At 48.0% G+C, this 71628-nt stretch overlaps 3 protein-coding genes across 4 annotated transcripts in view; 2 read left to right on the forward strand and 1 right to left on the reverse strand.

The window, feature by feature from the left end:
* LOC122364929 (uncharacterized protein K02A2.6-like) overlaps positions 1-2212 on the forward strand; it is a 3261-nt gene extending 1049 nt beyond the window's left edge. The window contains exons 1-2 of the mRNA XM_043335741.1: positions 1-1649; positions 1933-2212. The exon at positions 1-1649 is cut by the window's left edge and continues 1049 nt beyond it. Of these exons, the coding sequence (XP_043191676.1) occupies positions 1-1649; positions 1933-2060 (1777 nt within the window). The 3' untranslated portion in view covers positions 2061-2212. The remainder of the gene's footprint in view (positions 1650-1932) is intronic.
* Positions 2213-31247: 29035 nt separating this feature from the next.
* On the reverse strand, positions 31248-35174 carry LOC122364916 (PI-PLC X domain-containing protein 1-like). 2 transcript variants are annotated; one of them, XM_043335724.1, is made up of 4 exons: positions 34965-35174; positions 33407-33536; positions 32723-32856; positions 31248-32457 (listed from the first exon to the last, which is right to left on the reverse strand). In XM_043335724.1, the coding sequence occupies exons 2-4, from the start codon at positions 33525-33527 to the stop codon at positions 31390-31392; spliced, it is 1323 nt and encodes a 440-aa protein (XP_043191659.1). In that variant the 5' UTR covers positions 33528-33536; positions 34965-35174; the 3' UTR covers positions 31248-31389. The 2 variants fall into 2 exon arrangements, with proteins under 2 accessions (XP_043191659.1, XP_043191658.1); XM_043335723.1 differs by lacking the exon at positions 34965-35174 and adding an exon at positions 33812-34167.
* Positions 35175-39538: 4364 nt separating this feature from the next.
* On the forward strand, positions 39539-56837 carry LOC122364917 (periostin-like). The gene is made up of 16 exons (XM_043335725.1): positions 39539-39769; positions 45902-46000; positions 46232-46348; positions 46719-46812; positions 47244-47417; positions 47750-47881; positions 48314-48482; positions 48700-48808; positions 49129-49229; positions 51238-51375; positions 51781-51896; positions 52201-52391; positions 52721-52886; positions 54856-54978; positions 55315-55498; positions 55881-56837. The coding sequence occupies exons 1-16, from the start codon at positions 39666-39668 to the stop codon at positions 55985-55987; spliced, it is 2124 nt and encodes a 707-aa protein (XP_043191660.1). The 5' UTR covers positions 39539-39665; the 3' UTR covers positions 55988-56837.
* Positions 56838-71628: the final 14791 nt, after the last annotated feature.

The raw sequence follows: 71628 nt of genomic DNA on the forward strand, positions 1-71628 counted from the left end.
GGACCTGTCTCGCCTGAACAAGTTCGTCCGCACCGAGCAGTACCAGGCACCCACCCCGCTGGAGGAAGTTGCCTCTATAGCGAGCTCGGAGGCGAAGTGGTTCACCGTCTTCGACGCGGCAAAGGGCTACCACCAGTGCCCTCTTCATCAGGACAGCGTGCTGAAGACGACGTTCATCACGCCGTTCGGCCGGTACGCGTTTTTACGCGCGCCGTACGGGGTCAGCTCGATATCTGACCACTACAACAGGCGCATGGACGAGGCGTTCTCCGGCCTCACCGGCTACAAGAAGATCGTGGATGACGTCGTGGTCTACAGTCGGACCAGGGAGGACCACATCCGTGACGTCCGTCGCTTCATGGAGCGCTGCGAGGAGAGAGGTATCTCCCTGAACCGGCGGAAGCTGCAGCTGGCCCAACAGAAGGTGAAATTCGCCGGCTTCATCATATCGGCGGACGGCTACGAGCCCGACCCTCAGCTGACGTCGGCCATCTCGTCGTTCCCGACACCGAAGAACATCTCTGAGCTCCGAAGTTTCTTCGGCCTCGCCAACCAGGTCGCCCCATTCGTCGACGAGCTCTCGGAGCTCCTCCTGCCTCTCAGGCCGCTGCTCAGCACCCGAAACGAGTTCATCTGGGACGAGCAGCAAGAACAGGCGTTCATATCAGCCAAGAAGGCGCTGACATCAGTTCCGAACCTGGCCTACTTCGACCCCAGACGACCAACCTCGCTCTCGACCGACGCCAGCCGCCTCAAGGGATTCGGCTTCCTCCTACGGCAGCAGCAGGAGGACGGCAGCTGGCGGGTTATCCAGGCGGGATCGCGATTCCTGTCTTCAGCGGAGTCCCGATACGCCACCATCGAGTTGGAAGCCACTGCCGTGGTATGGGCCATGAAGAAATGTCACATCTTTCTCTCCGGACTGACGAGCTTCACGATATTCGTCGACCACAAGCCGCTCGTCCCCATCATCAACGGCAAGACTCTCGACGAGATCGAGAACCCGAGACTACAGAGGCTTAAGTTGAAGATGGCATACTACGGACCATTCGTAGCCAGCTGGGTGCCAGGATCCCAGCACAAGGCGGCAGACGCTCTCTCCAGGAGCCCCACCCAACCAGCAGCTGCTGATGACGAATGTGGGGAAGACAACGACGCACCTGCCCTCCAGAGCGTCTTGGTAGCTGAGCTTCGAGCGTGCGACACCGACATCATGCTAGACCGGGTGGAGTGTGCGACGTCAGAGGACCCCGAGCTCCAGATGCTCAGAGACATCATCTCCACCGGCTTTCCGGCATCCAGAGCGGAGCTTGCGGAACCCCTCCGGAAGTACTGGCCGGTACACGACCGACTGTCGGTGGAGGGCGGCATCATCTTATGCGGCATGCGCATCCTGGTGCCGCTATCCCTCCGTAGATCGACCTTAGCGTCTCTCCATGCGAGTCACCTCGGGAAGGAGAAGACCAAGGAGCGAGCTCGGCGGGTGGTCTACTGGCCGGGAATGGACGCCGCCATCGAAGACGTCACCAGAGGATGCAGTAGGTGTCAGCAAGAGCTGCCATCCCAGCCGAGGGAGACCATGCTGCATCATGAGCCTGCCGCCAGGCCGTTCCAGGTCCTGGACATGGACTTCGCAGACCACGCAGGAGGCAAGTACCTCGTCGTCGTTGACGGCTACTCTGGGTGGAAGTTCATCGAATGTACGGGCACCCGGTCTGACACCAAAAACGTAATCAAAGTAATGCTTAAGATTTTCAGTGAGGTCGGTGTGCCAGAACTTGTCAGAACCGACGGGGCCCTCTGCTTCACGTCTCTTCAGTTCAGCACGTTCTTGAGCAACTGGGGCGTTCTGCATCGCACATCATCCCCACACTACCCCCGATCTAACGGCCTGGCCGAGTCTGCTGTTAAATCTGCAAAAAAACTGCTCAGGCGATGCTGGGACGACGGCAGAGGACGGCTCAACGAAGAGGAGTGGACGCGGGGCCTGCTTCAGCAGCGGAACACGCCGGGCGTCAGCGGGAAGTCGCCCGCCGAGATCGTCTACGGCCGGCCACTGAGGGACGACCTGCCCACGCACCCGTCGCACTTCAAACCATCGGCGCGCTCGCAGCGGGCGAGTGGAGGCGGAGCCCAGCAGCGGAGGGGGACGCCACCGCACCAGACTGTGGACTGCGACGATCGCCGCGAGTCACGCCGCTGCGCTGCCAAACGGTGGTACGACCAGCATGCCCACGACCTGCCCGAGTTCCCCGTCGGGACTCGCGTCCGTGTGCAGGACGTCAGGACCAAACGATGGGACAGGTGCGGCGTGGTGACGTCGGTCGGCCCCCACCGACGCTACAGTGTACGCTTCGACGATGGAGGGGAGGTGGATCGGAACAGATGCCACCTGCGCAGGCGGCACGCTCTGTGCCCGGTGCCCGGAGTGGAGCCTCCCGGGAGAGCCGGCCCGCGTGTCGTCACACAACCGGACACTGGTCGGATGAGTCGTGACCATGCATCTGCGAGCGAATCGCGCGCCTCCACACGGCCGGATCGCGCGCCGCGCACTGAGCCGCCGACTGTCCGCCGATCCACCCGTGTGCGGAAGCCGGTGCGTCGGCTCATAGAGGAGATGTGATGGTGTACTACGTTTCTTGTTATTTTCGCTATTGTGTTATGTTTCCGTTCTTTTCGTTATACCTCGAGCGCGCTGGGGGCTTAAGGGGGGAGATGTGGTGGTGTGCATCCCCAGTCTGTACCTGGGGTTTGCATCTCTACGACCGTGTGTGCCCTCGGGGCACGGTCCGGCGGCGGCTCCCGGCCGGACCGTGCGGGGCCGCGTCAGTCTCTACTGGGTCCGCGCCACGCTCGCCCGCTGTGAACAATACACCTGCACCGGTTCAGAGGCGTCTTCACAGTGCATTGGTTCTAGAATCGCATCTGGGAACACATTTTACGGGCTATTCAATAATACTGATTATTCGAAGAATGAGCATGATATCTCGTCGCAGATTTCATGTGTCCTACTTGTCTTTATTTAGAGGCCCATTGGGCACTGCTGGCTATACATTCTTCAATTCTTCTATCAATTTCTTATGGACGTGCACGATAAAATGTCGATTCTAGACAAGCATTAGATACAGCGTTCAATTCTACACAGAATGACACCAGATTCGAGGAATTATCCGCCATCACTTCATCGCACTTTTTGGGGAACAGAAGGAGTGCATCGAGCCGACGTCGCATTTTAATACAATGGGTGCGTCCAGGGCGGCGTGCGATGTGTGCATATTTATTGCTTTTGCCAACAAGCAAGGCAATAGTAAAATCAATCTAGAATATGTTTGGTACTAAATTTAACGGGCTATTCAATGCTACTACTCAATCGAAGAATGAAAATAACATCTCGTCGCAGATTTCAATTTGCTTAGGTATTCGTTAATATTTACCAGGTTACCTATTCGGCATTGCTGGCCTGGCAGCAATAATCTTCGAGTTCGCACCAAGTTTTCATATTGATGCGCACAATGAAATGTAGATTCTAGATGGCTGTTCAATAAAGTGCTCAATTCTACACAGCATGACACTACCGAAAAGGATAAATCGGCTATCACTTCTCCGCACTATTTGTGCAACAAAAGGATATTGCATATTTTGCGATGGGAGCGGGGCGCCGCCGGGAAATATGCATGCCAATTAATTGTTTGGTGCCAATAAATAAGGGGATAGTACATTGGTTCTAGAATCGCATCTGGGAACACATACGGGCTATTCAATAATACTGATTATTTGAAGAATGCGCATGATATCTCATCGCAGATTTCATGTGTCCTACTTGTCTTTATTTAGAGGCCCATTGGGCACTGCTGGCTATACATTCTTCAATTCTTCTATCAATTTCTTATGGACGTGCACGATAAAATGTCGATTCTAGACAAGCATTAGATATAGCGTTCAATTCTACACAGAATGACACCAGATTCGAGGGATTATCCGCTATCACTTCATCGCACTTTTTGTGGAACAGAAGGAGTGTCGAGCCGACGTCGCATTTTAATACAAATGGGTGCGTCCAGGGCGGCGTGCGATGTGTGCATATTTATTGCTTTTGCCAACAAGCAAGGCAATAGTAAATTCAATCTAGAATATGTTTGGTACTTAATTTAAAGGGACACTCACCTTAACATTAGTTTTGAGTTGAGATAGCCAAATTGGTGGCCATGGCCTGCAAATACCGGTTTGGGCACTCACATCATCATCATCATCATGTATTCTTATGTTCGTCCACATTCGATGGCTTTTCGGAACAAGTGTCAGGTTTACATAAAATCAGGTACTATTGGTCTCAAGATAAGGGTCCAGGCTGCCTGTAGGTTTGATGCGGTGAATACCCTCACCCTCGCCACAGCTGGAGTGGGGGTAGGGGAGGGGGTGCGTGCGGCCCGAGTCTGACAGCGGGGTCGCTCGCCACAGTGTGGTGTCCTGCGGTGCAGTCGGAATCAGGCGGCATTATGCCGGCGGCGGTAACCGGTCGAAGGGCGAAGGGCCTGGCTCAGTCGCGTCTCGAGACGATTTACCGAGCAGGGTGTCAGCGATAGATGGGAGGGGGTGTGGTCAGGGCGCTGTTTGATCACCAATCAGCATGCTGTCAGTTTGCTGGCGTTTCTCATCTTCCCATTGGTCATTGATGAGCCACACGTGGTGTGTGCGATTGACCAATGAGAGACTAAGAGACGCCTGTAACTGGCTTCCATATATTGGAAAACCGACAGCAAGCGGAAAAAAACGACAGTGCATGGGGCGCACTAGCTTTAAAGCTCACTCCGCAAAAGCATAGCTTTCCATGGTTGAGGTTGACGGGTGTTACCTACCCCAGACTTCTTGCGCTTGCTCTCAACAAGGCAACCATAGAAAGCTAAAAATAGCACAACTGACTTGATTCAAGCCGATTCTCTGGTGACACCAACGACCAATTACATTTTCAATTCTCGTCGAGTCACTGACCTTTGACGTCATAAAAGACTTCACTCGGTCCTAAAATATTGCGGCTTGGCAACTCCGTCATTGCTAGGTCCACTTCTGCAGATAAATAAAATTCACATGATTTCATATTCTTCCGAGACCTTGCAACTTTTCTGTTTCGTAATTTTCTATAAAGTTCACGTAAATCTAGGTCAATGACGTGACCTCACCATCGTAATTCAACAAGGAACAAGGGACATTAAAATTTATTTTGATGACAAAAAATGATTTAAGACTATCGTTTGCACATGGAGTCTTGCTCGTATCGCTTCACTCCGTTCAAGATAGATGCTCAACTTTTGCGTTTTGAACCATGTGCAACGTCATAAACGACATTACATAGATATTGGAGCTTTTTTGTCATTAACCCTCGCATGTGTGCGGCGTTTGCCAGCTTCTAATGTGTGGGGGGGGGGGGTCGGTTGGACCCCCCCCTTGCCGTTTGGCCCCTGATCGAGCTAGAGCTTCGCGGAAAAAACGAGCGTGTTGCCCGTGACGAGGGGAAGCCGATGATACCCAATTTTAAGGTCCTAGGTCATTGGTTGACCTTCCAGGTCAGGGCAATGACCCAAAGTCGGGAAAATCGGGACCTGTTAGAAAGTCGTAAAGTGTGGCTGCTAAGGGGTTTTTCGGGGTGCTGATCACGAATATCGTGTTAGTTTTGATCACAGATGATGTCTTGAAGCATTTAGACCAGGTCGGGTCAGGTCAGGTCAGGTCAACCAGTAGGCGTCGTGACGGGTATTCGTAGTACGTGTTAACCGCCTCTGACAGCTTCGTAACATGTTACGAAGTCACCAAAACTACTTCGTAAATGTTCAAATGGTTGCTAAATTCGAATTCAGCTCCAAAAACTAGCCTAGAAACATGTATAACTCGAAAAAGTGAACCGAGGTCATCCGAGGTCACCAAAGGTCAATGACCTGACCTGACCTTCAGGTGACCTTGACACACACGGGAGTAACATCAAATCACATGTTTGAACGTTTGAAACCACGAAAAGCTTGCAAACACGCGGCTAGTGCGAGCCGACATACGCGAAATCGCGATTCCGGTCAAACATGGTCTCGGAAAAGAGGTCACAGGTCAAAGGTCATTTGGGTCAGGGTCATGAAATTTTCAGGGTAGGTGTAAAATTGATCAATGCGAGGGTACTCAAAGTTTCGTCGCGATCGGCCGCTTTTTACGCGAGTTATTCGCGAAAACCATGGGGGGGTCCATCCGACCCCCCCCCCCCTACACATGCGAGGGTTAACTACCGTTCCAACTGAAATACAGGGAACGGTATTTACATACTGAAATACATATATTAAACCTCAAGTAGTTAATTAGAACAAATCTTTTAAACGTCGAGCCGTTAGGCGAGACGTTTAAAAGATTTTTTTTCCACCTACGAGCGGTTTAATAATTTTATCCCGTACCGCCGATATCTTTCGGATGCTTAATGACTAAAGAATTCATTTTTTTATAAAAATACGACATTTCAGACTAGACGAAATGGCTACTAGACGTTTAACAGTTTGTTAATCGTCTAGACGTTTAACAAATCAGTTCCACATCTGACAATTTTCTCTCTTTACACTAAAGCAATTGTAAACGCTGTCTACGGTGCGGGATAACCGCATTTAAACATCCACGCGCTATCCTCTAAATTACAGGGTGATCAATAAAAGATGACATAAAGTCAGTCCTGCCAGAGGCATAAGACATAATGCAAAAGCAGCTCACCGTTGGAATGATAAATCTTAGACATTTTACATCGCACAAACAGAAATCAGTTGTGTCGCTCGAAGAAAACTTGCTTCTCCGTGCGGCAGACCTCGGCCAAGACCTTCGCTCCGTGCACATCCTTGTATGGAATCAACTTTTGTGGATTCTTCGGCGAAAGAGCCTGTATTCTTCTTGCGGGTGCTTGCTGTATCGCGAGCCACTTTTCGTCACTAAATATCACCCTTTCGAACCATTCTTCCGCTTCACTGAGCCGTGAGCCCAAGCATGAGCCAAAAGGTGCACGCTTCCAGCCTCGACACCATGCTGTCAGGGTAGATGACGGTCATTAGGATCGGGCGATAATGTTTCCAGTTTAGCTTCTTCTTGTGGAGGATTGTCCATCTTAGAGATGACAATCGAATACCAACTTTTTGGCATACCGATACCAAACCGATACCAACTTGGTATTTGGCGTTTCGAACACATTTGGTATTTTGTTGATAGGTAACCGAAGGTTTGTTGTCAATAGTTAAAACACTATTCTTTAGAATTGTGTTTTTCTATTGAAAAACAAATCTGAGTTCCCTGACAATTTGGCAAAAGCTGCCTGAGATCAGTACAACTTGATGCTCTTGAAAACGGCTGGTCCAAAAGTTCTGATTTTTTCAGGATTTCTAGTGGGCCAGGTGATCTACGTTCTGGTATGGGTCTCCCCTCCGCGGACCATCTGGTGCACGTGCCACGTGACTTTAAAAATTCCCGTGTTAAGCCAATGGGGAAAATGAAAAAATGCGTTCCACGGCAGATTGCTCGAAAACGATCCAAACGACCCCCCATTTTCTTACATGCAGATCAACCACCATTCGGTGCACTACCCATGGGTATGTCGCAAAGTGGCCGGAAAAGTCCAGAACCACGTGCCACGTGCCGTTGAAAATGACCCTGCACACCGGAAATTGGGACTTTTGGTCATTTCGGCGCACCCATGATGCATACTATGGCATGGGTGACCAAACAATGGGTGTCATCCGGTCGGCAACTGTTTAAGGTGTCGTCCAGTGGGCCAAAGTGGTAGTTTCAAACTTTTGGGATCCACCACTCTGGGGATTCTTTTTGACAATATACTTACGTTTCTTGGCGCAATGTTCATTCCACCCAGCCGGCCGTCAATGCGTTAGATGACCCAAATGACGATTGACCTGAAGGAAGTTGGGGGCGAGGAACACGCACGTGCCATCCGTTTTTTACTCGGGCGCTTTCATCTAGGAGATTTTTGCAGATACGTCAATGCGTTAGATGACCCAAATGACGATTGACCTGAAGGAAGTTGGGGGCGAGGAACACGCACGTGCCATCCGTTTTTTAATCGGGCGCTTTCATCTAGGAGATTTTTGCAGATATCTTTTTGATTTGTGAAAATGACCAGCCTAGCGGTATGCCAGCCGCTGATAAATTATTATCTTGCTGCGGCCGGGCGCTTATTTGCGGTGTTTGCGTTTGGCGGCTGGCGGGCGACTTTTAGTCGTTTTCGGTTAGCAGTTAGCGTCGGTGCGGTGCGGGCGGTTTTATTTTTTTTTTCGGCGTTTCGGCGTTTTTTTTCTGTGTGGTTTGCGGCGGTCGGGTGATTTTTTGCCGTTTGCGTTGGCTTTTCGGGCGTGCGTTTTACACGTTTTGCGGTGTTTACGTTTTGCGGCGGGCGGGCGTTTTGTGTTTTTTGCGGTGTTTGTCTTTGGCGGCGGGCGGGCGGGCGGGCGGGCGATGCGGGCGGTTTTCTTCTTTTTTTTGCGTCGTTTCCGGTGTTAAATTTGTTTGCGGTTGGCGGGCGGTTTTATTGTTTTGCGGCGTTTTTGCGTTTTTTATTTGCGGTTTGCGGCGGGCGGGCGTTTGTTTATTTTTTGCGACGTTTGCGTTGGCGTTTCGGGCGTGCGTTTTGCGCGTTTTGCGGTGTTTGCGTTTTCCGGCGGGCGGGCGTTTTTCACAATTCAATGTCCAAACCTTCGGGCCACAGCGCTCCTCGAAAAGCGCTGCCCTCGAGTATTGTGAGTCCTCGCTAATGTAAAAGAGACTGTGACTTTGGTAAAAAGTTGGCATTTCCCTGATATTCCGAAGTCGGTTCGGTTTTGATATTTTCCCACGGTTCCTGTTGGTATTTGGTTTGGTATCGGTATCAGGGCTGGTAAAAAAGCAAATTGCGTCCCCGACCAAAAAATGAGAGCGAAAAATGACCCCGACCATTTTACGATTCATGTATGCAGGCTGCATGCAACTACGATGCGCGTTTCCTTAGGTTTCATTTCTATATTATTTTTTACGAGCAGTCATATGTACTAAATTGCTTATCAGACTCGCGCTTCGAAATTTCCAGTTTGTTAATTAAATGTCACGGCATCACTCGGTCAGCGGGTAGCGTAACAGACGAAGAACCCGGAAGGGGTAGGGGGCGCTACGATCGTCGAACAGATGCAATAGGTGTCGCTATTGTATCGGTAGCTCACAACGACGACGGCTAAACCATCGACCCCGCATGAATTAACCATGTCCAACCGGTCCCACCCCGGTTCCGAATCTAGTCGTTTGTCTAGTCGTATAGCTGGCTACAACTGGTCGTCAATCAACCCCGCTTGAAATAGCACAGCCGACAGCGGGGTCGGTGTCTAAGCGTCTGTTAGTATGTGTTTGATCATCTAGTTTGATCTAGTTTTCGTTAGCAACTGTCGACGGTAGTTTTGCTGTTAACGGAAGTGAGTTGTGGCTACTAATTGTTCATAACAATTATTATGTATTAGGTATACGGGCTTTTTATGTCCTTGTTAAAGGGGATATACGTTGTGGATTCAATGATATCTTTTACTTGCGTTTAGTTTCTGCTTTATTTGAAAGTTATTTATTACTGTAAAAGTTTACTAAATTTATTACTGTAAAAGTTTACTAAATGTGGTAATTTTGACCCCGGGTACTTGAACTTTTACTGGTACTGTGTCCCCGACGACGTCAATAGGACATAACACTTTACCAGCCCTGATCGGTATCACGACTTTCTGTAATTGACATCACTAGTCCATATACTTAAAAATGCATTCCCAGGGTTTCTTAATCCATCGCGAACGTGAATACTGGACAGATTATTAAAGAATTGCTAGACTCTCATCACCTTCGAGCAACTGAACAAGATCCCAGCACCCCTGGTCACTCTGCAGTCTGGATTTTTCATGCTTGGACTTCACCGTTTAACCTCAAGCAACTCAATTTGCGGAGCGAACTCAAGAGTCCAAGACCCTTGATGAACTGAACGCTGCCGTGTGTCGTCGAAGGCCTCGTCTGCACGATGGCCGGCGATCATTTGGGCCTCCAGCGGGGCTTACTATTCGCTAATGAACACCCTGCACCTGTGCACGTGACCTGACCTCAGAGGTCACATGTTGCTCTGACACTTTTGACTTGATTGTGAATCGCTGGGTGTTGTTTTTTGTTTGCAAGGCTTTTAGCTTAATTATGGGTGAAACGGCGGCGGGGGTCCAGCACCCCCCCCCCCCCACTCCAGACCCCTCCCGGTATTCAGAAAGCCAATAGGTCCAACGAGGAATAACGGATACAACGACAAAGAGACACGTGCACTCTTGAAATATGTTTGTTCCGTGTGGATTTGATTTTTGAGAACGTTTCCTTGTCTTGTCTATAAGCTGAAATCGCCAATCAGCCTTATGCATTACCTAGCTGCATCGCTTCGAGTCCCATCGGTGGGAATTGCTTCTATACTCTACACTATTAGTGCTTTCTTGGAATGATATCACGTTCGATAGAAGTATGAAGCGAACACATAGCGAACGGGGCGAGAGTAACACTTAACATATTGTTTACTGGTTAACCCTACCGAAGCTTTAACAATGCAGTTATTGAAATGAACTGTTCAACAGTTGTTCAGCGCAATAAATGAAATTATATGAAACAACTTAGGAAATTAAAAGTTATGAAGGTTGAAATATGCAACCGTTAAGAAAATGATATAGTGATTAGTGACGTTGTCGGCGGTATGCCGATCATGACAACATTGATTGCTACGTCCTAAACAAACTGCCACGTCTTGCAGTCGAACGTGAAACTGCAATGAATGATGTGTGAGCTACATGGTCCGGCATAAGTTTTATCCTCTAAAAAAAAAATGTTCTCTCTAAGTTGCTACATAGGGGACAGCGATTCTCTTTAGCGCTCAGTTTATTTCCCACGAACAGGGATTTACATACGAACGCAAATTTGCATGCTGGTAACTAGGTTGTGCAGTAAATACGGCTGGATTTATTATCATGCCCGTTTGAGCTGTAACGACAAGGCGCCGAGGCTGGCCGCCGGCTTCTGTTTGTCCAGGTCCTGCTGGACGATAGCCTGCAGTTCGTCGATCAGGATGAGGTCCGAATGGCAGCCGGCTAGCATCTCTTTCCTTCAGAAGTCTGACACGTTCAATTCGCACCACCGCTAGGCCTTGGCAGAGCGATGAGCTGGCGCGCCGTCCTGATTGAAAATGCATGTCAACATGTCATTGACCATGCGTTGGCCTAGTATTGGGCCGAAGGTAGGTAATGAGCCTCGGAGAGCTCTTCCAATAGCGTCTCACGGTCCTGTTTGGAGATGTGATAGCGCTTCAGCGCGAGCCGCTTGGCCAATTTTGTCGATAACTACTGGCCCCTCTTCCCGGCCGCCTTTTTCAATGCGATTTATGTAACGTTTGAAATGGTAGGCGAACGCTGGCAAACTGGAACGATCAGCAACACTGCCAGCAACCGTATGCTTATCCCACCAACACCGGGCTGTGCAGACAGTTCGTCCATAATTAAGACTTGCAAACAAAAACAACAGGCAGATGTCCCAACCAATCAGCTATGACACGCTGTGTCATTTCGGCCTGGAGCATGCCGACTGTCTGGTTCAGCTCCCTTGATAAATGCTCCCTTGGATGCTCCCTTTATGTAGCGACGCAGCCGTTCAGGTGGACAATATCTGTGAAACTGGCCGTAGCTCGGTGATCCGTGACCCGAGGTCCGTTCGTCACCTCATGTTCTGCGGCCAAGGACCGTGCAATGCAGGAGTGCAGCCTGAATCGTCATCCCTCAGGTGTAGACACGATTAGGAACCGGAAAGTGTTGTCATAGGTAGTGGACAGTGTGTCTAAAAAGAATGTACCGTCGCCACTACGTGGCGCTGGTGTCGCGAGCCGGTAGTTGGCTGAATCCGCACCAGACCACACATTCCCAGGCGCTAGGTGACAGCTGCGCAGCGGCCGGTAGTAGCGTAAGCCCGAACCTTCGTGACACGACCCCGGGGGGGGGGGGGGGGGGAGGGAGGGGAGCGGGCGGGGCAGCGCGTGTAGGGAGGGGTGCTCCAGCAAGCTGGCAGTTGTCGCGGCCAAAGGTCAAGGGGTCACACACCAAGCGAACGGACGCTGATGTGGGTTCGTGGGGATCATGAACTTGTGTGTGGTAGGTGCGTCTTGCGATGCACGGGTGATACGCCAGGTCTAAGCCAAAGGATTCAGGGGAGAGCTGAAGAAAACACCTGGTCAACTACGGCGAATAATAGTGCTGAAAAATGGAAAGTATGGGTCAATGCAAGCCTTCATGACTATAAACAACTTTCTGAGGACGCAAAGGCCAGCATTGAATAACGATATCCGGATCGAAATTAGCAATGATTTATAATTAAATGCCGAACTAATAGCGCTGCAAAACGCTCCTAGTAAATTGTCAAGTCGGATTATACCCACTTGAATTAAACTATCCTAAATAAAATTGTTAATTAACTTTCTAACACTGACGTTCTTTATCATACGATAAGTATGGGGTTAACCAAGATTCAGCATCTTCCGCATTCAAACAATCACCTGTAAGGCTAGAACATTAATGGTCAGGTAAAAACATGGTCGGGATTTGATTAACCGGATTATACGAGTAAGTCGATTTTTTTAGTCGGGATTTGATAAGTCGGATTTTTTTACGCCAACCGCATTTTTAAGTCAAGTCAGGTCACTGATCTATGACGTCATAAATGAGCAGTCCTAAAATGAACTGTGTGAAACTGTCCTAAACTGTCCTCAACATTTTAGGACTGTGTGCACACTCCTAAAATGTTCCAACTTCGCAACACCCTCAGTGCAGAGCTTTCATAGGGAGATGAAACTTACAGGATCTTATAGTATGATCGAGAGTCTCACAACTTGTATAAATGTATATCTCGGATTTTCTGAAGGGTCGCCTGAGATCAGGTCAGTCTCTCACCGTTAAAAGTCAGGGGAATATGGAAATTGCTAGTTTGGTCCGGAAATGATATAAACTATCTCAAATTCTCAAGCACACGGAATCGTGATTTCATGCGCTCATTGCAAGGTCTGATGCTTTAATTTTGCTTTGTTGATCTTGCGTGACGTCATTTATCACGTAACCAAGGGAATCAGTTTTTCGTCAATAACTCCCGATCAACTAAAGCTACCGAGTCGATAAAGCCACTAATGGACATGAAAAGACCTGCCGAATCGATTGATATGCAATATGACCTCCTTTGACCAGCTTCGTGACCTGACCTTGACCCGAGGTTAACACCTTAACTCTCGCCCGTATTGGTGTTTTTCCAGCCGCAAACGTATAAGGAAGGGGGGGGGGGGTCCGTTGGACCCTCCCTTGCCGTTTTGCCCCTGGTCGAGCTAGAGCTTCGCGGAAAAAAAAACGAGCGTGTTGGCCGTGACGAGAGGAAGTCGATGATACCCAATTTTAAGGTCCTAGGTCATCGGTTGACTTTCCAGGTCAGGTCAATGACCTTAAAGTCGGGAAAATCGGGCCTGTTAGAAAGTCGTAAAGCGTGGCTGCTTGGGGTTTTCGGGGTGCTGATCACGAATATCATGTTAGTTTTGATCACAGATGATGTCTTCATGCATTTAGGCCAGGTCGGGTCAGGTCAGGTCAGGTCAACCAGTAAGGGTATTCGTAGTAGGTGGCAACCGCCTCTGACAGCTTCGCAACATGTTACGAGGGCACCAAAACTACTTCGTAAATGTTCATATGGCTGCTAAATTCGAATTCAGCTACTAAAACTGGCCTAGAAACATGTAAAACTCGAAAAAGTGAACCGAGGTCATCAAAGGTCAATGACCTGACCTGACTTTCCGGTGACCTTGACACCCACCCTAATGCATGGAAGCAACATCATATCCCATGTTTGAACGCTTAAAACCACGAAAAGACTGTAAACGCGCCGCTAATGCGAGCCGATATATACGCCGAACCGCGATTCCGGCCAAACATGGTCTCGAAAAGTAGGTCGCAGGTCAAAGGTCATTAAGGTCAGGGTCATGACAAGTTCAGGGTGGGTGTAAAATTGATTAACGCGAGGGTAACGAAAGTTTCGTCGCGATCGGCCGCTTTTTACGCGAGTTATTCGCGAAAAACCGAGGGAGGGGGGTCCGTTCGACCCCCCCTCTATACGGGCGAGGGTTAAGTTGATCTCACCCGAAGAAAAAGTATACCATTCGACACGCCTGAGCTAGACAAACACGATGCTGCTAAAATCGCGGATCTGCGATCATTTTTAGCGAAGTTATTTACCAAAAACCGAACCTGTGCCTTGGGCCACTTAACCTGACCTCCGAACTCCGAAGTCATCGGCTGACCCTGGTCCTTAAATCGGAGACCAATCGCTGCATTTCGTAACGACGCACACGATCGTTTCTTCTTTCGTGAGGCTCTAGCTCAATTAGGGGCGAATCGGCGAAGGGGGGTTGGAAGTGTTTCCTCACTTCCAACCCCCAACGTCCCCTCGGTATTCAGAAAACCTGAAGGTCCGGTGAGGGTTAAAACGTTTCTCCTGAACGAGGAAGAAATGTAAAAGTCAAAGCTCTATAGACGTCCTGTAAAAGTGGCCATAATAATAAATTCGTTAGAAATAAGATGCTTTAACGACTTCCTCATATAAAATCGGGTGCTGGGAACAATCTTATAAACGCTTTAGAATGGACAGGGCGTCACTGGCTAAAGTTTGGGTGCAGAAAACGGCTATTACCTAAATGCAAAATGGTTTTCATGCATTTCAGTCAATTGTATATTGTCGGTCCAGTGGCCGAGCTAAAAAAAAAATCGGTAATGTTTTGCATCTTTTACGCCCTAAGAAACTACACCATCTATCGAAGTGGGCGGGCTTATTTGAATGGGAGGGCGCATTATGCACGAATCGAGTGCTTTCGTTTATTTTGGACTGTATTTTACCACATCCACTGCTGGTATCACTATTAATATTATCTAATGCCGTGAATACGACAGCATTCCATTTATAAGATTGGGCCAATGGAGTCGCGCCCCGCGAGCTCGGTTTTCCGCTGGGCCGCTACAGTCCAGGAAGTCGGGCTTCGCCTGAGGGCAGGACAAAGGTCAGCGAGGGAGCGCGGGGTCAGCCAGGTATCGCCAAGTGCCGAGCGGATGCCGCTCCCTCCCCTCTCTTCCCCTCTTCTCCCCTCCCCACCCCGGTATAGATGGGGAGGGACCGAACTGCCAATGACATGCGAGCGGTCAAGGCCGCTCGCGCGGCAGCGACCCTGGCGGCCGGGTGCCGCAACTGGGATTCAGCCAAGCTACCGATTCGCCTCCTGTGGGAGAGCCAAACCAGGGGACATACTTTTTAGATATACTGGACATAATTTTTGCCGAACCCTGTAGTGTCGTCCTCATGTAGTGTCTTTCATTGTCAGCGAGGCGCTACATGGAGTTAACCCTCGCATGTGTGTGGGGGGGGGGGGTCGGATGGACCCCCTATGGTTTTTCGCGAATAATTCGCGTAAAAAGCGGCCGATCGCGACGAAACTTTCAGTACCCTCGCATTGATCAATTCTACACCTACCCTGAAAATTTCATGACCCTGACCCCAATGACCTTTGACCTGTGACCTCTTTCCCGAGACCATGTTTGGCCGGAATCGCGATTCCGCGTATGTCGGCTCGCATTAGCCGCGCGTTTGCAAGCTTTTCGTAGTTTCAAACGCTCAAACATGTGATTTGATGTTGCTCCCATACATTAGGGTGGGTGTCAAGGTCACCTGAAGGTCAGGTCAGGCAGGGGCGGATCCAGGAATTTTCTGGAGGGGGGGCGGCAAGTTGAAATAGGGGCGACCTGGCAATCCGGGGGCGCCAAACCGTCGTCAAAATCGAGAGTTTAAAACCCGGCCGTGCGTTGTCACGTCCCCCTAGGTTTTTCGCAAATATCTTTAAGACGGCTGCGCGCAGCGCCGCCGTTTTAAAGATATTTGTGCCCAACCTCTGCTTGGATCGCCCAATCCGTCATGGGGAGGCTCACTTTGCTGAAGCCGCCTCATTTCTTCTAAGAACGACCAATTTGCTGTAGGCGGCCCACTTATCTGGGACGCCCTTTTTTTCTAGAAGTGCCCCTCTTCTTCTTGATGCGTCCCGCTTCTACTGGGAGTGCAGTTGCACCTTTTCTGTTAGGGCACGCCTTTGCTGCTGGGGAGTCCCTTTTTCTACTGTGAATGGGGCGGCCCTTTCCTGTTCGGCGACCCCAAATTCTGCTGGGGCGCCCCATTTCTGCCCAACTTTTGCTGGGGTGCCCCTCTCCTGCAGGGGCACTTATCTTTTGCAAGAGACGCCTCTTCTGGGGGCGCCCTTCCACTGCGGGGGACGTCTCTCTCTTGCCAGAGGCATCCCTTTTCTTCTTATGGGGCTCCTCTTTTTGCTTGGGCGCCCCTCTTCTGCTCGGAGCGGGGCACCACTCTCCTTTTACTGGGGCACAGCCCCTCTGCTGGGGTTGCCCTTCCGCTGCCTCAGGGGCGCCCCTCTTGTGCAGAATATACTCCTTTTCTTCTTGTAATGAGGCGCCCCTCTTCTACCGGGGGCGCCCATCTGCTGCTGTCTGCTGGGGCGCCCAACTGCTGCTGGGGCGTCTGTCTTCTGCCGGATATTGTCAATGGGGCACCCCTATCCTGCTTGGCGAGCCCAACCTCTGCTGAAGGCTCCCCATCTCTGATCAACTTTTGCTGTGGCGCCTCTCTTCTGCTGGGGCGCCCCTCTTCTGCTGAGGGCGCCCCTCTCCTACAGGGGGCTCCTCTCTTCTGCTGGGGCGCCCCCCTTCGCTGGGGCGCCCGTCTCCTGCTGGAGGCTCCTTTCTCCTGCTGGGCCCCCTCCGCTGCCGGGGGCGCCCCTTTTCTGCCAGTGGCACCCATTTTTTTTTATTATGGGGCTTCTCTTTTTTTTGGGGCGCCTATCTGCGGTTAGGGCGCCCCTCTTCTTCTTGGAATGGGGGCGCCTCTCTACTTTTGCTGGGGCGTCGCTCCTCTTCAGGGGGACACCTCTCCTGCCAGGAGTGCCCCTCTTGAACAGAAGGCATCTTTTTATTCTTGTAATAAGACGCCCCTCTTCTGCTGGGGGCGCCCATCTGCTTCTGGGGCGACTCTGATCTGCTGGGAATGGGCAATTGGCGTCGCTCTCCTGCTTGGTGAGCCCAACTTCTGCTGGAGGTGCCCTATTTCTGCTCAACCTTTGCTGTGTCGCCTCTGTTTTGCTCGGGGCGCCCTCTCTGCCGCGGGCTATGGGCGCCTTTTTCGGATGTCGGGGGGGGGGGGCGGCCGCCCCCGTCGCCCCCCCCCTGGATCCGCGCCTGAGGTCAGGTCATTGACCTTTGGTGACCTGGGTTCACTTTTTCGAGTTTTACAAGTTTCTAGGCTAGTTTTTGGAGCTGAATTCGATTTTAGCAACCATTTGAACATTAACGAAGTAGTTTTGGTGACTTCGTAACATGTTACGAAGCTGTCAGAGGCGGTTGACACGTACTACGAATACCCGTCACGACGCCTACTGGCTGACCTGACCTGACCTAACCCGACCTGGTCTAAATGCTTAAAGACATCATCTGTGATCAAAACTAACACGATATTCATGATTAGAACCCCGAAAAATCCCTTAGCAGCCACACTTTACGACTTTCTAACAGGTCCCGATTTTCCCGACTTTGGGTCATTGACCTGACCTGGAAGGTCAACCAATGACCTAGCCCTAGGACCTTAAAATTGGGTGTCATCGGCTTCCTCTCGTCACGGGCAACACGCTCGTTTTTTCCACGAAGCTCTAGCTCGATCAGGGGCCAAACGGCAAGGGGTGTCCAACCGACCCCCCCCCCCCCCTACACATTAGAAGCTGGCAAACGCCGCACACATGCGAGGGTAAAAATGGCGAGCGGCCCTCCCGCCGGAATGGTGAGCGTCCTTCTCTGTCAAACGCGGCGCTAGTTTCCGCCTAAGCTCCGCTGGCCCGCCCAACTGCTATGTCATGCGGCACAGTCTACAAGTACAGGTGACCGTTCGCGAGATCGGAGCTCCGTAGCACCGAGCAAGTGTGGCGGAGGTGGGGGTATTCACCGCATCAAACCTACAGGTCGCCTGGACCCTTATCTTGAGACCAATAGTACCTATTAAAAGTAAAATATGCAGCATAAAAGTAATATTGCACCCTACACTAAAAATATTAAAATACACATGAAACACGCCTAAAAGTTATCAACACCATTTAAAAAAAAAAGTATCAGTGTCCTATTTAGGTGGAGGTCGTCAGCCACTTTCTCGTCCTTCTCCGACAGACTCTGGCAGAGCGGGACTCTCTCACTTCCGCAGGAGCGCGGTTCCAGAGTGAGACAGCACGACAAAAGAACGACTTCCGTGCGTGTTCACTGCACACTCGAGGGATCTGCAGCGAGCCGGCTAGAGAGCCCCTCGTGTCCCTGGTGGAGACGTCACTGCGGTGTGCGATTTGGGCCGTGAGGCCGGTTGGAGCTTGGTCGCTATTGAGCAAGTAGTGCATTTGCGATGCGTCGCGCTCGGCCACAAGGTTGTCGAGTGACGGCCACTCCAGTTTCGCTAACAACGGCGTGACATGGTCGCGTCTCCTCGCCCCCTTCACCACCTGCGCACAGTGGTTTACCACTTTCTGTAGCCGATGGCGCTGGGTGGCGTTGCAACCAGCCCATACAGTAGAGCAGTAGGCGAGATGTGGAAAGATGAGCACTTCTACAATCATTTTCTTTACAGACTCCGGCAATTTGCCAGCCATTTTTGATAGGCCTCCGAGTGTGGCATAGCAGCGTCTGACTGTGCCAGACACATGCTTCTCAAAAGTCAGCCCTGCGTCTACATCCATCCGAAACATGCTTTAATTCGAAGATATGGAATTTCAAACTTGCAGTTTTCGGATTCTAAGGGGCTAATGCATTGGAATGCCCCCTTAGAATTTGTGACGTCAGCGGAGATCTAACGATTTTTAAATCTTAGACTAAAACCATCGTTAACACGTGGTGGTATACGCTGCTTTGCGCGCAACGTCTGCCGCACTTTAAGGCTGCCAAATTATTGCTTCCAAATAAAGTCGCTAGTAACAGGGGAGATCCCAAAAAGTAAACAAAAGTAAAAGCCTAATATCTTAAAAACCAGTGAATATTTTTCGGTGAAATTTGGTAGATATTCGTTTTCGCTCTTTCTGAACCAAGGGACATCACTTTCATGCCAATTCATTAACTTTTTTGAAGGTGGGAGGGTCCCTTTAACGGGCTATTCAATGCTACTACTCAATCGAAGAATGAAAATAACATCTCGTCGCAGATTTCAATTTGCTTATTCGTTAATATTTCCCAGGTTACCTATTCGGCATTGCTGGCCTGGCAACAATAATCTTCGAGTTCGCACCAAGTTTTCATATTGATGCGCACAATGAAATGTAGATTCTAGATGGCTGTTCAATAAAGTGCTCAATTCTACATACAACATGGCACTACCGAAAAGGATAAATCGGCTATCACTTCTCCGCACTATTTGTGCAACAAAAGGATATTGCATATTTTGCGATGGGAGCGGGGCGCCGCCGGGAAATATGCATGCCAATTAATTGTTTGGTGCCAATAAATAATGGGATAGTGCATTGGTTCTAGAATCGCATCTGGGAACACATTTTACGGGCTATTCAATAATACTGATTATTTGAAGAATGAGCATGTTATCTCATCGCAGATTTCATGTGTCCTACTTGTCTTTATTTAGAGGCCCATTGGGCACTGCTGGCTATACATTCTTCAATTCTTCTATCAATTTCTTATTGGCGTTCACGATAAAATGTCGATTCTAGACAAGCATTAGATACAGCGTTCAATTCTACACAGAATGACATCAGATTCGAGGGATTATCCGCCATCACTTCATCGCACTTTTTGTGGAACAGAAGGAGTGTCGAGCCGACGTCGCATTTTAATATAGGGTGCGTCCAGGGCGGCGCGCGATGTGTGCATATTTATTGCTTTTGCCAACAAGCAAGGCAATAGTAAATTCAATCTAGAATCATGTTTGGTACTAAATTTAACGGGCTATTCAATTCTTCTAATCAATCGAAGAATGAAAATAACATCTCGTCGCAGATTTCAATTTTCTTATTCGTTAATATTTCCCAGGTTACCTATTCGGCATTGCTGGCCTGGCAACAACAATCTTCGAGTTCGCACCAAGTTTTCATATTGATGCGCACAATGAAATGTAGATTCTAGATGGCTGTTCAATAAAATGCTCAATTCTACACACAACATGGCACTACCGAAAAGGATAAATCGGCTATCACTTCTCCGCACTATTTGTGCAACAAAGGATATTGCACATTTTGCGATGGGAGCGGGGCGCCGCCGGGAAATATGCATGCCAATTAATTGTTTGGTGCCAATAAATAAGGGGATAGTACATTGGTTCTAGAATCGCATCTGGGAACACATTTTACGGGCTATTCAATAATACTGATTATTCGAAGAATGAGCATGATATCTCGTCGCAGATTTCATGTGTCCTACTTGTCTTTATTTAGAGGCCCATTGGGCACTGCTGGCTATACATTCTTCAATTCTTCTATCAATTTCTTATGGACGTGCACGATAAAATGTCGATTCTAGACAAGCATTAGATACAGCGTTCAATTCTACACAGAATGACACCAGATTCGAGGGATTATCCGCCATCACTTCATCGCGCTTTTTGGGGAACAGAAGGAGTGTCGAGCCGACGTCGCATTTTAATACAATGGGTGCGTCCAGGGCGGCGTGTGATGTGTGCATATTTATTGCTTTTGCCAACAAGCAAGGCAATAGTAAATTCAATCTAGAATCATGTTTGGTACTAAATTTAACGGGCTATTCAATGCTACTAATCAATCGAAGAATGAAAATAACATCTCGTCGCAGATTTCAATTTGCTTAATCGTTAATATTTCCCAGGTTACCTTTTCGGCATTGCTGGCCTGGCAACAATAATCTTCGAGTTCGCACCAAGTTTTCATATTGATGCGCACAATGAAATGTAGATTCTAGATGGCTGTTCAATAAAATGCTCAATTCTACACAGCATGGCACTACCGAAAAGGATAAATCGGCTATCACTTCTCCGCACTATTTGTGCAACAAAAGGATATTGCACATTTTGCGATGGGAGCGGGGCGCCGCCGGGAAATATGCATGCCAATTAATTGTTTGGTGCCAATAAATAATGGGATAGTGCATTGGTTCTAGAATCGCATCTGGGAACACATTTTACGGGCTATTCAATAATACTGATTATTCGAAGAATGAGCATGATATCTCGTCGCAGATTTCATGTGTCCTACTTGTCTTTATTTAGAGGCCTATTGGGCACTGCTGGCTATACATTCTTCAATTCTTCTATCAATTTCTTATGGACGTGCACGATAAAATGTCGATTCTAGACAAGCATTAGATACAGCGTTCAATTCTACACAGAATGACACCAGATTCGAGGAATTATCCGCCATCACTTCATCGCACTTTTTGGGGAACAGAAGGAGTGCATCGAGCCGACGTCGCATTTTAATACAATGGGTGCGTCCAGGGCGGCGTGCGATGTGTGCATATTTATTGCTTTTGCCAACAAGCAAGGCAATAGTAAATTCAATCTAGAATCATGTTTGGTACTAAATTTAACCGGCTTTTCAATACTACTAATCAATCGAAGAATGAAAATAACATCTCGTCGCAGATTTCAATTTGCTTATTCGTTAATATTTCTCAGGTTACCCATTCGGCATTGCTGGCCTGACAACAATAGTCTTCGAGTTCGCACCAAATTTTCATATCGATGCAGAAAATGAAATGTCTTTTCTAGATGGCTGTGCAATAAAGCATTCAATTCTACACAGTATGGCACTGTTGAAAAGGATAAATCGGCTATCACTTCACCGCAGTATTTGTTGAACAAAAGGATGTTATATAGTTTCGCGAGGGGAATGGGGCCCCGCCACGAACGATGTATGCCGTTCGATTGTTTGCTGCTAATAAACAAGGGAAAAGTATCCTGGTTCTACATATGGAATCACTTCCTAGATTATGTTCTACGGGGTATCAAATGATATTAGTTATTCGAAGAACAAAAATGATATACCGTTGAAGATTTTATTTTCCCTACATACCTATCGGAATTCGAACGCTCATAGAGCATTATACTTGACAGACCTGCAAATACAAAGCCTGGCCAACAAAGCACCATGAATCTCCAAATAAAGACAAAAAGAAAATGAAGCCTGCGACCAGATACCATTCTCATTCTTGTAATAATTAGCATCATTGAATAGTTAGCAAAATTTATTCCAATTTCCAGGACACAATTCTACATACCAATTATTGTTATGTTTGTTGGCAAGAAACATCAGTCGGCATATATTCGCACGCGGGACCCGCCAGGCTCCCGTCACGAAAATATGCGACATCTTATTGTTTCACAGAAGTGCGGAGGAGTTCCATCATATTTTTCCTTTATTCCTATATACATTATACTGCGTAGAAATTAGTGCTTTATCGACCAGCTGTCTAGAATCGACATTTTATTTTGCACGTCAATAGGAAAACTTGATACTGAAACTCAAAGTTTATTGTTGTCAGGCCCAGCAATGCCGAATGAGCCGCGAACTATGAACAAGGAAGTTGAAGGCTGCAACAAAACAGCGTTCTTGTTCTTCGAATAATAAATAGCATTAGATAGTTCAACAAATTTAGTATCATGCATGATTCTAAATTCAATTTATCGTTCCCTTTCTTCTTGGCAAAAGCAACAAATCTGCACACAGTACACGCCGCTCTGAAAGGCTCCCATTCATTGCGTTAATATGCAATGACGGCCCTTCTGTTCCACAAAACGTGCGATTAAACTATGTGGGATTATCCCTTATTTTTAGTGTCATTTTGTGCAGAATTGAACGCTTTATCAACAGCTTGTCAAAAATCGACATTTTATCGTGCATGTCGATAACAAAATTAATATAAACGTAGATCTGGCTAGCGATGCTAATGGACCTCCAAGTAAAGATAGTGGGGAAAATGAAATATGCGACGAGGTATCCTCAATCCTCATTCTTCGAATAATTATTATCATTGAATAGCCCGTAAAATCTTTTCCCGGATGTGATTTTAAAACCAATATATTCTTCCGTTGGTTGTTGGCAAAAAACAATCTATCATGGGGTTCACGTCGTTCTGCGTTCACGGCCACGCCCCGCTAGCTCTCATCGGGGAAATATGCAGCATGACTTTGTTCCACAATTAGCGCCGTGAAGTGATCATAGCAGATTTTCCCTATTAATAGCGCCATACTGTGAAGAATTGAACACTTTAGGTATCGGACACCTTTCTTGATCTAGAATCGTTCGTTGCATTGTGCGTGTCAACATGAAACTTGACATAGGTAACTCGAAGTTTATTGTTATCAGGCCCAGCAATGCAGAATGAGCCGTGAACACTGAGCTATGAACGAGTAAGGAAATTGAAATCTGTGACGAGATGTTATTTTGATGTTTCGAATACCTAATAAGTAGGTGCCAGCGCATGGCCCGTTAAATTTAGTACCGGACACGATTCCAGATTCAAATAAATATTGCTCTGCTTCTTGGCAAAAGCAATAAGTCTGCACACATCATAGGCCACAGTGTACGCTCCCATTGCTTAACCCGCGCCCTGCTGGGGGGTGTTTGAACACCCCCCTTGTGGTTTTTCGCGAATATCTCAAAAACGGCGGCGCGGAGCGCCGCCGTTTTTGGTACACCTTATTATACATCAATTCTACACATGTTGTGAAAATTTCAGACACGGTCATTCAAGGTCAGGTCACAAGGTCACTTGAAGTGACCTCACCTCATAAAAAGTTTCAATGTCTGTCATAGCTACACCGAGTGACCGATCGCTTTGAAACTTTCAGCGATTGCTAAGAGCAATAGCATGTACAAAATGTATATCTCAGAATTTTGATATCGATGACCTAAGGTCAGGTCAATTTTGCGACCTCCCCATTATAAGTCAATGGGAGAAAATTGAAATGCGCCTCTTTTGGACGAAAGACATTATAAACACTCCCAACCACTGAATTACAAGTGGTTTAGACACACTGATTACTGAACATGAAAATGGTGTCCGTGACCCCTGTTTATGCCCTGAGGTCATCTTAGGTCACGAATGGTATCTAACAGTTTTTCGCAAATAACTTTTGATAGAGGCATGCTAGAGCGATGAAAACGCCTTAGATGTGTTCAGCTCGACGATACGGATCGACTGATATGCAACATGAACTTTCCGGTCAGGTCATGACCTTGACCTGAGGTCAAATTTTCAAGTTGACCTTTCAAGATCAAGTTATAGTTCATTCGATGCGTCTTGACGAGAGGAACACGATGCCGGTAAAAGTAAGCTCGTACAAGGCTTGGGTCAAAAGTTATTGCAGAAAGACTGTTTAAAAAAATGGGCTATTTTTGCAGTTTTTGCCCTCTGCAGGCAAAACCGTTGACGTTAGGTCAAATCTGAGAAAATTATTCAGAAAGGGCGTTAATAGGACTATCGAATGCGCTTTTCCGCGGCGCTGTAGCTCTATTGGTTCCCGAGTTATGCGTTGGCTTCTTGAAAATTGTCGACATTCGACCTGGAAATCGGCGAAATTTTGCCTTCAATGACCTCTGGTGACCTGACCTTTGACCTGACCAAAAAATTGACCGAAGTGATTTCCTCATTATTTTTGACGCTCTTTCGAACACCGCCTTCCGCGTATCGCTACGTGGCCCAGGAACCGAGTTAGAAGGGGGGTGTTCAAACACCCCCCCCCCCCCAGCAGGGCGTGGAAATCCAGGACCCCAGCCGGGCGCGGGATAACCACGGTGACTATGCTATAGCATGCAATGTCGGCTGGACATTCTTTCTGTTACACAAAAAGTGCGATGAAGTGATGGCGGATAATCTCTTGAATTTAGTGTCATTCTGTGTAAAATTAAACGCTGTATCGAATGCTAGTCTAGAATCATAGGTATGTCAATGATGTCTGTCAATGCAAAATTGCACTGCAAAACTTGAATTTTCTCGTGGGACCGGCCGCCGGCGGGCCGAGCGTCACGTGACCCCAATCTCAGGAGCCGGTCAAGGTCACATGGCCTGGGTACAGTTAGTAGTTCCCAGATTCGCCGCCAGAGTAGCGCCACTTGCACCGGAACAAAAGAATGCTATATTGCGCGGTAGACTTTTAAAATGAACTTGAATATTTCTTCTTTGCCGACAGAACCCCAATGTCCCCGCTTGTATTGTCCTTGGACCCTAACGCGAAAGCATCTGATGCAATGCAACCCGTGGCGGTGGTTGTGATGCAAGTGCAACCGACTTCGGACAAAAGCTGATGCAATCGTGATGTGTTCAGCCCTCTGCTTTTTAGTTGATTCTCAGGAAATATCAGAATATGACACTCCCGAGTCGAGTCTCGGACTGGGTGAAGCGCCTGAGCCTGAACCGGGGTAATAAAGCAAATAAGCTGTAGTGCTCCAGTTACATCGAGAACGGGTCCCCGGTCCGCCTCCGGCTACCACACTTTGGCAGAACTGAATTGAACCACTCCTTAGTCCTTTCAACCTCTGCTGGCTGCACTTCCGTCTAATGACCTAGGGGAAGGTGCCCCAATTGCGCCCGCGAGATAAATGCGCCCTCCCGGGCCCCATGCAAAACGGCTGGATGCATGTAATTAGTGATGATTACCAAAGTTGCCCATCGCCGTGGAACTTCCTTTTTCGGTGGCAATTTGTCTGAGGTAAGACTGCTTGAGCTGTCAGACAATTTTGTAAAAAGTGGGAGTTTCCTAGCGAAAATGCGCATATTGGATGCTGAAAAATAAGACTTCGAATGTATCTACCTACATGAACGCTGTTGTATTTTCCCACTCCATTGATCAATTCTGCTCAGTTTAAACACCGCATGACAAGATCATTGTTTTGCTGTGAAGGGAGAGGCGATGATTTGCGTGACAAGTGCCGATTTTTAATTGCGCCCGGGGTAAATGCGCCCCCTACGCCGGGTCGCATTTATACCGACAATGGATTATGGAACGAGCAATGCTACGGTGTAGTGTAACACGTATAGATTGACTTGCTAAATTAATTATCTATAGTCACATTTATATACAGTCATGAAAAGCTTAGCCCGCCCGCGGGCTATACGTGCAGCAAATACAGAACTTTTGTGCAGTCAGCGCTCTTATTTTTCCACTCCATAGACAACACACGTCATCTAGGTGGGCGCATTTAAATTTAATTGCGCCATACCGTGGGCGCAATTATCGAACGTGTTCGGCTATTGCGCCCTTTGCAACCTTTTGGTAAATTCATCATATGAAACGGCAAAATGCAAGTAGGGGAGAGTGGGGTAAGATGCCCAGGGTGGGAAAGACGCCCCACCCCCTCTAGCGGGGAAACAAAGAATCGAACCTGGAAATTAATGCTCTTAGCGTAAAGCGGAAGCCTGCCTTGTTAACTGCACAAAAATTTGCGAAGCTCAGTTGGGCAACGGCTGGCTGGTGATTGCATGTTTTTTATTTGCTGCTTTCAAAAAAAAAAATATTTTGGCGTCAAAACATTGCATATATCAAAGAAGGTCGCTAATTTTTGCGTCCCTTGCTATAGTCGTGATACATTAACATGCATGTACTGTGTCCCAAACAGTTTGTTTCAGGGTGTAGTTTTATGGCTAACAAATGGTGCTGATTTAATGTTACTTCGGTACCTTGGGGTAAGATGCCCCCTGTCCTGATGGGGAAAGACGCCCCCTAAATCCGTAGGCTGTCCTCCAAGCAGCCCGTCAAATCATTTATTACATACTTGTGATGAGAGATAAAAGCCGATCTGGGAGTATTGAGAGTCCAATATGGTCATGTGCTCCCCATGCCGGTCTTTCGGCCCGCACAGCGACTTTTTGGGCGGCATCTGACTCTGAGAGCCCTCACGACGGCCTCTGTGGGCCCCATTATTGGTTCCAGGGCCCCTCACGACAGGGGTGTCGTTTTCTGAAAATGATTGGTAGGGCCCAAAAACCGGCGGACGGCCATTTATGACGTGCCTACACAGGTGAGGTAACCCCAAATTTGCCTTTCTCGTCGGATTTCGGCCACTTATTTTTCCGCTTTGGTACCTAATTAAATTTGATAATCAAACCAAAAACATATAAACTTCTGTGAAGTCTGAGTACTTCTAAACCCGAGGCACAAAACGTGCATTTATGGAGGCCTTACCTTAGTGTCAGAGGACAAGTTCGTTTTTATCCGCGAAGCTCTAGCTCGATCAGGGACCGAACGGTTCATAATTGCTCTTTTCAGCAAGTGATATAAGACAAAAGATTGGTAGGGCTCACGGAACATTGGTAGGGCCCTTATAAACATTGGTAGGGCTCGGGCCCTACCAGGCCTATACAAAACGACGCCCCTGCCTCACGACATCCTTTGAGGGCTCCCACGTTGGCTCCACGGGCCGCGCTGGCATCTGAGGTCCCCACGATGGACTCGAGGGCCCTCAAGCATCATAAAGACCTATAAGGGCCCACAGTGGTCTCCGAACGCCACCACGGAGGCTTGTTTGGCCACGCTGGACTATGATGGCCCTAACGATGACCTCTGAAGCCCCTTACGACTACTTTTGAGGGCCCTTACGATGACGTTTGGTGTCTACTGCAGGATCGAAGGGACTACTGATTCGTTCAGGCGGTTTACGTGCCTATTTATGTCACTTATAGTGCAGGGGGCATCTAACCCAACGCCAGGGGGCGTCTTTCCCACCCTGTGGGGTAAGATGCCCCCTTTCACTTCTTCAGGAAAATGCTTAATAGCAAAAAAAGTTATCATATTTCAGGCACGAAAGAGTGATATTTTTGGAGAAAAATGATGTCGGCTTCCGTTGAAACTCCAAGTTTTGGCTTTCCGATCGTCATTTTCGAATAATATATGACATAGTCAAACCCTGGGCATCTTTCCCCACTCTCCCCTAAGTTGTTCTTGATTGTTTTAAAATATAGCAAAATGACCGGTTCAAAGTTTCTGAGGGGAGGCAAACCGGTATCCCTTGTAATTTCGGAGCAATAGCTCGTTTTTGGCGCAATATGGGCACCTTCCCCTACGTTTTAGATGATTTGAGTAATATCTCGCCTATATTTCCTTAGTATTTTGATTTGATAATGATGTTAATATATATATGTTACGGGTCATATGCTAACTTGGGCAGTATGCAAACTACCCGGGCAGTATGCATACTACCCAACAGCCCGGGCAGTATGCATACCACCCGGGTAGTATGCATACTACCCGACCCCTTGGGCAGTATGCATACCGCCCAAAAGCTTGGGCAGTTTGCATACTGCCCGCTTTCCGAGTGTAATCCATGTCCACATTAAGAATATAAATGGCTCTCTAGGCAATAGATCAACCGAGAATAATTTTTGCCGTCAAACGTGATTGCTCGATCGTAGGATGGAATGAGGATTGGAATAAAGTGTTGAAATTACTTTTTCCCAAATCCATTGTTGAATAACCACAAGCCAACAAGTCATTGTCATTATGAAGCGTGAACTGAGTGAAATGAAACGACGACATAGTGTCAGCTCATTTGGTTGCTTAGGTTTGGCACCTTGACCGTAGAGGGCGTTATTACCAGGGGCAGGGCTGCGGAGTCGATGGATTTTCGGGTGACTCCCTCCGACTCACGACTCCAGCTTCAAAAATCGACTCCGACTCCGACTCCGACTCCAGCTCCGACTCCCGATGTTTCTCTAAAAATTCATGTCTTGATAAATGAAGTTCCAAGTGGATATGTTTTTATTTTGCCTGACACGATCTTTTTGAGTCCTAAGGCCTTGCATTGCAAATACACGCAGGCATCGGTAGGATTGTGATTGCAGGATTGCAAAATCCTGATTGCATTCCTTTTTGGTGGATTGCACCTGGATCTGAAATCCATTCCAAAAAACAGGATTTGATTGCGGATTGGATTGCATCATACTTCCGATTTTTGCAATCCAATCCGGATTGTGTTTGATTAGTGCTTTGAAATGGTTTGTTGCGCTTGAAAATTATGAGATCGGCTTCATCGGCTTAATTCACTTTGCTATCAAGGGCTTTACATCGAAACTTGAAATAATTTAAACGTTTTTAATTTAAACGCTCAAAATAATATACGCTGATGAACTACATAGGAAGGGCAAAATTACGTATTTGAGGGCGAGTTTAAAAAATATAAAACACTGGTTGGGTAGAGGTTTAAATGTGGGGGTGTTTGAGGCAAAAAAATATTTCCCATAAAATACCTGTGCCTTAGATAGGAATTACTCGCAAGACTAGGTACTAGAAATGGGTGATTTGGGGATGGAGGCACGGCCCTATACCCCCCTCCCTCCCCCAGATCCACTAGTGCACATAATAGTACAACAGGATTGCAAAAAAAGGATTGCGGATTTGATCACAATCCAAGTGAAAAAAGGGATTGCGGGTAGGAATGCAATCCACTTCGGCACTAGGAATGTGGATTGGGAATGCAATCCTTTCAAAAAGGATTTTACCGATGCCTGAATACACGTTATAAATAACATGCAGAATTAATTAAAAGTACCTATGCTTTGGCGATCTTCTGTATCGCTCGCCGAAAACGCTTGTCCAAAACAAGAATTTTGCCTTTTTTGAACAAAGTCTGATTTTTAAAGGTCAACAAGCGTAGTGTCGTCAAGCAAACAGGTGCAGGGCATGACGTTGAGCCATGCAGCGTTAACTCCGATTGGGGAGTCGGAGTCGGTAAGATTTTGGCAACTCCATTTCCGACTCCGACTCCGGGTTAAACTGTCGACTCCGACCGACTCCGACTCCGACTCCGACTCCGACTCCGACTCCGCAGCCCTGGTTATTACGATTTCAATATCTAGTGCTGCATGAAATCATTTACATGTATGTAAGACGTTGCAAGTTCTGAGGAAAACTCACCAAAGTAAATTTTGAAAAGTCACCTCACTTCCGGAACACAATTGCACTCGCAGTTCCTTGGCCAATTCAGCAAACGAAGGCATCTGAGGCGCCCATTGTCATTAAATTGTTCCCGATTGGATAACATTCCGGATGGCGACCCTCTCTCACTGAGAGAGGTGGCGCGTATGGCATCGGGGGGGGGGGGGGGGGGAGGGGGCAGAGGCCAAGGCGCATTTTGTCGAAAATCAGCGATAGGATGTAAGTTGCCTAGTACATATGTTGCTATTGGATGTCACTGATAATACCAGGTCAGGTCACAGGTTAGGTCACCAAGGGTCAGCACATGAACCCAACTCTACTAGGGTTGTGCGATGTATGTTTTATGAACAATTTTTTCCCTTTCCAACTCAATGGTGCTGGTTATAAGGCCATTATGTACGGTTTAGGTGGAACCTGAAAGGTTAAAACATTTGTCATTCACATATATACGCGAGTTATTGCATTAGCAAGCCTCACGAAGTGTGGTCAACATACTGCCCGAGTAAACATCTTGCCCGTGAGAAGAACTGTGGGTAGTATGCATACTACCCGGGAGGTATGCATACTGCCCGGGCGGTATGCATACTGCCCAAGGGGTCGGGTAGTATGCATACTACCCGGGCGGTATGCATACTGCCCGGGCTGTTGGGTAGTATGCATACTGCCCGAGTAGTTTGCATACTGCCCAAGTTAGCATATGACCCGTAACATATATATATATATTGAGCCGGGTTACACAGCACATTGAGTGGATGCGTTTCGTCTAAATGACTTTTTCGACACCCTGTCGGAAATTAAAACAATACAAACTATAGGTACTGTTTATATTGTTTTAATTTCCGAGAGGGTGTCGAAATTTAGTCATTTAGACGAGACGCGTCCATCCAATGTTCTGTGTAACCCGTCTCAATATATATTTGTCTATTACTACTCAACATGGTAATATATATCTGATTATTAAATTATATGACAAAGCCTACACTTTGTTACCTGGCCTGGACAATAAAACAGCGCAGAGCACTGACATACAATACTATGAATTGAAGACGGATTCGCTCTAATCGTGACCACTGACCATCATCATTCATTCAACCCTTTAACATACAATTGTGCCTTCTATTAGTCGTTAACCCTCATGTCATTTGTCATTTACCATCATATAGCTGTACCTATTACTGTTCAAAACATACAACGACCAGTAGAAAAATGTATATTTGCTTCGTTTCGATCGCAGCGTCAGACGTCAGCCGTTCTCGTTCGTCGTTTTGCATAGTCGCACTCAACTCGCCGTAATCCAGAAATATCAGTCTCCCTCTCAGTATCGACCCGATTCATTCAGCAGTGCGCTCTCTGCCAATTGACCAGCAGTGCCGTGTCCACGTTGTACGTTCCCATGAAGTAGTCGGCCATGACGATGTTGCTCTTGTCCCACCAGTCGTAGCGGACCATCCTGGAGACATTCCTGTTGACCAGGTCAGCCATCTGCCGGAGCGACTCGAGCCGGTCGAAGACGATGTCGCTAGTGTGCTCAGTCATCTCGCCCGCCAGTGCCCAGATCTCGTCTCGCGGTGCCTCGTCCATGGCGCGCCGCAGCGTCTCGTACAGTGCCTCGGGTGTGTCGTCGTTGTTCCACGAGTTGGGCACGCGCGGCCAGAGATAGTCGCGTCCGGCCGGGTCGCGGTCCCAGCTGAGTACCAGGCGAGTGTCAGCGGCCCACAGATCGGAGAGCAGCACGTGGTGGGGTGCCTCAGCGGGCCGCGGCGCCAGCCACCGCTCCAGGCGGGGCACCACCAGCGACAGCAACTCCTCGTACGCCTCCGGGTGGCTGTCGAACGAGCCCTCGAACCCACCGATCTCGTAGATGACGATCTCAGTGGAGGCCTCCATCATCGCGACGAGGTCGTCGATGGCGATGTGGAAGGGTCGGAAGGGAACCAGGCCGTGGCTCACCCAGAACCTCTCGGCGGTCGTCGGTGCGAACAGCACCCGCACGTCGAAATACCGAGCGCCCAGGTAGAACTGAGACAGCAGCGTCTCCTCCTGCGCGGAGGCGTACCTCTGCAGGAGATCATCATCCGAGCTCTCTCCTCTGTAGTTGGTGTAGGAGGCCGCATCGTGCGTGCCGGGCAGCATCACCTCGTGCAGGTGGAAGTCCTGGATGTCGGCCGCCATCTGGGACATCCAGTCGGGTCGGCTGGAGAGGCAGCTGGAGGCGATGCTGGCGCCGTCGCGGCGGTACTCGGTGCAGTAGCCGAGACATGTCGACACGGCCGGAGTGCCCGAGAAGTTGAACGTGGGCAGCGTGACGTCCGTGACGAAGAAGTGGTCCGAGTGATCGGCGGCGGTGACGGTGACCACCGGGTCAGAGGCCGGATCCGGGGTACACGAGTCGTACAGCAGCACCTGGCGGGAAGACGCAGATACCGTGATGCCATAGTATAGTATTGAGTTTGATATGCACACTTACAACAGAAAAAAATGTTTCGCAGTGACCACTATAGCCGCAATTTCGAACTATTTCGACCATCTGAGGCGACTTATTTATATGACTTTTTCAGACGCAGACCTGCTGTAGACTGGAGTAGGCGTAAGACTTCCGTATATGAAGTCACTAATCTGAATCGATGACCGGCATGAGCTGTCTCTGGGATGACGTCACCCGCCTCACCTGATCGTCGGGCTGCACCTGAGCGGTGTGCCAGACCAGTTCCAACCGGCGCCATATGGCAGCACCGCTGTCGTCTACAAGACCGACCGAATTGATGACGATGAACACATCGGTGACGTCATCGCCCGGACAGGCTGTGGAGCGGTTGCCGGTTATGGTCGTGAGGTATGACGTCATTAGTGTGGGCGAAACTGGGCGCGGCGTGGGAGTTATACAGCTGGCGGTAACACAAAAGGCGAAACATACTTTATGTCATTGATTTCTGTTCGTTTGTGATGTTTCACGTTTTGCATCTGTGTTCTTGACGAGCTTTTTATTCGAACTGAATACGAAGGTTTTAGACACTTAAAATTCGGCTAGTTGAATAATGCTTTTTGAAGAAAGCAGGTTTTATATATGGAACGCTTGCTTTTTTCAATCGGTATCAAAGTGAAACGCACTTGTTGACTCGTATGTCACGCTGTCAATCATTGCCTAAACCAAAATATTTTTAGTCAGTGTCTTCCTATTCTTAGGTGTTGTTTTTATCCGCTGGGACTGAGAGCGTGAGATGATGTTCCCATCTACGCTGGAGTACGAAAAACATCATCTCACAGTGTCTTCCTAGTTTACCTACATGTTTAGTTTACCTACCTACATGCATACGATGGTAACGCGACACGCATACCTTTGCAAATCACTTACGAGGCTGACTGACACTTTGGAGTCTAGGACGAGGTCTTGCCGATCGCTGACGTGCTGTGACGTCATGGCCAATAGCCATACCCCCAATCAGCAGCAGCAGCAGCGACCACACAGGTGTCATGGCGGCGACCTGTAAAATGAAAATAAAACGTAGCAAAAGCATAATTAGGCCCCATACGTGTTTCTTTTGCTAAATTTTTTTGTTTATTTTGTTTAAAATAATTGTTCGAGAAATTCAAAGATTTAGAACTCTTCGAGCTGCTTCAAAGTCGTATGGTATCCAGTATTGAATCCCGGTTGAAGAAAAATCATTGTCCTATTTATCATCACATATTGACATAATTACTCATCGCTCAGCGCTCATCACCAGAGACGGGCATGGCAATAGACGAGGTGATAAGTTACCTGCAGGTGGTCGTTGAAAAAACGGGTGTCTCCTGATAGTCAGATTGGCACGTGCTCAATTGTCTCCCCAATTTTCCCTGTCTCATCAAGTAATGATGATGCTATCAGGTCTACCGGGAATAATGTCTTTGAGCTTTTGAATACATTTATACAAATGCTTTGAAATATCACGCGCTGGAGTGGTCTTAGCTTGGTGTTTGTCCTGAAGAAACACAAGAGATTTTAGCCTACACAAAGCACGAGGACAATAATACAGCTATCCTCAGTATCATCAAGGATTATTGTATGGTGTGCATGCTCCAGTTACGGGATAAAATAAAAATGTTTGAAGGAACCAGTTATCTACAACAATAAGACAATTTACGAACGACTGTATGCCTTTTTATCTAAGAAATAGCCGGATTGATTGTACTTACCAGCCTATACATCGGAAATAAACGTACATTTAAAGAGAAGTTAAGAACCTAACCCATATTAAACATATCCTGATTGAAAGACGGTCTATGCAAATGGGTTTGTAACAAAACGTTAACCGTGATTCGATTTCCCTTGCTGTCAGACTGATGTTCGATTCACCCGTGATTGAATCGATTGGATTGAATCAATTAAAATTTGTTAGGTCGAAAAGGCTTGATTGGCCATCAGAATTGTTCGATTCACAAGCCATGATTGAATCGAACGCATTGGCAATCAGGGTCACCGGTTAATACTTAATTGAATGAAAAATTAACGTTTCATGAACTAAAAAAAAAACCTGAAGTGAACATAGTTCATTATCAACAATGCACGTGTGCAATGCAACAATGGAGCTGTTCAGATGTAAAAATGCATTATGTAAAAAAAATAATAGCCAAAATATTGATTTGACTCTTTACAAATCGAATCCAGAAAAGAATTGTTCAAAAATGTTTTAGCTGAATCAAAGGTGAATCGTTCCTTTTTTGTTTTTTATTCTCTGAATCGAAAGGAATCAATTCACCAATTTTTTTTTTGAAGGAATGGAACGATGATTGAATCGAAAATAAATCAAATAATACAATGATTGAATCGATACAAAAAGATGAATCAATCAATACCCAGTCTGCTTTTAGCATTTCCATGTTTCTCTCCCCCAGCGTTCCAAAAAGTTGTTCACTGGATTAGTGCATCTCACCTGTAGCCGACGTCTGATGTAAGTGGGACCTCCGTAGTCTATGCGAAGTGACCAGCCTCTTCCGTCGACAAGACAGTGGTCGTGTGAGTGACACAGGTGAACGCATACCACGCCATAGCAGCTGGCAGTGTTCACAGTTCACTATCAGATATGATTTGTTTGGTGAGGCGAGCGCCACAAAAGTATAGCGGTAGGCTATCACGGATAGCACTGAAACGGTAATCGGTCATTGCTATTCACTGCCAACTTTTGTTCGCGAGCAGCACATAGCTAAATCGATAAGATGCACCGTCTAGATATGTTTCACTTTATGGCGATGCGCCGCAATACCTCCTCTGGTAGACTGCACCGCAATATCTCCTCTGGTAGACCGCACCGCAATACCTCATCTGGTAGACTGCACCGCAATACCTCCCATAGGCGCGGGAACTACTTTCAGACTGGGGGGGGGGGGCACACTATAATGGAGATGAACCTAGGGTACCCCCAAATCTAGTTTTCTCACCGGTTTTAGGCCACTTATTTTTCATCCCTTGGCTTTTTCAACAAAAAAGAAAAACATTTGCAAAAAAAGTGCTGTATTTCGTCTCAAAGTTGTGGGGGCACCGCCCCCACGGCCCTAGAGTTGGGGGGCAAGCTGCCCCCACTGCCCCCCCCGGCTCCCGCGCCTATGATACCTCCTCTGGTAGACTGCACCGCAATACCTCCTCTGGTAGACTGCACTACAATACTTCCTATCTGGTAGACCGCACTACAATGCTTTTTATGTGGCAGACTTCACCGCAATACTTTACATAGTGATGTGTTGCAGACCGCACCACAATACTTCTAAGTTCTAACTTCTCTGTTATAGACTGCACCGCAATACGTTCTCTGTGGCAGTGCATATTGCATATTTCTTCCACGACATTGCACCGTGCGCGCATTCCTAATAGGCAATTTTCTTACCCATTATAGAATGAAATGTAAAAAGCACTGCAACCCCTCTCTCAACTCAAGCCCAAACTGAGCGACTGACCATCCCGCTGCAGTTCTGTCTGAGGATGACGTCACAAACCTTTGTACAGCAGCATCCGTAGGATGCAGTGTGGGTGGGTTCCCACACCCACCAGACCCATAAAACTCGCTTTGTGGCCCGATAACTCAGTGACATTTCAGTCATATTGTCTGGCGTATAGATTTACTGATAAGCCTTGTAATGCACTCTACGACTGACTAAAGGGTTTTACTGGTTTTGAATTTCATTTTATTTCCAGTGTAACTATCAGCCATAACACTTTCAGCATTCGATCAGATATTACTTGCTAGTTGCTGGTGCCAGCATGCGTTTCAGAGGCGTTTGCTGGTAAGACTTGTTTGAAGACGAAAACGATGCTTGACCGGAGCGGAGAGGACACAAATTGCAGCTATAAAATGAGTAAACATTTTTGCTAAATGTCATTGAACATCTTCTAAGGCTTTTTACCAAGGCTGTAGGGAAAAATGTATTTATAAGCCATTTATGTAAATAAGCTATCTTTAAAAAGGTTCGGCCCACCGGCCATCGTTTACCTGACGTCAGTGAATGCCGTTTCATTTTATCTCTGCTGTTCGCTGTCACTTGCTCCATTTGCAGTAGCTGTTGCCACCCTGCTCTCAGCCTGGTTTGACCGGGGTGCGACCTTCTTGTGCAGCAGGTGGCACCAAGTGCTTCCACTGAGAGGGTGAGGGCGAGACAGACGAGGGCCAGCACAGGTGCGGCGGCCGTACCTCTTCCAGTGCTCACATTTGTCACCGGCTACAGCGGCCGGGGGCGGGACTGCCACAGGGTCGTATACGGCACTGCGGCATATACGGCGCCACTGCGCCGTTCCGTGGCGCAGCACGCTGATATCTGCCCGGCGGGAGGCAGCGGCGCGGCGGCCGTGCAGATGGTGCTGGGCGGAGACGAATCGGTTCCGGCACGCCACTCGGCAACAGACAGGGTAGCAGCCGAGCAGGCTACGTGCAGTCATGGCGCGGTCATTCACTGCGGTGTGGTGTAAGGACCGGCGGGTGATGCTACCTTATCCTCTGTATGTGACTCTATTGTTTGCGTACACAATTTTGCAATGGCTGTACTTCCTACTGAAATGAAGCATTGGTGTTTATGATCGCCCAAAACTGAATCATCACATTTCACAAATACGCATGACTATTGCCTTATTCCCATTGCAACCGGATTGAACATATTCTGCTCTTTTTGATTAAATTGAGTCACTCTTACTACAGAAAAACCTTAGCATCGAATGCATCGTGTTTGTGTAGCTCTCCACATAGCGTTTGGTCAGCCAATGGTGCCCAATTAGGCAATCGAGCCACGTTAACCACGAGCCCACTGTAATCGAGTGCAGTCGCTACCCACGGCCGATGACCTCAGTGCAGCTAACAGGGCGTGGCACGGCGTTGGTATGCATGCACTGCAGAGCAATGAGAACCAGATGATGCCGAAGATAATCAGCTGTATGAGATTGTAGGAGGGTGTAACAAGCTCACGGTACATTTATAAAAATGGGAGAGCCGAGAGTCAGGCATAGGATGTGCAGCAAGTTTCAAACATTCCTCGTTGTCTCTTGCCTGTAAGCACATTACTGTACAAAGTGTAGGGTAGACCGGGGCAAGTCGCCCCGCCGAGGTAAAACGCCTCACCGATGTTTCTCGGAACTGGGAAGGTTCTGGAGAAACATCATCTCTTCTATAAAACGTGCACTATATGATCATTATATGAGCAGACTGGAAAGAAATTGTGATGGCTCTTTAGGGAGATATAGCCAAAAATGTGTTTTTGGAGTGATTTTTATGTTTTGTTGTCAGCTTATGCATCATGGCGTTCTTTTATGGTCCACATCAGGTAAACGACTTTTATGTATTTTGAACAACTTTATCTAACGCTTATAATGCCGGGTTGGTTCGTGTTAAATTATGCCTTGCTGGAGTGCAAGGCGTTGTTCTCTGACCGAACTACGTGATGGGGTAAAACGCCCCAGTAGGTCGCGGGGCAAAACGCCCCAAGGGGCGTTTTACCTCATGTGTTGTTCGGACTACCCACTACCTAATGTTCGGTAGCTGGCTAACAGTAAGTTTCTATGCATTTATATGTACTTTTCTCAGCAACCGGATGGCAAAGGAAGTATTTTGTTAACATTTCCATTGCAATAATTTATTATTTTGCCTTATGAGGCAGGTGAAAAACCTGCTCATACAATAGTGTCGTAGCTGAACACCTGATAGGATGGAAGGAGCTAACTTCAGTGCCGTGCTTCCCAAGGTCTAACAGACCTCTCATATAAGATTTAAGTCAACTAGCATGTTAAATCTTTAATCTAGAGTATGGGGCTTCTTGCCCCAGGCCGTGGGGCGTTTTGCCCTGGGGTTGGGGCAAAATGCCCCATTTGCAGTTGCTTCACAAATCACTTCCTAGCTAGGAGTCCGATCATAAGTGAATGAATTTTAGGGGTGGAATTTAAAGTTAAATGTCCAAAGAACGCATTGAGCACAAATTTGGCCTTCCAGGTGATGTGGGACAAAAGTTATGTAGCAAAATAAATTATCTGGGGCGTCTTGCCCCAGGCTACCCTACATACGTTACGGAAGAACTGTGATAAAATGTAGATAGGTACACAAAATCGCTATATGCACCTGTATTCGTTTGGGAAAACAGAAAGCATATTCAGAATTCAGAAAGCAGATTTGGAAATTCATTTAACTAATGCAAAGCAAGTTAATAAAGCGATAAAAAGATATTTTAGCTTCTTTTCTGCGGGTTCAGATAAATACGTCTATATGAAGGCAAAAAGTAAGCATATGTTTCTCTTTTTACAAAGTAGTTCTTGCCTATCATTTAGTGAAAAGCCCGAAAAGAACCAAGACAAGGAATAAGTATATGTTTTGTTATGATATCTAGCATTCGAAAGTCTTCGATCCGATAAAACGGCAAAACGGCCCAATGGTTTAGTTGACCCACCTAACAACAACCCAGAAGTAAATGAACTTGTCATCCTCGCTGGCAGCGCCGATTGTTTGTTAGTTGAATTTGTAGACGGCGCTTACTCACAGTCTCATCCATGACGTATTCCTTGAATCAAGTACCACTCTCTCTGGCGCCAGTTTTATGTAGAAACAGTCACTTTAGTTTGTAGTGGTTGGCAGTCGGTGGAACCCCGCGACTCTGACTCAGCCTCTGACCCCAAACAGCTGTGACAGCTCTGGTCCGCTGTCCCCTCTCCGAGCGGTCAGTTACGCACGCTCATTTTGTTTACGCTTAGTGCTTAGTCAACCTGCTTAGTCGTAGCATCCATATTTATGGCTAAAGTGACAGTGAAGAAACAAGGGGTGCCGTTACAAAGGCTATACCCCGATCTACATCTACATATACATCTAGACGGTATACTCTGTTGGCGCTGCCTCGCTCCCATCAATCATTACACGTTGTCTCTTGGCGACCTCCGTTGGCGAGGTGTACGGACGCGCCAGCCCGGAGCTTTGGCGGCGGCGGCGGCTCGGGCGGTGGCGGGGGCGGGGGCGGCGGTGACCGGGGCGGCTCCTGACCAGCCGCCAGCAGTCTGGGCTGAGCAGTGGCAGCACAACGTGGTGATTTAGCCGCCTCAGCAGGAGCTGACCTCGCCCGCTCGATCTGACCTGACCTGACCTGACCTGGCCGAGCGTTAGTAGTGAAGACGAGCCATGGCCGCTGACTGGAGACTCGCAGTGCTGTGGCTGGCTCTGCTGCACGTGACAGCCGGAGCTAAGATACCCTGGTGGAGCATCAAAATCGCCAGAGAGCAGGGGTACGTGTTGAGTAGCGACATTTGATTTCTTTGAAACTTTTGAGGACTGGTTTGAAATGTTATCGTTTAATTATTTCACTTTTGTATGCCAAGACCAAGTTGAGATGTGTATTTTGTTTGGGGACCTACAGGGTGCACAGATTAATTTTATTTCTTCATGTTTACTAGCTAAAAAATACGTGTGATGTCTACAACTTGGTCAGTTTTATTGTTGCCACTCAAATTCAAAAGCATCTTGTGCTTTATTAAATGGAAACAGAGGACAATTTGGTATATCCTGATCAAATGACGTACATACCTATTTTGTGACTCTGTGGTCATGCGGCTTTGCGTGCGCCTGCATCGGTGATTTTATACCAATGCAGGTTTCTTTTCTATTTAGAACTTACTATCTGAAAGACAATTACTTCGAAAGTAAAAGGCCGTCCAGTATAGGTAACTTTTATGACGAAGTGTTTTATCACAAATCGTCAGAATCCTTGACGTCAAAAGACCTTAACCAACACACAATTCTGGTGTCAATCATTTCCCCACCACACTCAGCAAACACAGAGTAAGCTCCGAAGCTTCGTCTCCTTTGCCAAAATAGGCAATATAATGTGGGTTAATGCTTTGGCGTCTTCTTCCGCATCACCTAAATCTGATTGGATTGTTTCATGCACGAAGCACGTGGGAAGAGAGCGATCGATAAAGAATAGCGACAGCTTCAGCGAAAAAAAATCAACATCAAGTTGGTTGTAGCGCTGCAGAAATAAATTGCTGAAATGAATATGGGCTTGTAAAGCTATTTCAAGCAAATTTCCTGTCATCTTTCAAAAATAACAGTCATAGGTATTCGTTAAAAGTTTTTTTTCGTGCAATGTGCTATATGAAGGGACGGTCATGATCGTCGTAAAATCTTAACCTGCGCCCCCCTGGGCTATTCAGCCATACGCGCCCTGCTGGGGGGGGGGGGGGCTAACTTCCGAACCGATGGTCGTAGAAAGACGGGGAAAACGGCAATCGAAAGCTCTCAACAAGGCGGATCTTAAAAGCCCAAATTTTTTTGCTTTAGTAGGTCAGAGGTCAGGTCAAGGTCAGGTCAAGGGTACAAGATGCAAGTTTCTACAGTATCGGCCTTGCACCGTAGTTGCCGAAGAATGGAGTGAGACTGATTGCCCAAAACGTGTTCTTAGACTACCAAGACAATATTCGTTGCATACAATGTCATTCAAAGGTCAAGGTCAAGGTCAGGTCAGGTCATGTCAGGTCACCAAAAACAAAATATAGAAAAGGGCATGTGCGACACATGTTTTATGGGTCATTTTACTCATAGAATTCAATAGGCGCACTCAATAAGTGATATGGACCACCTCTGGATGAATTTCAGGTCGAGGTCAGGTCAAGGTCAGGTCAAGTGAGGTCAAATTTTGAAGTTGGTTGTTAAGGCCTAAAAAAGTGTCTATCTGATGCAATTTTTCACGGCAAATCGAATGGTGCTATTTTTGTTTCCGTACGAGGTCCAGAACTTCCAAAAAAATCATTTTTCAAAATTTTTGTCTGTCGTGACGTCATAAAATTTTGAATAACCCCCACATTTTTGAACCGATTCTTCTAAAAATTGGTATGTAGGTGCACATAGACCACTTCTTTGACATATATTCCGTTTTTTTCGATACACTCAAAATTTTGGATTTTATAAATATTTTCCCAAAAAAGTCAGTTTTTTTAGAAAAAAAAATTTGGGCCAAAATCCAAAATTTTCAAAAAACCGAGATAGCCATTTGATAGACAAAGTAGAATAACGTATAACCTTTTTTGTTACGTCTTGATTCCTTTAAAAATGAAGATGTTAGCGGCGTTTGAAATTTTGCCATTTTTGAGGCGAAAATGGCGAACATGACGTCACTAAAACGTCAATTTCTCAAAAATTTTCCGACGGATTTCGCTCAACTTTTCAGGGAACGTGTCAAATTGATGTATGATAAGGTACTGAAAGTTTGACGTCGCTGGCGTAACGCGTTTAGAAGTTATTGGCGAAAAACGGGAGGGGGGCAGATTCTGCCCCCCCCCCCCCAGCGGGGCGCGGGTTAAAATCCGCGCCGGCAAGCAGACGCAGCACCAAAAACGCACTCAAATAAAAGTAACTAGATTGGTAATGACCCAGCTTTGATTAGATCAAAGATCATTTCGCCAGGAGCACTTAAGGCCCAAATTTTCTCGATTACCTATTTGTAATCGTCAACTTTGCTCACAAGATGATAGTTTCGGATGCGAACCAATAAACCCGCATAATATTGAAGGAAAAAAAACGTTTGATCCCGTCGAATATTTTCTTCTCGAATGGAACTAAAAAAGCAGGAAGAAGATATAAACAATAGAAAAAAACATAAAATGCGAACATGACGATTCTCTTTTATGCTACATAAAATAAACCGTTATGAAACAGATATTAGCGAAACGGACATGTTAAGTGTTAACCCTGGCCGGACCTATTGGTTTGCTTCATACGCGCCGGCCGAGGGGGGGGAGGCAAGTACGACCCCCCTCTCGCCGTTTCGCCCCTGGTGGAGCTAGCGCGTTCCGGAAAAAACGAGCGTGTGCGCCGTTACGAGACTCAGAGATTAGTACCCAATTTTAAGGTCCTAGGTCAACCCGTGACCTCTGAGGTCAGGTCAAGTGCCCCAAGGCACGGTTCAGTTTTTGGTGAATAACTTCGCCAAAAACGGCCGCAGAGTGCTGATTTTGGCAGCATCGTGTTCGCCTCGCTCAAGCACGTCGAATGATATACTTTTTGTTTGGGTCAGGTCAATTTAGGGTGTTGACCTCAGGTCAATTAAGTCTCAGGTCAGTGCCCCGAGGTCACTGAGTTGGTCGAAAGAGGTCATATCGTATATCATTCGATTCGGCAGGTCTTCTTGATTCCATTGGTGGCTTTCCCGACTCGCTAGCTCAATTTGATCGGGAGTTATTAACGAAAAACTAATATGACCTTGATGACGTCACAAATGACGTCACGCAAGGTCAACATTGCAAAAGTGACGCATCTAACCTTGCAAGGAGTGCATCAAATCACGATTCTGTGTGCTTGAGATAGTTGGAGATCGTTCCCGGCGCCAAAATAGCAGTTTTCATTTTTCCCATTGACTTACAATGGTGAGGTCACGAAAATGGCCTGACCTCATATGACCTTTAGGAAAAATCCGAGATATGCAAGTTGTGAGACTCGTAATGGATACTAGATCCTGCAAGTTCCATTTCCCTGTGAAAGCTCCTCTGGCAGTGAGGGCGTTGCGAAGTTGCGACATCTGAAGACCGTGCAGAGGTTCACTTATGTCGTCATAGGTCAGTGACCTGACCTGACCTGACCCGAAAATGCGGTTGGTGTCTAAAGATCTGGCTTGAATCAAAGGTCAGGTATGCCAAGTTTCAGCTCTCTATCGCCAGCGTGTTCGGAGCTATCGCGAAAAAAAACTATGGGGGGCGGCACCCGAGCCCCCCCCCCCCCTCGGCCGGCGAGGGTTAAACGGGCAAACGAATGTGCCTCTAGCAGCGCATCTATGTACTGAAAATAACTTCGAAAAACCTTTCCGGGAAGGATGAGCGGCAGCCATGGTTATTTCCTCGAGTGACTCAGGTGCTCATTTTGGCCGCGGTCTGTGCTTACCAGACAACGTGAGGTAGGCTTCCAGGGTAATATTTGACTTGGCACTGGTACTGTTTTCCGATCGATCGTCGCCACTCCGCATATGTATATCCAACATCGGAAATAATTCAGATGGGTTATATTGAGCTCCCAGTTGTTAGCATTAGACAGTGCATTGTTCAAAGTCAAGAATCCGTATAATTTCCGGGATCTCACTGAGAAAACTAACGGCTGAGATCACAACCTAAATCCACACATTCAAAGTCTACATATACCTGACTTATTCCTCGAATTTTAACAGCAGTCAAAGCACAAGTTAGCGGAAAGATCATTCTTACAATTTTGCAAAGCAATGTTATGGGAGACTAGGCGAGCATAGGTCATGGGCTTGCTATATGCCATATGGCTGCGTCATTACGGTTCTACAATATAGTCATGGTGCGTGACCAGATAATTTCCATTGAACGTGTTCATCGTGATTGCCTTTTATTTTACTCGGTTCTCGGTTGCCTCGGTATACAACGTTGCTAGGGGTCGATATCAATGAGTCATAATCATTTATGCCATGAGTGGACGAGCTACTCATCACTCAGCTTGATGTTAACAGCAAGGCTATTAACAAAAGTCGTTAATTAGTGCAGCCCAAACAAACTGAAGTCAAGTCAGTTTTCTTTTACCAAACCAATCAGATCGGTGATGCCGCAGCTGCTCGTTGCCAGAAATATCGCCGATCTGGCGATTTCCACTCACCGCCTGCTCAGCTAGCCTCTGGACTCTGGTGCATGTAAACACTTCCGCGCATACACAGTCTACTAATGGGTCATTGGTAGCCAGAAGATATATTTTTATCTGTAAACTGGCGGAAATCATCACAGCGAGCACATTTGGAAACACGACGTGCAATTGCATGCCTTAATTCAAATTTCCGTTTAGTTCCCGCAATGAGTCATGCTCACTGCCCAAGTGTCGTTCTGTCTATTGTCCACCGTCCACCATCCACCATCCACCGTCCACAGCGTCCACCGCGTCCACAGCGTCCACCAACCTCGCCAGATGACAGGACATGGCTACAAGGGCAAGGTCGGCCAAGTGCAGCGACCAAAATAGCTCATACACACTGCAACAGTTGGCCGTGCCAAGAATGTTTCAACGCACGAGAGCAGATGAATGCGACTTGCCTCAATGATATATTTTCAATCAATTTAGGCTATTGTATAAAACAAAATGCAGTCGGCTCGAATAATATCAAATAATAAACACCGATTTACCAGCCAGTGTCAAGGAAGCCGACCTGACCGTGTCATTTTATTTTCAGTATCATTTAAACCACCCATTTCGTTATTCATTTACCACACATTCATCCACTCTTTCATCCAATCACTCATTCATCCACCCATTCCGTCCTTCCAACCTTCCGCGAGCCTGTCTTTCCGTCCGTTCGTCGCCTCGTTTGGGCCCGTCTGTTCGTCCGCCGCGATGTTTTGCCAGCCAGCCAGGTCACCGCCGGCGGTGGTGACAGCTCGGGACCACAGTTTGTCGGTCTATTAGTGTCAGTCGCCGCACTGGCGTCGGCTCAACTCAGTGTTTGTCTCATTCTCTCCAAAGTCAGCACCGCTGTGTGGTTCCCGCCCACCGCGCCGGCCGGGCCGGCCGTATGCCCCCACCTGGCGGTCCATTTGGCCGGCGCCTCGCCCACAGTCGTTCGCTATGGAGTACGTCGTAGTTTGAAAGTGACAGCTACGTGCGTGCAGGCCAGGATGGGTCCCTTGCTTGGCATCAAAACTGCCGCCCACTGACCGCCTGCTAGCTGCTCGGTCGAGTCGGAACGGAGGATATGTAGGCGGTAGGGGTGATGTAAGCAGGGCTGGGCGAAAGGGCAAACGTCTACTGTCGGTTATCCAGATTAATTAGCTATGCTACCGGCTGAGCGCACGACATGTTTTTCACTTGGTATGTGATGAACGCCCAGCTACCTGAAAAAATATACGGCTATCTCCCTCAAGCGCACGGTAGCAAAACAGCTCCTGATTTTGTAGTTAGCACAAAGTCATGCCGATATTTTTTTTGGTTTGCTGTAGTGAATTTAAATGACACGATTGATAAGACATGACTGAAGACGGCGAAGACGACTAAAGAAGGCATGATCATCATAAGGTGACAGGCTGAGGTATGCACTAACAGGAAACATGCGTGCGTTTCCAGCCCAGGAACGGTCCCAAAACGGCGGTAACTGTTGAGGACTGCGGAGTGACGAATCTCCTTAAACTCTGATTCCGATAGTGTGCGATTCCAGTCTGTCACTGGAAACAAATCATAATTTATCAGTAAACGTTTGACGATTGACCTCGACCAGGGGGCTCAGTAATGTGTTTGATCAGGTCTGACCATCCAAAGAGGCCAGCCTGTGAGCACCTGAGGGAGAAACATCAGCATCTTGAAACATCGGCGTTTGTTTCTGTCGTTATAACCAATAATCGCTCGGCCACATGTCATCTTTACCGTTTCAGACCGCATGCCTGCGTGGTGGAGGAAGTACCGGGAACGGACATTGAAATATGGACCGAATGCCGCTTCTGGATCAACCGAGAAATATGCGGACAAAAGACGTATGTAAATCATTGAATCAATTCATAATTAATTAAAGCCAATATGTTATGCTCACTACGAAATGCATATGCGATGTTTGTGCTGCTCGGCGTCCCTTCCCCAAGAACACTTGTGTCTTCTTACGTCTGTTTTATGAAAGTTTTATTGAACGATCGAGGTGCTACTTGAAACTGCACATGGCCCTTCAGCCCTTTCTTAGAAAGGGATCAGCGTTGAGTGTTGGCTTTCAGGATGATCCGTTACGAGTGTTGCGAGGGATACCAGCAAAGCGGAGGAGACCAAGGGTGTACCTCAGTCAAACCGCTCAAAAACCTCCTGGAAACCGCCAGAGACCTGGGAGCCACTCGGTAAGTTTCAGCCAGGTATGTTATCTCACATATGTACATAGTATTGTGTCCGCTATAGGTATGGGAAAATTGAAATTTAAGCATTTAAACGCACGGTGATTTGATTGCCTTATTTACAAGAAAAAAGGTTGGATGTCAAGCGTTATAGTCTACAAGAAATGAAACGTCATGAGGCGTAGAATATATGGACTTATGATTATACCTGACATTTCTGGGAATATGCTATCCAAAGCTTGACCGTAGATGGAGTCCTATAGTTCACCATTAATTGACATTTAATTCGCTTCTCATTTGTTACCTCGTCTCGCCGTCATTTGCTGAGTGTTGTCACGCCGATGATCGGTACATTTACCGTCGCTGTGACCCGCAGTTTTGTGTCTGCCATCCTCGACGCCGGTTTGGAGTCGGAACTGAGGAGGGACGGCGCCTTCACACTGTTCCTGCCAACCAACGAGGCCTTCGACGTACGAATGGAAATGGTTCCTCTTCTGTGCTGGGAGATGCTTGTGGCCAGTAAAAGGAGGCTTTACCACGGATCAAAATGCATTGGGTATCACTTTCTATTGCAACTTAGAAATTGGATAAGATTCTATATAATACAAATGTGAATCAGATCGTACTTCGGTTATGTTGACCGTATGCGCATTAGTCATGAGCATTCGGCAGGTATCGCCCAGATCAAAGGTCATTTACATTAATCGGCAATCGCCTTGCCTTCTACCTCACATAAACACTGTTCCGATGGCTCTATCCCCTTTACCCTCTGATGTTGTATCACGCCTAGTTGCCCTCCGATGCTCCCTCACGCCTTGCCCTCCGATGATGTTCCCTAATGCCTCGCCCTTCGATGTTTCCTCATTGCTCACTAACACACTGACGGACCGTCCCACGGCAGCAAATGTCGGAGAGTCTGCGGGGCTCGCTGGAGGCTCAGGCCGGTAACCCGCTCAGTCCGGTCCTGCTGTACCACCTGCTAGACGGGAAGCTGACCACCAAGGAGATGCGTGCTGACCAGCTGGTGGAGACCAGGAGCGGTGCCCAGCTGCGGCTCAGCAAGTACTCCAACCAGGTCAGTGAACGATCCATCGAGCATGAAACACGCAGCTCAACGTGAGCTACTCGATGTTTAACTATTTCACAATAATAATCATAATAATACCGCTTATTTTATGCCACCATTGGCACATAAGACGAAAAGGAAAAATCATAAAATGAAAAACAATCTTTAATATAAAAATTATAAGCTTGGAATATTTCTTCTTTGGTCTATCTTTATCAATCATTTTCTTAAACATTTTCTTAGCATGTCGAAAGCCTTTTCTCAATAGGCCGTCTCCGCGACCTCCAATGAGCCTTTCAGTGAGCGATATCGCTCTGACGCGCATTATCCCGCCGCGACAGATGACCACGGTCAACTGCAACCCGCTGATCCGACGCGACCAGAAGGCCACCAACGGCGTACTGCACCTGATCGGAGCAGTGCTGGATCCGAGCACCATCAGCAGCAGCTCCGTGGTCGACCTCGTCATCCAGGTGTGGAAATAAGATGAAAACTACACGGTAGAATTGCTGTCATCCAGGTTACGATTTATGAGGAAAAATATACGGTAACGGGCAACTGATGAGGACTGAGGAGTGATGGAAACTCGCACATGTTGCCGCTCTGTAGCCGAGTACAGCCAGACTGTTCTCTAGTCGGATATTGCTGGATATTGTCAACCGCAACGCTGAAGGAAATAGGAGGTTACCGCTTGGTACTGCTGACAATGGAGCAAGAGCAGTCTCGGACAATAAACCCAACGCATGGACTGACTATAATCCGTAGCCTTATATGTCGTCTTCATTATGACTACAGCAATCAGCAGTCTTTCGAGAATATAATTTTTTCTCAAAGCATTTTGGTCATTGCAAAGATCCATCATTTCGTGGCCGTCTTGGTCACTTGCTCGTCGCTTTTTCTTTCAGGACGGCCGGTTCAACATCTTGACGGACGCTCTGGAGAAGTCGGGGTACATCCAAGAACTGCGCCGCATGCCGAATGCCCTGACGATCATGGCACCGTCTGATGAGGCCTTCCAGAAGCTGCCAGAAAAACGCCTCGAGAAAATACTCAGCGATAAGGCGGCTCGCCACGGTAATAAAGTTATGACACAGTTTTTAGCTTGATTGTCGGTTGATAATTTTGTTCTGCCATATTCGACCATTGTTCACAATCCATATAGAAATTCCTTCAGTACTCACTTCAGTACTTCAGCGGTGTTACTTATAATGCAATCCCAACACAAATTAAACGTTTCTTTTGCTAACATCGTTAGCCTAGCCCATTGTAATAATTTCCGGAATCATTTCAGCGCTGCTGAAGAACCACGTGGTGCCTCACCCGGTGTGCAAGTCGGCTGTGATTGGCGAGCACAAGATGAGGACCGACGCGGACAACAAGGTGGCCTTCAACTGCGACAAGTAAGCTAGCCTGCTGGCTGCCGGAGATCCGTGCAGTTCTGTCACATGGTTGCTTACCGGATGGACTTTGACTGCCAACTCGCCAACCACGGGATTAATTCTGTCAACTCCGACCATGGTCTCTGAAATAGGAATGGAAAAAAGTAGATAACCTTATGATAATCGTTATATCATAATAATGGCGAGCGCAGGCCATTCAGTCCCAGAGGGCGGATGTTGCGTTCCGCAGTGCCTACGTGTATTGCGGTGCAGTCTACAGGCGCTCAGTACAAAATGGTGCTGTTGGCGCAGTTGACCGATGAGTTATCCTTTTTCCACAGAAAGTCAGTGTTTGTGGAGCGGGCCCAAATGAGCCAAGAGGAGATGTCGGGGCAGAACGGAGTCGTTCACGTGCTGGATGAGCTGCTCATCCCAGACAGAGGTCAGCCATCAGTAGAGTCAGCAGAACGATTTAGATCAGCGTATGTAAACGCTAATTATCACTTGTTGAACAAATGATAGGGAAGAGTGGGGTAAGATGCCCAGGGTGGGAAAGACGCCCCACCCCCTCTAGCGGCGAAACAAAGAATCGAACCTGGAAATTAATGTTCTTAGCGTAAAGCGGAAGCCTGCCTTGTTAACTGCACAAAAATTTGCGAAGCTCAGTTGGACAACGGCTGGCTGGTGATTGCATGTTTTTTATTTGCTGCTTTCAAAAAAAAATTTGGTGTCATAACATTGTAAATATCAAAGAAGGTAGATAATTTTTGCGTCCCTTGCTATAGTCGTGATACATTAACATGCGTGTACTGCGTCCCAAACAGTTTGTTTCAGGGTGTAGTTTTATGGCTAACAAATTGTACTGATTTAATGTTACTTCGGTACCTTGGGGTAAGATGCCCCCTGTCCTGATGGGGAAAGACGCCCCCCCCCCTAAATCCGTAGGCTGTCCTTCAAGCAACCCGTCAAATCATTTATTACATACTTGTGATGAGAGACAAAAGCCGGTCTGGGACTATTGAGAGTCCAGTACGGTCGGGTGCTCCCCATGCCGGTCTCTCGGCCCACACAGCGACTTTTTGGGCGGCATCTTACTCTGAGAGCCCTCACGACGGCCTCTGTGGGCCCCATTATTGGCTCAAGGGCTCCTCAGGACATCCTTTGAGGGCTCCCACGTTGGCTCCACGGGCCGCGCTGGCATCTGAGGCTCCCACGATGGGCTCGAGGGCCCTCAAGCATCATGAACACCTATAAGGGCCCCACAGTGGTCTCCGAACGCCACCACGGAGGCTTGTTTGGCCGCGCTGGACTATGATGGCCCTAACGATGACCTCTGAAGCCCCTTACGACTACTTTTGAGGGCCCTTATCGATGACGTTTGGAGTCTACTGCAGGCTCGAAGGGACTACTGATTCGTTCAGGCGATTCACGTGCCCATTTATGTCACTTATAGTGCAGGGGGGCATCTTCCCAACGCCAAGGGGCGTCTTTCCCACCCTGTGGGGTAAGATGCCCCCTTTCACTTCTTCAGGAAAATGCTTAAGAGCAAAAAAAAGTTATCATATTTCAGGCACGAAAGTGTGATATTTTTGGAGAAAAATGATGTCGCCTTCCGTTGAAACTCCAAGTTTTTGCTTTCCGATCGTCATTTTCGAATAATATATGACATAGTAAAACCCTGGGCATCTTTCCCCACTCTCCCCTAATCATCGCACACAGATTTTGACGACCTCCGTATAACACCAGACGGATCGGTGTATGGATGCACTTGTGCTGTTGCGCATTGTACAAGACGAATCGTTCTAAGAAACCTTTGTCTTTTACTGGAGGATTGCTTGGGAAGGGTCTAAATTGTTCGCAAATATTTGTCCTTTTAAAGGGACACTCCCACCTTAACATTAGTTTTGAGTTGAGATAGCCAAATTGGTGGCCATGGCCTGCAAATACCGGTTTGGGCACTCACAACATCGACAGATGCTTTAATTCGGAGATATGGAATTTCAAACTTGCAGTTTTCGGATTCTAAGGGGCTAGTGCATTGGTATGCCCCCTTAGAATTTGTGACGTCAGCGGAGATCTAATGATTTTTAAATCTTTTACTAAAACGTTTGGTAGCACGCGGTGGTATATGCTGCTTTGCGCGCAACAAATGCCGCACTTTCAAATAAAGTCGCTAGGAACAGCGGAGATCCCAAAAAGTAAACAAAAGTAAAAGTCTAATATCTTGAAAACCGGTGAATATTTTTCGATGAAATTTGGTAGATATTCGTTTTCGCTCTTTCTGAACCGAGCGACATCACTTTTGTGCCAATTCATTAACTATTTTGAAGGTGGGAGGGTCCCTTTAACTGTGCACAATAACGCAATATACCAAGTCTCTGAATCCTTTATCATGGCTTACGACCAGGCCAATATTATGAGTGACCAGTGGGCTCTCCACTTCCCTGCAGCGATGAACTTCCTGGAGCTGGCCGAAAAGTACAGCCTTCTGACGTTCCTTAGCCTGGTGCGGGTCGCCGGCCTGGAGGAGGCCTTCGGAGACTTCGGCGACTACACGCTCTTCGTGCCCAACGAGAACGCATTCCTCGGTACGATAGCGGCTTGGGAATCGAGCTGTAATGGCATAATGTCATGAGATGCATGAGAACGTTTTTCTCGATACAATGACGACCTACAGCCTAAGGTACAGCCTCGAGGCTGATACAGAGAATATCTGAATGACATCAAAGCTCAAGTCATATGGTCGGTCCCTCGCCGAATGCAGTAACGATGCATAAGACCATACGCGATCAAATAGGTTTTAAAGTTCTGATTGCTGGTGGAATAGCAAAATCACCATGTGACCATGCTGTCTGTTGTATGCTTTCATTGCCCTGCTTAGCGCTGTTGAGGTAGTCACAAGTCACAACTCATAAGCGACGGACTTTATTCGTCACGGAGTGTATTTGTAAACCGCTCTCATCTCGATCCTTCCGTGATCCCGTGCCCCTCAGCGGTGTCCGAGTCGGTGATGGAGAAGGCCCGCTCGGACCCGGAGGCGGCCCGCCAGCTGCTGCTCTTCCACGGCACCCAGGGACGCATCCTCAGCAACGGCATCTCCGACGGCCAGGTCAGGCAATACACAGGGGGCGTTGTTAGGGCGCTTAGCGGAGCACTAGATAGTAAATATCCCACGTGATCTAAAAAGTACCTGTGGGTTCACATAGCCGTTGTCGCCTAACTCTTTATTGTACATTGTTTTATCTGCTGAAGTTTCAAGTTATCTCTAAGCTGTTTGTTTCCTGCGGCTGGACCATAACCTCTGACCTCACCATCCTTCCTCAAGTAGAGATGTCTCTAGCCTCCCGAGCTTCCCTGAACTTACCCACCGTCCACAGGTGAAGATATCCGTGACCAAACCCACCGTCCCACAGGTGGAGATGTCTCTGGACGAGGAGAACCCGCTGCGGCTCCAGGTCCACCGCAGTGCGCTGGCTGTAGAGAACGGCATCATCCAGCGGGCCGACATCGAGGCGCAGAATGGAGTCCTGCACATCATCGACCGCGTCCTGCTGCCCTCCAACAAGACCATCGAGGAGATCCTCCGCGAGAAGGGCGAGTTCAGGTGAGCGCTGCGTCGCGAGGGTTCTTTGAAAGAAAGGCGAAAACCAGAGAAACAGTTTTCGAAAGAGCTCGTACGGTAAATTCTCGAAAGACCCTAAAGTTCCGTTGCATGATATACGAGTATTCTTCGTTAGCATTATTGAAGGGCAGATCGCAAAGGCAGCCGAACATGACAAGAAATGACAACTTGGTTATCATAATGTCGACTTTCTCCGTTTCGTTGCTTCTTTTCTTTCACGTCAACGGTCAAAATACCCTTCCTCTTTTTCCGATGTCTGGGTGGGTTTCAATTCTCGCATCTCTAAGCTCTGGTCGTCTCTCCTGTCCCAGTTTCTTCCTGGCTGCGATGGAGCGTGCGTCGGCGTACGACGCCAAGGCGCTGGAGCTGCAGCTGCAGGGGGTAGCCACCGTGTTTGCTCCAACCGACACCGCCTTCCGCGCCCTGGGGCAGACGCAGATGGACGCCATCCTCAACGACAGGGAGACCCTCCTCAAGGTAGGGTTATATTAGGTCAAGGTCAGTGGTCAGCTCGCCGTGGAGTGTGGTCTGTGAGTCATTCAATGTGGTTGTAACTTTCCTTTTCAGGCGGTAAAGTTAGTGAAGGTTTTTGTCTATTCGAACTGCTTTATAGTTCATAGTTCATAGTTTATTCGTGGTTGCATCCACTGAGAAGTGGCTCTTCCAGCGCCCGAGTCACACATACAAGTCATAAGATATAAAACAGTGATGACATAAAATGAAGAGGAGAAACACGCGATAAGACATGGCACTCCACGAACCTATCCTACCTCCCGAAGCAGCAGAAGTCTCAGCTGTCGTTTGAAGGCAGGTCGCGACAGAGACTGCAGCTCATTGGGCAGTCTGTTAAATAACGCACTGGCATGAGATAGACGCCTAGCACCAGAGCATGTCTTGGCACGTGGGCACTGTAACTGGCCAGACTGCCGAGTGTGGTGGGGTGTCGACACATATGAAAGCATCGCTGCAATATCCGCTGGCAACTGGGTATCAAGCGCAGTCTTGATCAGACACAGCCTATGATAGCTGACGAGCTGCCTCGCTGAGAGCCACCCCAGCTGCCGAAGTACATCGGATACCCGATCATACTTGCGCCGACCACCAATGACACGTGCGCAGAAATTCAAGAGTTTCTGCACACGGTGCAACTGGGAATCATTGCATGAGCCATACACAGACACACAATAACGTATTGAACTGACAACAAGAGCATTCACCACATACGCGACAGTCCAAGAAGGCAGCACGTGTCTAGAGTGAGCTAAAGAGATGAGGATGCCAGTTGATTTCGCGACAAGGTGAGTGATGTGATCATCAAAACTCAGGCAGCGATCCATGGTAAGTCCAAGATTTTTCACAGTTTGACTTTCAGTGATGAACGATGAACCAAACTTAATCGTAACAGGTGGGATGCTTTGCAAAGTTCTTTTTGTGCCATGAACGATGAGCTGTGTCTTAGAATGGTTAATTTTCATCCTGTTGGAGCTAAACCAGTCGGCGAGAGCACCAAGGTGGTTCTCCATGGTAGCAATGAGCTCAGGTAAGTGGCTCTTTTTACCGCGTACAGCGATTTGCACGTCATCAGCGTACTGAATGATGGTTGCATCAGAAGCATGTAGAGCCAGGTCGTTGCAGAAAATTGAAAACAAAATTGGACCCAGAGCTGTACCCTGATACACACCCATCGTGATGGGCAGTGAATCGGAGCAGACCAGCTGGCCGTCCGCACCGCGATACTGCACCTGCTGACTGTGATCAGAATTCAGAAAGATACGATTCAAACCATGTGGTGTCAATGTTGTATAACTTGAGCTTAGCAAGTAGGAGATCATGGTCAACTAAATCAAAGCCCTTCGACAGATCACACAGAACAACAAGTACGATCTCAGAAGCGTCCATAGCCGAAAGAATAAAATCTGACAGAACGATGAGAGCTGTCTCAGTGGAGTGCAGCTTTCGGTAACCGTGTTGGGTAGCCGACCAAAGTCGATGTTCATCAAAATATTCACTGAGTTGCAAATAAACAATGCGCTCAACGATCTTGGACACACCAGGAACGACAGTGATTGGTCTAAATTTAGTGACGTCTGTGAGGTCAACAGATTTGGGCAGAGGCGTAACGAGACCGTGTTTCCATGCAGATGGCACGCAACCTGTGGTCAAACACGAATTGACAATATCATGGAGAACGTGTCCTAAGCCATAAAAACATTTTTGGAACATGTGAACACTAATGCCATCAGTTCCACAAGATTTAGAAGCATTTAAACTACCGAGTGTGTACATGAGAGACTCCAGCGAGACGGGACTGACGCTGAAAGAGCAGGTAAGTGACCTTTGTGACCTTTCACTGCTTTGTGACCTTTCTTCTTTGGATTACTTCTTACTGGCCCACTATCTTTCCTTCGCTACGCATGATTTCCCAACGTGTATTTGCTGTCCCCAGACGGTGAAGAATCACGTCTCGACGCGAATCCTCAGCTCGGGCTCGTTCCAGCCGGATCTGACCTACCAGGTGGCCACCAAGCAAGGCTCGGTGGATCTGCGCAGAGAAGGAAACCAGTTCACCGTGAGTTGGTCGGTCAAGCTTGCTTGAACCAATTAAACTGTATACTTTAAGCTCGTCGCTCTTGTACAGGAGTTCCTTTCTTCGGGACAGGGCTTCGAGCCTTTCGGCACTTCGAGCCCTTTCTATATTGGGACAGGAGTGAAGGAGGACGAGCCCTTTTTCGGCGGAGTGTTTTCTTTGTTCAAGCAAAACGAGCTGCTTGAATGTGTTGACAAGCTCATCCATAAGTTGAATGGTGAGCTTATATCTATCACAGTGTCATGAGACTATCGTCCTCAAATATCCTCACCACGGGTGTGCAGTAACTAAGTATAACAAATGCGCCGGTATCGGCAGGTGGACGGAGTGCGTGTTCGGGAGTGGGACATCACGAATGCCAACGGGATCCTGCACCTGATAGACGGAGTTCTGGTTCCTCGTGAGCGACGACAGACAGCCGGCGGCCACGGCTACATCAGCGGCAGCAGCAGCAGCAGCAGCAGCAGCAGTAGCAGCTCGCGCAGAGTTATTTCCACCAATGGTTAGGGACTTGGTACAGGAGTTCGCGATTTTTGTGAATAGAAGGGCAAATAGGTAAGACCTTTCAATGTTGCTTGTTTGCGTATTTTTGCCTGAATTCGGTCGTAAGATGGAAAGGGGGACATTTTGTCGACAAGGGATGATGCCGGTGTTGCTTGAGTTTCGGGTGCAAGCACTCAAACAAAAGTTGCCATAACATCTAGTTATATTCGTCTGACGCATTTGAGACTGTTTTGAACAAACATTAAAAAGTCATTTTGCTATCCGGTAGCACTTAACCCCATGATCTAAACCACTTCATCCCCGTACAGTAGTGTGACTGGCTAACAGCCCACACTCTGTTGTTCTTATTGACTAATCAATAGCTATGTCTTTACCGCCAGGCTACAAGAAGACGGTGATCTCGCACTCTCGGAGGACCGAGGTCTCCAGCTCCGGGTCGACCTCTCACTCGTCGAGCTTCTCCAAGGTGGTGTCCAGCAGTGGCTAGTCGCCGACCGCTCCGGAGGACCCCGCCCTGCAGAGAGCGTCCTTCAGCTGCAGAGGTTCAACCAGTACAGCTGTGCTGGGGCTAGTTGGATGTCGCGCAGGAGGGCGGAGGGAGGGAGTGAGATGAGAGGAAGGAAAGTAGCTGCCATAAGCAGCTGCATCGACGCGATTCCTCGAAAATGTGTTCTTTGCTTTACCTCTTGCTCATAAAAATACTGCCATTTAAGTTTAGGTCGGAATGTTGTTGATTTGTTATTTTCCTTTGTTCGAGATGAAATTTGATATTTGACTCATCTGATTTTCACTCTAATGTCGTTTGTGCGTGCCCTGCCAAACCACGGGCAGTTGTATTAGCGAGTATACGCGCTGAAAGCTGCCATCTTCTCAGTCTCAGCGTGCTGTCGTTAGAGCTAGGCGATTTAAGTGTTACTTTTAGCATGTCCTACCCCATCGTCTCATCTACCTGAACCTATCACTGCCGGAGGATGGTAGCTACAGCACTTGTAGCGCATCACTGCCGAAAAACAACGCCTTACTTAGGACATATAGATGTTTGTAAGGCTTCTTCTGTGTCAGTGTTTTCTTGTTACCCCTGGTAGTTGTTATGCAGACTTACTAATTATGTTACATCTACTAATGCCACGCCGCAGACCTCTGTATGCACCGGTACACAGAGGTCTATGCCTCACAGAACAACGTCTATATTTGAGGACATATTAGTAATTAACGTCGCGTGGTTCAATGGAGGAAGTATACCGTGAAGGAATGTATACTGTGGAGGAAGAACGAGCGTTGTATCGGAGACGATGGTAATGGTTTATTGAGCATACACGGCTAACCTATACCTACAGTTTGTTTTTAGAATGAGTGCAGACGTGAAGAACGATGGGTTACGGACAAAAGTACGTATCGCTCTGATCCCGTTCTCGCCGCCAGGTGTCCTGCCGGTACGGACCCTCATACAGAGGTCTCTGGTATCGGCAGCTGAGGGAGGGGAGCTGGGACCTCGGCTGGGACGAGGAGATGGCGCTGTGCGCCGAAATAGCCGTCAGTCGGCCGGCGAATGCGGCCGAGAGAGAATGCCGTATGGGCCGCAGCGCATTATCCTTTGGAACGGTTGCTGTGCCGTGCGGTTTACCTTTAAGAGACGTCAGCGGACAGCTGGAAGAGACAGCTTTTTGGATGGCCTGCAGACAGCTGGTCGATGTAAAAACTCACTGGCGGATCCAGGGGGGGGGCATTCGGGGAAAATGCATCCCCTTGGCGCCCGAAATCGACAAAATTTTAGTTACGACCGCCAGTGTAAAAGCTGTAGGAACGGCAAACTTTCTGGAAAGGCAGGCCGGACAGCGGTCATGGTCTAGAGAGGTTTCATCTGGCAGCTCATCAGCTCATCATTTTTCATCTGCTGAGACAGACCTCTCTTACAACTCAGGACCTTTCTTACAACGAATTTGCCAAACCATAAACAAATAATAACTAATAATAGCCTAACTCTAATAACAAATAATAACAAATAATTACCTAACTTTTATTTGCTTTTTTTTAGAGTAGTGAAGGTGCAGACTAGCGGTCTTTACTCTCGGGATATGTTCTGGGCGACTCTAGGCGTGATGGACCAACAGGTGAAACGGCGGGCTGTGTACTGACTTCTGAGTTGTCTTGACACTGGAGTTTTGAGAACAGCTGCAGGAATCGTCCGCATCGGGGGATGTCCGGCAGCCAGCGGAGATGTCCGGCAGCCAGCGGAGATGTCCGGCAGACAGCGGAGATGTCCGGCAGACAGCAGAGATATCCGGCGGACTGCGGGATGTCTGGCAGACAGCAGAGATGTCCGGCGGACAGCGGAGATGTCCAGTCGACAGCTGGAGTGGCCAGGACCCAGGGCGTGGCCGTCAGCAGATGGCAGGGCCAGGAACCGGGAACGGACAGATAACGAACTGGAATGCGGCGTCCGATGTAAGAGGACCCTGAGGCAAACGCGCCAGACTTCGAGACACACCAGCTGTCTGGCATTGAACGAGCCATACAACAAAAATGATATGATTTGTCATTAAAGTGACGTAGGGATAGACTAGACGATTTTCACACTGGAATGCAATAAGCTGAACAGCTGTAGGAGTCTGTTTTAACCATTTCTTTCAAACCTTCCGTTCTTCGCCACTTCGCCACAAAAATTGATACTTATTTCTGTCTAAAACGGCTTTCGTATGCGAAACGGTTTTTGTGTAAAAGCATGACCTTACAATGAACACGTAAGCATGGTGCTGCTCATGAGCACAGTTTTACTGCTGGTGGCTGTTATGTGGCGTGTCATATGCTCGTTCCAATAACCGATCACCGACCTCCAAATGTCAAAATGGTCCATTTGTAGCCCTCAGTGGCGCCTGAGCCCTCCCTGTTTTACTCCTAATCTGTCCATCAGTCTGTGGTATACCCACAGTCGGTCCTGCCCACAAGGGGAGCATTCAAATTACCACCCTGACCGGGCCCGGCGGCCAAAATAGACCGCCTCTGCCCACAAACATGGGTAGGGAAGGGTGAGGTGATCGCTCGGGAAGGGGAGGCGATCGCTCGGGAAGGGAGGTGGTCGCTCGTTAACCACCGCCACCGCCGCTGCCACCGGGGTGCTTCCTGTCGAGGACGGCGGGGTGTAGAGAGGAGGGTTCGAGGGGGGGGGGGAGAGGTAAGTGGACAAGTAGTGGCTGAGTAATGAAGGGTACTCCTCATTATACTCACAGAAACTACTAGTATTTGGTTAGGCGCCGGATAGAGATCTCCTCCGTATCCGGTGAAAACATCACTTACTATTCGTCGTTGTACTGAGGAACCATCGCTCGACGCTACATACCACACATTAACTCGAGCATTACCTTCCAAGATCTTCTCCGGGAGAGTGGCTCAGTCGATATTCACGATATAGGAGGACCCAGTTTCGATGCATTTGCAGCTCGGCTGTGCAGCGGTGTGCTGTGAGCTGTGATATGATTTCCAAAGAAGTAAACCAGTATAACGCCTTTTGGGGCGACTAACGGAGCGAGCGAGAGGGTGGGCCTTGCACGTGCGAAATTGCGAGGGGGTACCTCCAACTGACTTGTGCACGGCACCCTACTAACTGGTCTCTAGCGATGTGCCAAATTTGGGCACAATCGGCCCAGCCGTTCTCGAGATCTGGAAGCGGCACCCTGCACGTGCGCACGTGCAAGATGGGTCCCAACTGACTTGTGCACGGCACCCTACTAACCGGTCCCTAACCGTGTACCTACCAAATTTGAGCGCAATCGGTCCAGCCGTTCCCGAGATCTGGAAACGACCCCTGCACGTGCGCACGTGCAGCAGCACCCCAACTCTGGCACATGTATATGCAGTGCCTAGTGGGTGCCTACCTACATGCCAACTTTCAGCGCAATCGGCCCAGTAGTTACCGAGATATTGCAACAATTACAAAAGTGACACCTCTTCGTTTTGCACGTGGCACGTGCATAAGGGGTCACCCACATGCATCGGGAATAGTCCAATAATTGGTAGAAGGAATGAAGCTACCCTACAAAAATTACCGCGTGTAAATCGGTCAAGTGGTTGCTGAGATATAAGCCTCGCAAAAGCGTGACCACGCCGGCCGGCCGGCCGGCCGGCCGCTCATACTCAGAAATTTCCGTTAATCTAAGGAAAGACTACGCTCGCTTCGCTCGCTCCGTAACAACATAAATTCTTTTTCGCAACACACATGGACATTGGAGATTACATTACTGTACAGTTGTTACGGAGCGAGCGAAGCGAGCGTAGTCTTTCCTTAGATTAACGGAAATTTCTGAGTATGAGCGGCCGGCCGGCCGGCCGGCCGGCCGGCCGTGGTCACGCTTTTGCGAGGCTTATATCTCAGCAACCACTTGACCGATTTACACGCGGTAATTTTTGTAGGGTAGCTTCATTCCTTCTACCAAGTATTGGACTATTCTCGATGCATGTGGGTGACCCCTTATGCACGTGCCACGTGCAAAACGAAGAGGTGTCACTTTTGTAATTGTTGCAATATCTCGGTAACTACTTGGCCGATTGCGCTGAAAGTTGGCATGTAGCTAGGCACCCACTAGGCAATGCATGTCCATGTGCCAGAGTTGGGGTGCTGCTGCACGTGCGCACGTGCAGGGGTCGATTCCAGATCTCGAGAACGGCTGGACCGATTGCGCTCAAATTTGGTAGGTACACGGTTAGGGACCAGTTAGTAGGGTGCCGTGCAAAAGTCAGGTGGGACCCATTTTGCACGTGCGCACGTGCAGGGTGCCGCTTCCAGATCTCGAGAACGGCTGGGCCGATTGTGCTCAAATTTGGCACATCGCTAGAGACCGGTTAGTAAGGTGCCGTGCACAAGTCAGTTGGAGGTACACCCTCGCAATTTCGCACGTGCAAGGCCCACCCTCTCGCTCGCTCCGTTAATCGCCCCAAAAGGCGTTATACTGGTAGGTACACTCGGGGGCAGATTGATGTTCCACCACTCCCTACCTATCGGGCCCCCATGGCTCAGCATTGGCTGCTGCCAGTGTGCCTGCCCTCAGCACTGCTCAGCACTGCCTGCCAGTGCCAGTGCTGCCAGTGCTGCCACTGACAGCAGCCAGTGCTGAGCCATGGGAGCCCGATGTGTAGGGAGTGGTGGAACATCAATCTGCCCCCGAGTGTACACGATTTCCTTGGCTTCAAGGACCCGATATCTCATGAAGAAAATGCTGATTTCATATAGTGATAAAGCTCATCTTGTAAGTATCGACATTGTCAGCCGTCTATGCCGATCCACAGCAGTCCAACTCCAGACTCGAGCCAGCGCTCCCGCCTCGCTCGCAGAGGTGACATATCTGCGGGCCACGCGACACCGTCGTCTCCGGGTGGCACGTCTGACACCCGATCTGACACGTGTCATGTCGCGTGTCGACCCGGACCCTCCCAGCGGGAGACGAGTGTCACAGCCGTTCCGTGTCTGGACCGTTTTCTGTGGCGAGAGTGTCTGTGACAGGTTTTCACAAAAGCCGCTCTTCCCGTTTGCGACCTCTGACATAGCATACGCTTACTGTTCGTCGTGCTATGTGATAAAAATTTTCTTTGTTCGTGCGCTCATCGAAAAAAAAATGTAAAAACGGACGTGAATTCTAGTGCTTGCGTCGATGTTGGAAAATGATTTAAAGTTAGAGCGGCGTGCAAAAAAAAGATGGCTCTAAAATCTAAAGCTAAGAATGAATATGAAAAATGATGCTATATTTCCACTTTAGCAAGGCTCCTTGGGCATTGTAGAGGCGACATATGCTCAATCGGTGATGTGGAATGAATAAGCTAGCGTCGGTAAGACTCAGCTGAATACCAATGCCAAATTATAGTCATTGTCAGTTGCCACAATAATCGGAAATGCAGGATTATTTTTGTCTTCCGGCTAGTCTGCCCTCCCCTTCCCGTTCTTCCTCTGAAGGGCTTCACTGGGCATTTTGTACTGCGCTATTTTCAGATCGATGATCAGCGCGACCGGGACAGAATGGGACCTGTGACAGCCGGAGCTGGGTTAGGAGGGAGGTCTGACCACCTGCCCTTCACTCTCGCCCTCGTTTCCATTCATCCGCACCGCCCCACCGACCACATGGGGACGACACATGACGTCATACATACCCCATGACCATGGAATGTCATTACCGCCCTTGTCGCCAGCCCCCTGCGTTCCCTGCGTGCGTTCCCTGGGGATCACGCGTCCGGGCCCCGACCTTGTGACCAGCGCATCCTGTTATCTCTTCATCCCTCCTCCCCCCTCCCCCCTCCCCACACACACAGCCGTCCGTCCCGCGTCATACAGGAGGGCACAGCCGGGCGGCGGCCGGCAACGAGTCTCCCTGTTTGTCAGCATCTTCAGCCGGGGTCCAGCTGGCGAGGTATGCGCTCCACCGGCATCTGGGATCAGTATCTGTCTATCGGGGCTGCGGGCCGTCGCCGTCGCCACATGTGCCCGAGCCACGGTCAACGGGCATACCTGGGGAAAAAGCGCGCTACGCATTCCGGCCGGTCGGATGTGCACAACAATGGCCGTAATCCTTTGATCACGCTCTCGGGGGTTCCTGGGGGACGTCTGGGAGTATGGAGAGCTGGGAACGCCGGACATGGGGCCGTACCGGCGTAAGGTAAACGAGAGCAGACGACGCTTTAAAGCCGGAGGTTGTTGTTGGCGATTGGGAGAATGAATGGGCAGGACCACCGGGGGAGACCATAAAACGTGGGTTTTCGCCGAGATGCCACAGCCGTGCGAAAGTGCGCGAACTTGCGAGGAATTTTATGTGTCTAGTATAAATCAATCAGGATGTGTAGTATAACTTTCGCATGATTTAATGCGAAAATCATGCTGCAGCAATCAATCAGGCAATGCGTTGTTTTTATGTGCTATTCAATATAGCTGGCCTTTCCAAAGTATCAGCAATGGAAAAGTTCCCGGTCCCTATAATTATGTTCTTAGCTGAAAGACAGAGCCGCGGTGGTTATCCGCGAGGTTCAGCGGCGAGGTCATAGACCGCCCCGCTCCTCGTGTCACTCCCACATCAATCCGTGGAATCTGGACAAATGGAGAGCGGTGGAAATGAAAGGGCTCCGAGAGACCCTAATGAATCACTAATTAATTGTGTCCGCCACGTCACGGACCACCCAGGGGGAGCGATCGTCCGGCGGGCTCTAAACACACGCGGTAATCGCCGCTCTATGGGGCCGCTAATGGCCACCCAGAGATGCTCTATATGGGATGAGAAATGGTTCGCGGGCGGAGAGGCGCCGACAGTCGCAGAAAGGCGAGGTTCGCGGTCTGCCTAGCGGTAACAAGATGTCATGCTGGTGGGCATAGCGTGGTTACCTTGAAGTTTCCTAATTCCTTGGAGCTTCTATATCACTACCCGAGCAGCATAAGCTGAAGGCATTGTACGTCACGATGCAAAGACTGTTGCCGTTCCAAATGAGCGTGCTCAAGACACCGTGCTGGCCACTGCGCTATATAGATACTGAATAAAAATTACAGCATAAAGCCATTGTTCATCCACTAGTGAAATCGTAGGTGTGGACTAAAGTCATTGTCCTTTCTCACTATTTCACAGTCCTGCTAATGGCACCGACACGACCATATAACATCGAACGTCGACTCGCGCCTCAGGAAGCAATTATCCAGCCGTAAATTATCCGCTGAGGGGCAGACGCCGTGCGGCAATTTAAATCTCGCAGACGGCTCTTAACGAGACACATGCCGGCCGACCATCACCTGTCTGGCCAGCCGGCCGAGTGAGATGTTCCGGAATTTGGCCCCGGGCGCCGGCAGAGCGCCAGACCACTCCACTATTCCGGCACTCCCGGACACATTCCAATTTCAAGTGATGCTAAGAGGGCCAGCCAAGACGCCACATTCGGCGTGGTCAGGGGTGGCGGCGTCGGAAGACAATGGGAGTCGCAGCTGACCTTTCACAGGCTGTGGACTGCTAGCGGATGGCGTTTGGCGCCTGGCGGCTGACGGCTGACGGCCATGACGGCATGGGCTCGTCTAAGGGATTTCAAAACGGATTTTAACGCCAGAGCCCGGCCCCAACACGATAAACAGAAGGTGGGTATTGAGCACAGACACTGAGCTGGAGTATAAAGGGAAGAACTTCCCTTGAACGCATCCCCTTTCTATGTGGTTGAAAAGGGGCTTCAAATACCTGACCATGCTTGCAAATTTTTATAAGTGATCGACACCTGCCATCTGTCAACGTCGGTGGATTGGGAACAGCCCAGGGTTGTATACGACTCAGAGTTGAATCATGAATCGACTCAAGAATCAGTCGTTTTTCTTCGAGTCATGAGTCGAGTCGAATCAAATAATTTGAAAGCTTAATGAATCATGAGTCGAGTCGATTCACATATGTATAGGCCACTTGAGTCAGAGTTTGAGTCGATTCAAGGTAACGCGTGTCACATTTTGAATCGATTCAAGGAACTTGTCACAGTCTGCTCCAGCCACCAGGTAAGATAAACTTATTTTTAAAGTCATGAAACTGCTAGTGAAGTAGTGAGCACCTTTTATGTTTTGGCTGGCATCAGCTACCTATTATATTCAACTTTGGCAAGTCAGCATTGCAATTGCCTCAGCCTGTACCTATTTATACCTATATGCAATCACTACATCTGTGGACTGTTACTGAAATACTCACATTGGGTTGGCTTTGCGAGTGCCAGTAAGGGACACTAACAAGTATGAGATAGATACCAGTTTACAATTGAAATAAAACCTTAAGGGACCGTGTATATCACACCACGGTGAGATTTACACAATACCGGCCCTTTGTGTAAATCACACCCACCCCGGTGTGATATACACAAAATCTACTACGTAGTGTAAATCACACCCGGGTGAGGAATACACAGAGAGGGCAGCTGTGTGTATATCTCACCACGATGTGACGTCATAGCAACGCTGAACGTCCATTGGTCAGAGCAGTGACTCTGCTCGCCCATTGGTCAGATCAGACTAAGCACTACGAATATTCCGGCGGGATTCCGGGCGTCCTCTCTCTCGGAATCAGCTGACCGCCTGGCCTAGTGGTGAAGGTGCTTGCACAATGATACGAATGTTGCGGGTTCGAGTCCCGTCGGTGCGGGCGCTTTTTCCCGCATTTTCGCTTTTCCTTGGTAGCGGTAGGTTCGCTGCCGACCGACAAGTTTAAAAGCACCAATACAATATGGAAAGCGACGTCTGAATGCTCGTGGCGAAGCGGTGCAGTGCCGAAGGCAATGCCTTAGGAGAGATTACAGGCAATGGTAAGTCAAATATTTTTAGGTTAAGTGGTTGTGTATCTGGCTTCAGGCCGAAGGCCTGAAGCCTGATGCACAACCACTTAACCTAAAAATATTTGACTTACCATTGCTTGCAATCTCTTCATGCGAGTACCTTCTTCCTCATCCACGGGTAGGCAAAAATCAGTAGGTCAGGTTAGGTTAGGTTAGGTTAGGTTAGGTTAGGTTAGGTTAGGTTAGGCTAGGTTAGGTTAGGTTAGGTTAGGTTAGGTCAGGTCAGGTCTAAGGTTTGGTTAAGTGTCTTGTTACCGTGCCTACTGTGTAAATCTCACCCAGGTGCTGCGTGGTTTGACACCCAGGTGTGATTTACCCACTACCGAGCACACAGTGTATATCACACCCTGGTGAGATTTACACATTGGCTAGGCCTACTGTGTAAATCACACCTAGGTGCTGCGTGGTTTGACACCCGGGTGTGATTTACACACTAGGAGCACATTGTGTATATCACACCACGGTGTGATTTACGCATTTGCCGGGCCTACTGTGTAAATCACACCCAGGTGCTGCGTGGTCTGACACCCGGGTGTGATTTACACACTAGGAGCACATTGTGTATATCACACCCCGGTGTGATTTACGCATTGCCGGCCCACTGTGTAAATCACACTCCGCGTGGTGTGATATACACAGGAGTAGTGTATTGTGTAAATCACACCCGGGTGAGGTTTACACTACAGTGCGATGCATTATGTAAATCTCACCGTGGTGTGATATACACGCGTCCAAACCTTAAATAATTGTCTATCAAAAAAATATGACATGATTTGGTTTCAAATTAAAATTGTTTGACGTCATTAACGTGGACAAATGTTTCTCGAGCTTGCATAGATAAGAGTAATATTTGTAAGTTATTAGCAATTTCTGTCGACAATCATATTTGCTGCCATATCCCAAACGTAAAGGAAAAGCAAAAAATCGTAGCGGCGCTACCATAGCTAAAAAAACGCTACCATAACGCAAATCAACTGGAAAGTGACGTTTTATTTAACTTTGTTATTTATAATTAACGCAAACGTCCATTTTAAGGCTTGATGTTGTATTTTTCTGCTAAATTTAATAAAAATTGGTTTGTTTATTTTGAGTTTAATTAGTTATGACAAGCTAAAGCTAAGGTTAAGATAATTGACGTCATGTGTTTAATGTTTATACCTTTAAAAAGTGAACCACACTACATTATTGGATTATGCCCTAAACCTTGTCCTGGTAAATTCTCAAGGCCACAAGGCAACAGGGCATGAACAAAATGTTTTTTCTTTGCATTTTGAGATTCTAATTAGCCTTACATTTGGCTTCATATTTGTCATGTATTAAAGGCTTCATATTTGCATTCTTATTTAGAAATCAATACTGTGCTGGCTTGCAGCTGGCACGTAGTTAGGTACATATTGATTTGCTGCTGACATTTTTATTTACATTATAGGTATGCAAAGTGTGTTATGTGGTTTCAATAATAATAGCAACATGTTTTTCTTTATTTTTATTTCATACATAAATAAAATGGTTAACGTTAGCTTTTTTAAAATATCTACATGTATATAGTTCACTAGTTGTCAGGAATTACATATGCAGTATGCACCCATGAATGTATTTCACTACATAGTAAAGCAAGCATCACACTTCTCTTTGCAACAAAGGAGAGGCGCTGTAGGTTAGGTTTTAGGTTTTAGGTGGTAGGTTTTAGGTTGTAGGTTGTGTTAGGTTATGCCAGGTTTGATTAGGTTTGGTTTGGTTTGGGTTGATTAGAAAGTATCTCTGGGTACAGCGCCTCTCCATGGTTGCAGAAATAAGTGTGACGCCTGCTTTACGACTACCTGTATTTCTTGGGTTTGCACAAACATTTTATGTTGAATAATTTGATGAGTCTGTCCAATGAGTTGAGTCAGAATTGAGTCATGAGTCGATTCAAATTATTTAACAGAACCCTTGAGTCATGAGTTGAATCGAATCGTTAAACTGAAAATATGCTTGAATCATGAGTCGAATTGATTCATATATTTCTTGTCATGTTTGAGTCAAGAGTTGAATCGAATCATTTCAATTAAAGTTTTTGGAATCATGAGTCGAGTCGATTCAGTTTTAGGAAACTCTCTTCTGAATCGACTCACCAAAAATTTGAGTCGTATACAACCCTGGAACAGCCAAATGATAGGTATGTCATCACAGTTTCTGGACTGGTGTATTTTTTTTTCTTCTTTTTTAGATTTCTTCGATGTGCATAATTGCCAAGAAAGTAACAGCGCTACAATCAGCTTCATCACACCGTATATCTCGCTCCAAACGAGCATATTACCGGAATAGCATCCTACATCATCCCCTCCCTAAATACAGTGCGCCGGCCGGCCACCATTCGTTATTCAGTAGCCAGCACGCGAATCGTTTTTGCTCATCTCCCGCTGACAGGCTTCACTTCTTAAATCAAGAAGCGCGGCGTCCTGACGTGTGGAGAGCAGGCAGTAGACAGGTCAAATTAGAGCAGACGCGCCCGACGCCGGTCCGCGCACGCCACTCAGCACGGACTGCGGGTGGCTGCGGGGCAGCGGCATCACTCTCATCATCTCTCTGAATTGCATTATCGCTTTGGATCTTTGCCGGCTGCTGCCCGTGTTAGGGGCGATTGCGCCATAGCTGCAACAGCCACTTTGTCGTTCATTAATACGGTTGGGAATGCCGTCGAAGTATTGCAATATAGTACCTAACTGAAATATTTTGAAATATCTAGTATCTGTGGAAAGGGTCCGAGTCGAAGCATTGCAATATAATTGAAATATTTTGAAATATCTAGTATCTGTGGAAACTTAAAGGGTCCGAATTAACCCTCGCCCGCACATGCCATTTTCCCATCCTAGAACGCACATGGGGGGGGGGGTTGCCACCCCCCGCGCCATTTCGTTCCTGTTGGAGATAGAGCTAAGCGGTAAAGACCAAAAAGATTCTTTGGGAAGAGACGAATCCAATGATACCCATTTTTACTTTCTCAGGTCAGTCATTGACCTTCCAGGTCAGGTCAAACTAAAAAATGTTGCTGTTTTGGGTCACCGTTGGATATCAAGTGCGCTGCTTATCAAATACCGATGACGATGCCGTTTTCTGGTGCCAAGCCAGCTGAACCTCTTTGTCACACTACCCGACCAGAATTTTGCTGCTGAGGTCATTTCAGGTCAAGTTAGGTCAAGGTCACTTATATGTGTTTGTATGTCTGTGTGTGTCTGTGTGTATACTGATGTGCGCACCGATTGTTTTTGGGTCCATATTACATGAAATCATGATCTGAGAAGCTTTTACCAAAAATGCAGTCGAAAAACTTCACAAAAAGTAAATTCCGCTTGCCTAAAACGCAATTATCTTAGATGACCTAGGTTGACCTTGACCCTGACCTTGACCCCTGTACATCGTCGAACAACATGTTCCATGTTAGGTGGGAGATAAGACTGGCAAAAAAGGCCGAAATCAGGGTGTCAAAAGCTCACAAGGCCCATGGCAAACGCAAGATGTTGAGAATTGGCCATTTGGGTCATGACATGACCTGAAAAACAAGGTCATATCTCCGAAACCAAAAATCACAGAAACTTCAAATTTTCAGTGGACATCAAGAAAGGATAGAGGAGCAGCTATACGAAAAATCGGCCCTATAGCTCTAAAAATGTTGAGTGCAGAGCAGAAAGACTACCTGGGGGGGGGGGTGGCAACCACTCCCCCCCCCCATGTGCGGGCGAGGGTTAACCCTCGCCCGTATTGGTGTTTTTCCAGCCGCGAACGTATAAGGGGGGGGGTCCGTTGGACCCCCCCCCTTGCCGTTTCGCCCCTGATCGAGCTAGAGCTTCGCGGAAAAAACGAGCGTCTTGCCCGTGACGAGAGGAAGCCGATGGTGCCCAATTTTAAGGTCCTAGGTCATTGGTTGACCTTGCAGGTCAGGTCAATGACCCCAAAGGCGGGAAAATCGGGACCTGTTAGAACGTCGTTAAGTGTGGCTGCTTTGGGGTTTTTCGGGGTGCTGATCACGAATATCATGTTAGTTTTGATCACAGATGATGTCTTCATGTATTTAGGCCAGGTTGGGTCAGGTCAGGTCAGGTCAACCAGTAAGGGTATTTGTAGTAGGTGGCAACCGCCTCTGACAGATTCGTAACATGTTACGAAGGCACCAAAACTACTTCGTAAATGTTGATATGGTTGCTAAATTCGAATTCAGCTCCAAAAACTGGCCTAGAAACATGTAAAACTCGAAAAAGTGAAACGAGGTCATCAAAGGTCAATGACCTGACCTGACCTTCAGGTGACCTTGACACCCACCCTAATGCATGGGGGCAACATCATATCACATGTTTGAACGCTTGAAACCACGAAAAGACTGCAAACGCGCGGCTAATGCGAGCCGACATACGCCGAATCGCGATTCCGGCCAAACATGGTCTCGAAAAGTAGGTCACAGGTCAAAAGTCATTTGGGTCAGGGTCATGAAATTTTCAGGGTAGGTGTGAAATTGATGAACGCGAGGGTACTGAAAGTTTCGTCGCGATCGGCCGCTTTTTACGCGAGTTATTCGCGAAAAACCATGGGGGGGGGTCCGTTCGACCCCCCCCCATACGGGCGAGGGTTAAATGTCTATCCATTCCAATAAATTAATTACCAATATGCTGATCGTTTGTCTGTTTATGATAATTTCTTCTGTCAAATGTCTATGCAGTTAACACTGATAAACCAATTGCAAAACCGGAATAAGCTTCTGTAGTCCTAGGTCTATTACACCTTTTTGCACTCAAAATAGGCATCTTTTCATTCAATTTCGGCGAATTGCATTCAATTTTAGCGATCTCTCATTTGCTTCGAATAGAGAGATCGCTAAAATTGAATGCAATTCGCCGAAATTGAATGAAAAGATGCCTATTTTGAGTGCAAAAAGGTGTATTATCAATTAAAGTTACATATTTGATATTTCAGTTTGAGAGAGCTGGTAGAAGTCAGAGATGGAGTGAACAAACTACAAACCTCTGGCAGTGACCAGAGTAGTCAACTCCAACCGACTAGACAACACAAAAGCCTCAGTCTCCTACCAGTGCGTGAGCGAAATCCTCACCCACTCGGCCTGGACGGTAGCCGCGGCGTTACCGCCCCGAGCCAAGCAGGTGCGTGTGAGACATGACGCCTGCGTGGCACCTCTGCGGTGATGGAGGAGCGGGGCCCGGGGCACGTGACGCCTAATTTCACACCAGGTTCTGTAATAAGGAGTGTGTTCAGCGCGTGAGAGGTCGCCGGCCTGTCATTAGAAGTTCTGAACTCAGGAATGGCTGGCGGCGGCTGTGGCTGAACAGGTGCAGCATGGCAGCAACGGGGATTAACCGGTGGCAGATTAGTGACTGAGGGGGTGCAGCGAATGCGGCAGGGACGGTAGTTAATTACATTAGTAGTAAAGTCGGCAGCCACTGAACAGCTTTCTGGTCTTGCTACGTAAGAAGAAAGTAAATAAGTCACAGCGATTGTGAAGTGTGAGGGGAGGAACCTGTGAGCCTATATTTTGACACCCATTCTAATAAAATGACTCATTACGTTATACGTTCAGATTTTTGCTGTTGATCAGTAAAACTTGGTTGGTACCTATGCACCCGGGGGAATCCGTGCGATACAAATCAACCATCTCTGGCCGAATAACTCATGAACCTCACGGCTGCCGCCGTGAGCGTCGACCACCGCCGGAGTGCCTTCCGAGCAAAATAGCGTGACGGTCTGGGTCACGGCTAATCTGGCCGCTCCTTTATCAGCTCGGCGAGCAGCACGGGGCGCCGGGTAAAAACGGCAGCTCGAATCGAGCTCGTCCACCGCCATCAGCAGCTCGGTCGGCCCATTGTGGACGGGCGTCGGTTCGTGTCGGAATGTGGATCATGACCGACGCCCGGCACACGGGGAGAATTAGAGCGCAGTGTGGAAAGGAGCAGCGCACGGTGAATGCAGTGTGGAAAGAAGCAGCACCCGGGTAGACGGAGAGAATAAGAACATAGTAGACGGCCCACATGCATGGTAAGACGCGGAAGGATTTAAACATTGTGAATGGAAAGAAGTACATCAGATACCTACAGCTGAGTACCAACGATCGGACTCGATAAAGCAACAAGATGACGATCTGCTATCGATGTTAGAGTGAGTTTGCGAAATCGGTGGATCCGCGGAGTCCCTAGGGAATCCACGGAGTCCCTAGTGGCTCCGCGGATGAACATCAAGTCTAGTATATTCGCGGATAAACGGGCGGGGATCCGCGGATGAACAAGACTCTTCAGGATAACCGCGAACTCCCTGAAGAGTTGACGAGATCCGCGAACCACCCGGGGAATCCGCGGAGTAACGATTCATTCTAGTGAGTTTGCGAAGTTCCTATGCGTTTCGTGCAGCTATCTTATGACAAGAATGCAAGGCATATTGGATAGATCGTCTGCGACTTAACCCTCACCCGTATTGGTGTTTTCCCAGTTGCTGTTGGAATTCACCGAGTAGGTACCGATTCATTCTAGTGAGTTCGTGAATTATTCTTTCATCTCGCTTAGACGTCGCTCGCAAATATTAATATGCAATTAAATAATGGACGGTAGGCCATTTTTGGCGTGGTTGAACTTCTGCGACCAGTCTGCTTACTTTTCTCCCAACCATTAATGGAAAGCTGGAAAGGCTACCGCGCATCTGAGCGATCATGTGAATGTATGCAAGTATGTATGCATAACCCGCGACCTGGTGGGGGGGGCTATTTTTTGCCCCCCCCCCCTCCAGACTTTTCGATATATCTCCAGAACCGCTGCGCCGATCGTCACCAAACTTTCA

This window comes from Amphibalanus amphitrite, unplaced genomic scaffold, assembly GCF_019059575.1.
Source record: "Amphibalanus amphitrite isolate SeventyFive unplaced genomic scaffold, NRLGWU_Aamphi_draft 000707F_arrow, whole genome shotgun sequence".
NCBI classification, from domain to species: Eukaryota; Metazoa; Arthropoda; class Thecostraca; order Balanomorpha; family Balanidae; genus Amphibalanus; species Amphibalanus amphitrite.

Excerpts from the sequence above, each read along its gene's own strand:
- LOC122364916 (XM_043335724.1), bottom strand. The coding sequence starts at position 33,527 with ATGACACCTGTGTGGTCGCTGCTGCTGCTGCTGATTGGGGGTATGGCT. Across the intron at positions 32,857-33,406 it reads CCAAAGTGTCAGTCAGCCTC|CCTGTCCGGGCGATGACGTC; the intron begins GTAAGTGATTTG and ends ACCGCTCCACAG. Across the intron at positions 32,458-32,722 it reads AGGTGCAGCCCGACGATCAG|GTGCTGCTGTACGACTCGTG; the intron begins GTGAGGCGGGTG and ends TCTTCCCGCCAG.
- LOC122364917 (XM_043335725.1), top strand. The coding sequence starts at position 39,666 with ATGGCCGCTGACTGGAGACTCGCAGTGCTGTGGCTGGCTCTGCTGCAC. Across the intron at positions 46,349-46,718 it reads AGAGACCTGGGAGCCACTCG|TTTTGTGTCTGCCATCCTCG; the intron begins GTAAGTTTCAGC and ends TGTGACCCGCAG. Across the intron at positions 47,418-47,749 it reads TCAGCAAGTACTCCAACCAG|ATGACCACGGTCAACTGCAA; the intron begins GTCAGTGAACGA and ends CCGCCGCGACAG.